At 45.1% G+C, this 72,089-nt stretch overlaps 1 protein-coding gene across 1 annotated transcript; it reads left to right on the forward strand.

Annotated features, from left to right (window-relative positions):
• The first annotated feature begins 3,751 nt into the window (after positions 1 to 3,751).
• LOC119168417 (uncharacterized protein C19orf47 homolog) lies at positions 3,752 to 56,597 on the forward strand. Its single transcript, XM_075866763.1, has 9 exons — positions 3,752 to 3,924; positions 7,325 to 7,527; positions 12,702 to 12,750; positions 14,146 to 14,259; positions 17,678 to 17,902; positions 20,201 to 20,289; positions 35,159 to 35,324; positions 37,698 to 37,886; positions 56,200 to 56,597. The coding sequence occupies exons 1-9, from the start codon at positions 3,903 to 3,905 to the stop codon at positions 56,427 to 56,429; spliced, it is 1,287 nt and encodes a 428-aa protein (XP_075722878.1). The 5' UTR covers positions 3,752 to 3,902; the 3' UTR covers positions 56,430 to 56,597.
• Positions 56,598 to 72,089: the final 15,492 nt, after the last annotated feature.

Raw genomic sequence — 72,089 nt, forward strand, 5'->3', positions numbered from 1 at the left:
CACCTTTTCTGTTCCGCTTGGTACACTCTCCACCAGCATTGCACGTAATCTCAACGTAACAGCAGCCACGTTCAACTGTCACTAGCACCGTGCTCAAAGTCACCACGGTCGTAGAATGCTGACGCAGGTGAGTTTCACGCGAAACACGGACACAGTGGCAGGACGCTGCGTCAGTCGCGTGGCGGAATGCAACCGTAGAAGGCGCACGACCGATCGTGTTGTCTGTACAGTTGCTCAATTAATGACGTGAAAGCACTCGCCGTTGTCAGTGCATGTAGCGCGCGTTCTTTCGTAGTTGCTTCGTTGTCAGCGAGCTGTTACTCTTTGTTATTACTCGGACGAAGCGATTTCGCTGAAGGTGTCCCGCTGGCTCTGAGTGATGAGCCCAGTTCCATTAGTTTCGGATCGTCACGACACACGCGCTGCGCAGCCCACGTGCTTTCCGAGCCGGAGAGGGAGTCGCGCCTTCTGCTTCGCATTCATATGTAAACAAGAGAGGAGAATTTGCCTACTCAATATGGCCGACTTCCGGCTTCATCGCGGCTTCACAACGAGTGACGTCAGGGCCTCTCCTTACCTTTTCCTTCCTCCGTGTCGGCGTCTGTAGATGGCGTAGAGCAGGTCCAGTAGGTCAGAGCTACACTGTCGTCGAAGGTCGTCGGCGACAGGAGGTGACGTAGGGCGAGCCCAGTCGACAGAGCCACGATGACGCCGAAGGTCACGAGCGCGCGGGCGCACAACCGGTCGGCACGGAATCCAGCGAGCAACATGTGCGTGCGCGTTGCGGTCTGCGCATGCGCACTACGCAGAACGTGGCGTCTTTACGTACGCAACGCCGCCACGTACGCAGCGTACGCAGTACTAAAACTCTCTATTATCTGCTCAACGTCCAGGTAGCTTCTCTATTGCCACAAAGACGGCTCGGTGGTCAGTGAAGTAACACGCTTCCGTCTCTATGGCCCCAACACGGTATTTCGAATTGTTTGTCTTTCTGTGATAGCACTACAGCGCCCACGCTGGCGCCAATATGTCTGTCAAGTTCATGACGTCACTCCTCTGGAAAGCTTTCCTGATTGTCTAGAATCAACTTGATTATCATGCTTACAGCTGTTCCAATGACACACACATGGTATACGTATTATGTGGCACATGTATATTTATTTTGCCGGGCAACTACTTCGGTATATGATGAGTTAAGCTTCTCCGCTCAATTGCACCGTTGAGCAGCATTTGCACTCTCCTTCTCCGTGGCTATACCACAGTGGCAAACGCCAGTTGGAAGCGCTATCGAGCGGCTACAGCGCAGTGTAAGATGGCGACTGCACAGGGAAGGCGCACGCGTCGGCGTCCATATGTCTATCAAGGCTATGACGCCACTCCTCTGGAAAGCGCATACCAGCAGCGGCGAGTCGCGCGCGGCCGCGGCCGTGTGCGATGGAGGTGCCGGCTCTGGTGCGTGACACCACTTATCGTCTGCGCAGCGCATCGAATTGCGCGCTCACCGGCGGCAAGCCACACGCAGTGGCGGCAGAGTATCATTGCGCATGCGCAGACCAGTGCCACGCGAAATTGGCTCAACGAGGCTAGTGTAGCTAACGCTACAAAAACGAGAAGAAATAGTTCCGCAGCGGGGCGTCGAATCAGCGACCTCGCCTCCGCAGTGCGTGACGCTTACCGCTAGGCGACAAAGTGAACCGTATCAAACTAGCTAACGGCAAGCCTTGTATATACACGGCACACCGTTTGACAGTTCTTTGAGCACCACAATTAGAGCGCATTTTCGTCATCAGTAGCGAGATAGAGCGCCGGGCTCGTGTTGGGCATGCTCTCCCGTTTCGGTTAGCGCCGCTTCCACGGATCGTGGTCCTTCCTGCGCGCGTGCTTATCAGATGCGTGATTCGCTAGAGCACAAAGGCCACTTCGCTTGTTACCGCGTCCGCGTTTACGAAAGGATTGATTGATATGTGGGGTTTAACGTCCCAAAACCACTATATGATTATGAGAGACGCCGCAGTGGAGGGCTCCGGAAATTTAGACCACCTGGGGTTCTTTAACGTGCACCCAAATCTGAGCACACGGGCCTACAACATTTCCGCCTCCGTCGGAAATGCAGCCGCCGCAGCCGGGATTCGAACCCGCGCCCTGCGGGTCAGCAGCCGAGTACCTTAGCCACTAGACCACCGCGGCGGGGCAAATCGTTTACGAAAGGAGCACGCTGCTCGCACACGAAGAAGAAAGAATTGTGACACTTCGTGCTCGTCCTGTGTATATGTGAGCGTTGATTTCGTGCGTTTTTCTGTTTTGCAGCGTACTATAAGTATCGAGTTGTGACAGGTGTTTGTCATTTCGTGCGTGCTTTCGCCTTGAGGTGATTGTGTGCTTGATGCGTGCTTTATGCCTCGCTGGATTTCTTGGTCAGCGGTGGCGGTGCGGTGGTCGCCAGCATTCTCGTAGCCGTGAAGTCGGCTTTCCCTAAAAAAAATATTAGGGGACCCTTTTTCGAACACACCTATAGTTTGAATGGCCAACGAGTGAAACATAGAAGAATTACAATTTAGAAGAACCAAGAAATCATCCACGTATCTAAATATTTTGACGACATGCGAGCCTTCTAGCTTTTCCTGCAGTTTTTTGCCCTTAAGCTTCACCTCTAGGAGTTGAACGCGATAGCGACATCCTGTTCCAAGTGCGTACTTCAAACATCTAGTGCATGAAACATTTTCGAACCAGCGTATGTGTGTGCTTCTTGTAGGGGAGTACCAGCTTTCAACCATGGCGACATTATGATAATCACATATTCTCACGCCCGCTGGCATTCGGTGATAATTGTGCCACGAACTATCACTGCAATATTTTATGTTGCATTCTGGAGCATGCATACAGCACGCGTGAAATTGCTCAGACAGCTCACACAGGGACGTTTTTTTTTATTTCCATGTGCACTCTTCACATATCCCAGTCTGCCAACATGTATATATTTTTTTATACTTTATAAGTTTTCGTCGCTGAGCATCAGTAATGAACATCATTCTTCCATAGTATTTCGTGAAACATAAACAGGTGAAACACTGTATCCAAGTCACGTCAGACGTTTGGTAGCGTCATGCACGTTGCAGAAAAACCACCCCCTCGATATCAAAACCCAAAGTGTGTTTTTAGGATAGTGCATATTTCAAGGCACAACGGTAGTTTTTAGGGAACTCATAACCTGTGTTTTTTGAAGACACAATTTCAAATTATTTAAAATTTGTGTCAGTACTCCTCTATTATTATTTGTGGGGTTTAACGTCCGAAAACCACAATATGATTGTGAGAGACGCCGTAGTGGAGGGCTCCGGAAATTTAGACCACCTGGGGTTCTTTAACATGCACCCAAATCTGAGCACACAAGCCTACAACATTTCCGGTCAGTACTCCTCTAACAACTATAATGACCACGGTAACAGCAATGTCTTAAGTATGTATATTATCGTTAATCAAACGGCAAACAGCACGTAAGAAATACAGCTAGTAAAAAAAACAAAAAACCATAACAAAAAACTTTTCTATAAATCTTAAAGTTTCATGCTATAAACAATGCGCTAGCCACTCTCTTGCATGTGGCCTCCGAGATGCTGACAGGCAAAATAAGTTCGGTCAATTTCTAGCGTCAGTCGACTTTTCGCTCACGAACATTGGTATGAGAGCCGTCACAAAAACTCAATAACTTGTGTCAACAACATCAACAAAAAAGCTGGTGTAGCAGTTTGGCGTCGTGGGCATGGTGTGGCGTTCGAAGATCGGAATTGTGCCGGTCTACTAAAAACTGATTCATTTAACCTGAAGTATTGGCGAGTGGCGCAAGGACTCTTACAAGTGGGAGCGAACCCTAGGCGCGGCCAAAGAACTAGTGAAGCGAAAGCATGTCGTCCAAAAGCGAAATGAGTACGTATGCTGCCTCGCATTTGAGCCTCGTCGAAAATAGGCTTCCGCGCTATATTTTGCCGTGGTATGCCGGTCAGCACGCACTTTGAAGGCATCCCGTTTACGATAACAATTGTTTGTTTGTTTTTCCCCTCCTCCAGATCGTTCGTGTGAAATGAGTTGCATGTTTTTTCTCAGTTGCGAACTCCGACATCGACGCGACATGACGCCGTCGAGCTTTCAGAAAATACGCACGGTTTATAATTAACAGACAGCGGTGTGAAACTTATTCATCAGCTACGATTGCAACGGAACGAGTGCGCCTGTTCCTGCGCGCTTTGCACGAAGTTAAGTAAATGGCTCCTTTTAAGCGTATGAAATCTGACGCTACACTGACTCGATAGCAGTCATCCGTACAGGGATCCTAAAGGCGCTTAGAGGTGCGATTTGTGCTTGAGCGTCAGTTAACTTGGGCCGTTTATATTTCACGGATAGCTTGCGGAGATTTACGGCGCATGACAACGGAGTAGTTGGCGTGTTGGTGCGCCTTTATCTGAACGGGACGCGCGTTTGATTTGAAATTTTTCAGTTGTTTGTCGTGGAAACCTACTGCACCAGCTTTCATTTGTGCCACTCAATGAGTGTTACGTGCGTCTTCTATCCTGTGTTTCATCCGCTTGCTGTCAGTGACACGTTGGTAAAGGCATACCTGAACTAACATTGGTGATTCACTTTCGACTTATAGCAGAAACCTGAGCACATAAAATGAACCCAACAGCTAACGCCTACTAGCCATCACAAACCTTGGCGCCGAGCAGTATAGCAAGTGTTTTATTTAATTGTTTCTGCCCTATGTATCATGGAACGAGCTCGGATGACTGCACTGGGATTTCTCAAATCTGGCAGATGCTCGCGTGTGCATCTTTGGTTCTAACGCATATCTACACAACATAACGATCGGATCCGTAAAGTCGCTCTGGATTAATTTTTTACGATAATGTCCTAGCACATTCAGCCGGCAGCACCTGCCCGTCAGATCGTTATCAGATTGATTTTTCTAGCTGCCGAGGTGGCTTAGTTGGGCGACACAGTTGGGCCTGCTGCCACTTGTGTTTCTCATATGTGATTCTCACTCAGCACTCAGTATTTTGATTTCCTGATCTGGTTCATATGTAGTGCACACATCATCTGTAGCCAGAGGAAGTCAACAAGGTCAATTCAGTGCCGTGCCCCTTGACTACCATGGTACACATCTGCACGGGAGGATGGTGTTTTCTCACAGGTTTCCCATTAATATTTGGAACACTAGACAATGACGTCGAATCCCCGCGACAGCGGCCGCCTTTCCGATGGAGCCGAAAATGCTCGAGGCCAATCTGCTTGGATTTAGGTGCATGGTAAAGAACTCCAGGTGGTTGAAATTTCCAGAACACTCCACTACCGCATCTCTCATAATCATATATATAGTAGATTTTGGTTGTTAAACCCCACATATCAATCATTAATCAATCCGCCTTTTCTTCAATCCCGTTGCGCGTGCGCCCCTCTCTAGCGCAAAAGTTACAAAATTCCTCTTGGTGTCAAAGGCCTTCGTTCTAGCAATGCCAGTTCTCCCAGTCCCTATCAAACCCTACCAAAATGCCAGAGGGCAGCACAGAAAAATGGAAAAGGCGGATTATTATGACAACAGCCGGTGCTTCCTATCTAACTGACTCACTTTTTTGAAACACAAACTGGCAAGGAAATGATCATTTCTAACAAAAGCTGTTTCAGGAAGGGATAGATGTAAATGAGACTTGGAAGAGTATTCGCACCATTTGAAAGCATTGTGGAAGGGAGATTTCTCATTGCCTCGACAAACTGGGTTAACATTTCCTGCACATAGAAGCCGGGAAACAGTTATAGAATATTGCAATTTGGTTTTAAAGGGACACTATTGGCAAACCAAGGCAACGTTTGTTTGAAGGAGTGTTCCAGAAGCCTTACAGAACCTATTTCGAGTGAAGGAAATGCTTATTTTGAAAGAAAATCGTAATTTATTTCTCCGCACTCTGTTAGCGCATTTTAAATAGCCTGCCTGAAAGGCCCTTCTGTCTTAGCAGATGCTTTGAACAAAAAGATACTGAGCAAAACTTTTGTCATCAAGATTAGATTTCGTGCTGAAATCGGTTGGCATGTTTTTCATTTCAGACAGGAACTAGCTGGAAATAATGAATTTAATGCGTTTTTCATGCACTGCTATGTCTAGTGGCCAAGAATTAAGTTATTGTAACTGGAAACTGGCGTACCAAAAGTTCCCACAGTCGCCCACGTCGCTCAACCCGCTCAGCTCCCCCTGTGGTTCCTGGAACCGCTACAAATGGCAGCAAGCGAGGCTTCTAGGGAAGGTAAAGCCCTAATTGGGGAAGCACACCTCAGCACCTTCGTGTCTGGGGAGAGTGCGATGTAACAGAAAGGGAGAGAAAGAAAACCGTACTCCGCTGAAACTCGAGAAAGAAGCAGCTTTTTACCGGCAGAGCACCATCCTCTAGCCATTAACGCCAACGTGTCATTGTGGCATTGCAGCGACCGCTTTGCGCTTAGAGGCATTACTTGAACTGATGCTTCTATGAATGCATCCGTGACGTAAAGTAGTTTCTCTGGAAGCCTTTGCTTTGAGTGAACATAAAATTTTACTTCAAAATCCTTTATTTACTTGTAAGAATACAGCATGTGAAAAAGTTTATAGGTTGAAAGTCAACTTGCTACAGCACGGTCTCGCTGAAAACGCGGATGGATTGTCGCAAGCTGCGTAGATGGCCATTTTGTCCATCATCGCATAACTTGGAACACTCTCTTACATTTCTTTGCGAGTGCGGCACGAAGGTGGTCGACCATGACATCACGATGACACAGTAACACCATTGGCTGGAGGGGGCTTCTCTTACAGCAAACACAGCAAACAGCCACTTTTTTTCTTGCCTTCTACACGAGCATAGCTGAACAGGGAAATGAACAACCTGCATTTGCCACACTGACTTTGATGTCACAGCTTACGCAGTCATGCAGCGGCTGTGTACTGGCAGTTTTCTCGAGATACAGCCGAATGCTCAAAATATGTGAAATGTACTCTGTTTTTCGGAACAGTTACATTTTTTAAGTATGATTTCAGTGTTTTCATCAGTTTTCTTTATTTCTGTACAGTATTTCTTGACGGTAGTTGTCCTAAAGATATATTCAATGCATTTGGAAGCACCATGATGCTCTGTCTGGGGTTCTGAACTCCTATGTTCACCCTGTGTTGCTTTTGTATATAGCAACTTTTGGAAAATTTATAAAATTATGTTTCTACTCTTTTGTTTGAACTATTCCACTATGCATACAGGAGCGCTCCGGAAAGATGAGCCTAAGTCTAAGCTCACGTCACGTTTATTCGCTGCAGGCACCTCCCAGTGGGTGCAGTTCTTCCGTGCCGCCGGCCTTCCGCAGGATGTGTCAGTGCAGTATGCAGTGGTGTTTGGCGACAACCGCATCCAGTGGGGCATGCTCATGGATCTCACCAAAGAGTACCTCTTTGACATGGGCATCCACACCATGGGAGATGTCATTGCCATTCTCAAGCATGCCAAGTACGTGCACAGCAAGGTAAGTGCCCATACTGGGTAAGACACTGGCACATCGCTAGGAGGATCAAGGGCTGGCAGGCAAGCGTACAAGCATAAGAAACGGAGACCCTCTTTTCTGTGGGTGTGCCACTTAAAGGGATATTGAATGAAATTTTTGCCGCCAATATTTTCAGCCAAATTGAAAGATTGGGTCCTGACATTCTTCATTCCGGGCAGAAACTACGGGAAAATAATTAATTTAATGCGCTGTTCACAAACTTCCGCGTCTGGCGGCTGCACCGTGAACTGTAGAAGCGAACGTTTGGTGACGTCTGACACACGCAAAACAGGCAAGTGAACAATGCCAGCCGCCGCCCACGTCTCCACTCGCTCAACTCCGACTTCGGTTCCCAAAACTGGTAGGACCAGCAACAGCAGCAAACAATGCTTACTCCGACTCGGACAAAGCACCAGTGCTTTTGTGGAAGGGTGTATTGACAATCCACAAAAAAAGAACGACTACCTGTTGAAAAATACGGGAAATAAGCTCCGTTTATCGAAACAGCGGCATCTTCAGAGTCAAGTTTTAAAGTTTCGTCAATTTTTTTTTCAGTTCTTGTTTAGTATTTCTTTGAAGGGACACTAAAGAGCAAAGTTATTTTTGTCGTATTAATAAGTTCCTTTTAACAATATCAAAATCCCCAAATTATAGCAGGAAGGCACTCGATGGCAAGAAAATGCACACAAAAATAAAAGCGGGAGTAGTGTCGCCATCTTGAAATTGTCACTTCAATCACCGTGACATCATAGACTTTGACAGTGTCTACGAGGGCCTGCGTAGTGTCTAAATGGTTAGAATGAAATAGTGTCCTCGGCAAGAGCTAGAGACATAACATGCAAAGTCTCAGGAAGTTCTGTTAAAATAGTACAGCCAAAATATGAAGAAAATTCACTTTGAATTCCGGGACATTATGTGCAGAGACAAGCACAAAATATAAAAATAATACTTTAGGCTTAATTTTTCTTACCCATGAATAAGCCTTTCATGGTGCAGTTTAGGTCATTAGAGTTTTCAGAGTGCAAAGAATCGATCTAAACGAATTCATTGTTTCACATTAGTTCCCCTTTAAAGCCATTATAATTACAGGTGTGCAAATATTTCAAATTTTGCAAATTTGTCTAATATGCTTTTTGATTCAATTTGCTCTGCAATTTGACGACTCGAATCTATTCGATCTTCCCAAAGACAAATACAGTTTACGTCCGATTAGCAGTGGCCCCTTCAGGTTTTCGATAGGCTTCACCTCATCACGTTCACCTTACGGCAAAGCTGTCTTTCAGGCTCCGCTAGGTCACAATTGTATTCATTAAAATAAATGCTGGTTCCAACATGGAGATGATAGGTGTGGGTAGAGGTGGAGGCTCAATTAATGTTGTTTTGGACGTGAAATTTGTGCATGAAGTCCGAAAAATGGGATGCCAAAGATTTTTTACATCCGAAATTTCAGGTGTTATAAATACAGTAGACTCCTTTTAAACGAAACCTGAAGGAACCAAGAAAATCTGTTTCATTTAAGAGGAGTTTGGCTTAGTGAGATATAAACAGGGGTACAATATTCAAGTACGAAACCAATAATATTCGAGGCAGTTGTTCCATTTAAGCAGCAGTTTCATTTAAGAGAGTTTCACTTAATGGGAGTGTACTGTATTGGCATCTACGAGGCAGATATGGAACTCTGGACTGTGGCTCTTATGGAACATTGCGCAATCAGTTTGGCTTCCGCAGAAGCTGAAAGAAAAGAAAAGGTGGAGGAAATTACATTTTTCTCTTTCACGTGTAAAGTGTTGTCGGCAACAATTTGGTTTCATTGAGGCATGTTCATAAATACTATTCAGCTTCTTCATCGACTCATTCTTGATAAGACAAATATAAAACACCACCCTGCCAGTGTTTCATCAATTTAGCTGAGAGAAACACTGTCACGTTTTTCATAAGAATATGCTTAGAAATCGTGTCCAACTTTTTTTTGTTCCTGCATTTTTCTATTTTTTTCAGGGCGGAGGAATGACCACTGCATAGCTCAGTGGAGAATGGTGGTGGCTTTCGATGCACTGTAGAAATCTACAGTGGATCCACAGCCACTATACTTTATATAAAAGGCGACAGAATCCCAATAAATAAAGGCATAAAGACGCGATCTCTCCAGTGCTATTCACCGTGTGTTTGTAGGAGTTTCCAGGGTCCTAGATTGGGAAGAGTTAAGGATAAGAGTTAATAGAGAGTATCTGAGTAACCTGCGATTCGGTGATGACATTGCCTTGATGAGTAACTCAGGGGACAAAATACAGCTCATGATCACCGATCTGGACATGGAGAACAGAAAAGTAGGTCTGAAAATTAGTATGCACAAAACTAAATTAATGTGCAACAGTCTTGGCAGAAAACAGCGCTTTGCGATAAGTGGAAGACACTGGAAGTTGTAAAGAAATATGTCCTCTTCGGACAAGTAGAAACGGCAGAGCCGAACTATAAGAGTGAAATAATTAGAAGAATCAGGATGGGATGAGGTGGATCACGTTTAAAGGAGTACTGACACAAACTTTGAAAATTTTCGGATTTCGGCTGTAAATAAAAGCACTGGTATCGAGGACCCAGGAAAGACTATTCTGGTGCCTCGAAGTTCATTGAATATATTTTTACTATGGCTTTTTCTAAATCCCTTTTCGATTTCGATTTCGAAGGAGCAGCTTCACAGCGCCCTATCAAATCAGGCTGACATATGCCTCAGTGACATGGGTACGGAGACATTCGCAGAAAATCGTGACGTACCAATGCAGCTCTATGGTCTGCTGGAACTAGACGCTCGCGTGTGGGCTCTGATGCTAGATTTGCATCACAATGTTGTGCTGAAGCAGCGTAGAGCGTGGGCACAGCTTTTGGCTCCAGATATCGCTTCTTTGGCAGCGCGATGCCGAACTTGAGAAGGTACCAATGGTTCCCGATCTGGTAGCAGTCGGGGCCGAAATCCAGCGAGCAAATCTGGCTTCGCTTGGCTGGCGTCCAGTCGCAGCTGCGATCGCGACGCACAAAATCTACCCCCCCTTGTCTCACGGCTGGGTCGTTCGGGAAACTGTGCATACTAACGTCGCCCCCGGTCTTGAAATCACAGCCTTTGATGGCACAAAGAATGGGTGGCATCGCGAAACAGGGATGCGATCAGGAAAACAATGAAATCGCACTTGCATCCTTTCGCATACAACAGAGGTGTCACAGGCCCGATCACTGTCGATGTGACCACGAAGTGTCGTAGCAAAATGGACAGCGCACAGCACAACAATGAATGACACCGGTCAGAACCGCTAGATAGGCAGTCAAGAAGGTGGGCCGGTCGCGCTTTCTTCCATTTCATTCCTGTCGTTACCCAAACACGGGTGCATTTACATGACGGCACAATTTTCTGTGCACCTGACTTGAAATGTCAAGCGCTGTGCCTGATGATGGAGCTGTCTAGTAGGAACCAGGAGATGAAAAGTTTAAAATTAAATTAAAATGTTTTATACGTGTTTCCCGGTTCGGGGGGGGGGGGGGGGACACACACACACATTAACACTACATTCCAAGGAAATGAAAAACGTCCGTTTTGCCACACCTCGAAATCTTGTCGGTACTCCTGTAACAAGCATTCTGCAATCATGGATGGTAATCTGCCACTAACCCTCAAGAGGAACGTATATAACAGCTGCATCTTGTCAGTACTTACCTACAAAGCAGAAACCTGGAGGTTTAAAAAGAGCTTTCAGCTTAAATTGAGGAGGATGCCGCGAGCGATAAAAAAGGCAATGAGAAGTGTAACCTTAAGAGACAAGAAGAGCGCAGAGTGGGTCAGAGAGCGTAGCAAGTTTAAAGGGACACTAAAGGCAACCAATTAGTCGACATTGATTGTTGAAACAGCGGTCCATAAACCTTATAATGTTACTTTGGTCCAAAGGAGGGCCTATTTTGAAATAAAAATTAGGTTTTAGTGCTCTGCATCGGGTTCGCGCACTTCAAATTACCTGCCTCAAGAAGTGGACCGACCAAACTGTCTCGCATAACTGTTGCCATGCGCAACGTTGCCCGGCTTTACTGCGCTAGTAGCAGCAGACCGAAAGCAGCGGGAGTCACAGCAGCAACAACAGACATTGATCAATTTCCTGCCATTTGCTTCTAGATTGCAGACATTTTTTGGTTCAACTGTGCCCCGCTAGATGGCACCACCTGTCCCATGTAACCACGCGAAAATTGAACATTTGAACCACTCGTGTCAATCCCCATTGCAACGTCCGGCGGTTCTTTTTTTCATGAATCAAACAAAAACGAACAAGCAGCATTTTGTTGCGACTTTTGATGCATGGAAGGTTCTTTATTTAGTGCAGCTAGATCGATCACTGGTGCTTTATTGTAGGCAGTCCGTCTGATGTTATTGGGATCATTTTAAAAATGTCTTACTGGGCGCAGGTGTTTTTGTGCATTTACCTCAATTTCTTGGTAAGTAGGGCACTATTGTTGATAATATTGTCATTTCGGATGTTGCCATGCATTGAGCTTTCACTCTGATGTAAATTGTTATTTGACTTTAGTGTCTTTTTAAGGATATCATAGTTTAAATCAGGAAGGATAAATAGACATGAGATGGGCACATGGCACATAGGCAGGATAACCGCTGTTCATTAAGGGTAACTGACTCGATTCCCAGAGCAGGCAAATGCACTTGGGGAAGACAGAAAGTTAGGGGGGGTCGATGAGGTGTAAAAAGTTCGCAGGCATAACGTGACAATGGAAAGCACAAGACCAGACTGATTAACGGATCATTGAAGAGGCCTTAGCCCTGCAGTGGGCGTAGTCATGATGATGATGATAATGTAGCTCAGTGGCAGAGCATCGGACGGGCTGGTTGACAGTTGCAGGTTAAGTCGCTGCCTGTGGAAAGTCATTTTTTCCTCCTCTTTCGTTTCTTCACATTTGCATAGCAACCACTTCTAATAACATCCCCTATACTTTCCTTCGCATCCTTATCTGTTCTCTGTGTGTAGCTTATACGTGGACATGAATATAGTGCTTTGCATGTTTAGAAATTTCTCCTACTTTTTACATTTTCATACTGCTGGTATTTTGGTGTGTTTTAACCCGTCTGTAGCCAGTTTGGTTACTCAGTCAGTAAATTTGTATTTCAGGAGGCACAAGAAAAGTTGATGCGAAGTACCCCATCAGGAGCACAAATGGGTAAGTTTTCCCTCTGCGGTCTTTCTGACGTAGAAGTCATGTTAATAGAAAAAGAAATTAAGTTAATGTTCTGCATGTGTCACATAGTATTGCAAATATATTAACATTCGTTAGATGTGGAAAAGAAGAACAAGTCTTTCAAGGTGACTTTTGGTGCTGCGCATTCTTAACCAACTTGCAAGTCTACATCAAGGTTGCCCTGCAGAAAGTTGTGGGGTGCTGTATGCTTTGTGAAGAAGATGGGGGGGTTCTGGCATAGCTCCCGAGGCCACATAATACTGCCCTGGGAGCCGTAAGTTCACCCAACCCTTGCCTTGAAATTTTGCGTGATTGAACATAACCAGCCTGCTAATTTGAGAGCGTTCTACAACTCTCCAGGTATATATGAGGTGCCCGAAAGGAAATATAAATATAGTGCTTGATTTAAACATATGTAGTTCACCGACCAATTGCACTGCATAAAATGTTAAAACAGAAATTTAGAGGAAAATGGAGGCTTGAAAAGAAAAATTCTTGAGCAAGAGGTGTCGCGACTGCCTCTATTCAAAGATTTTCGCTTGTCTCTGAAAATATACGATATACAGTAGACTCCTTTCAAGCGAAACCTGAAGGGACCAGAAAAATGTGTTTCCTTTAAGAGGAGTATTGTTTTCTGAGAGATAAACAGGGGTAAAACGCAACCAAACATATTAGTGGCAGTTTTCTATTTAAGCAGCAATTCCATTTAAGAGAGTTTCGTTTAATAGGAGTCTACTGTATAATAGTAAGCACAATGCAACCCTCCAATTAAAGTGCTGCCCAACTCAAGAAATCTTCAATTATGCCAGTTGCGAATCTGCGTTAGGAAACCCAGGCATGCCCATGGCCATTTCTGCGGGCCCTGCAGATTGTCACTGCATCTGGGAACAGTAATACAAAACACTGAAGCGCGGCAGTGGCGCTTCTTGCTGCAGTGCTGGCATTATCGGGAGCATTTGTTGGTTTTATTTTAATCAACAGATGCCGCAAGAATCAGCAGACCCCCACAATTTGGTCGAATGGCCTGTTTAGATTTTTATATGCGGGGCCTGTTGGGAGTTTTCCCACTCGTATGATCGAAGAACTCTGGCTCAACTTCGCAGCCATGTAGGGCACATTTCTAGGAGTTCTACTCTGCTCAGCATTAGCCTCTCGACAACGAAAGTATTACTATTGGGGATCCTGGCATCCACATTCACGACAGTGTAAACTTGGCTTGCTCGTGCCGTCGAACTCTGTACAGCCTCTTTAACAAGCACACGTGATGAAATGTGCTCCTCGTAAAGGAGAGAGATTAGTGTTCATCTGTAGAGCTGCTCCACGTTGAATAATGCCTCTAGATATTTATTTCGCTTTAATGCTTTCCTCTTTCAATAGCTGTCGGCATCCCACGCCGCTTTACACCTGTCAAGGCATCGCCAAGGGTCGAGCCAGTGGTTGAGGCATCCCCAGCGAGCAGGACCAACTTTCAGAGGAACTATGCTGCACCTGGTGAGCTGAAAATTGCGTTTCCTTACTATTTTATAGCAACTGGCTGTAACTACTTCCCCATATTTACAAAGCTCAGTAATGTTTCGAGGTGCATCCTGTCTATGTTCTGCATTTTCTCGTTTACAGTAAAAGGTGGGTAAATAAGGTTAGGCAGGAGTTTTAATTAAGTGAATGCGGAATTATCAATAGTATCAAGAAAACAATAAACGTCTCTAACCTCAGTAAACTTCTGTTTTATTGACGAATACAATCGAAACCATTTATAACGATCTCTTGATTATAACTACCATATTTCGGTGCTCTTACATTCTTGCTATGCTACTCATCGAAACTGCGTCCACATATAACAGACATTTTCTGAAACCTCCTGATTTTTTTTTTTTTTTTTAAGTGACTGCTTCAGACATAGTCAGGTTAAAAATGTGTCACATACGGAGCGATAAAAGTTGAAAGCAGGCCTTCGAAAGCATCTGAGAGGCATGTGCTCACGGATGCCTAGCCCCGCTTGACTTGCGGTGAAAATATACAAGATGAGTGAGCACCGCACGAGGATTCTAGATGCTGCGAGCAAGGTCGCTCACTTTTGAGACATTCTTAGGTAGCAAAATCTCGGAAGGGAAGAAAAACAATTTGGGGGGCAGCAGGTGAAGCCTTGCGGTCGGCTTTCACGCGCCAACATTTTCTGATGTCGTTCTCAGCAAGTACGACCGCCTACGATGAACCAAACAATTCCTTGGAAAGCAAGCAGTCATAAATACAAAAAGTGATAACTGCGATAACCTTTCGTCACGTAAGAGTCCGCTGTGCCCCTCAATTCGCCGACTTGACAATGGTCCGCAAAACCTCTTTTTGCTAATGGCAGGCACTTGATTGGCTGATCAAACAACTTTTGCCTGATTGCAGTTATGCCTTCAAGCATCAAAAAAGAGCAAAGGCAGTGTGGCAGCTAACCATGAACGTGCCATTAAGGGGAGAAGCAACACTTGATGGGCAACTTTTTATTTGTGTGTAGATCTCAACAAAGTTTTTATAGTTTTGTGTATTTAGATGTGCAGATTCTAAAAGTGTAATTACTTTTTTGATAGGGCACGTAGTTTCTAAGATACTCCACAATCAATGTATAACCTGGGTTCTTTCTTTGGAGCCTAATTAGCATATAAGCAGGAAGCACCAAAACAGTGGCGACAGTGTAGTAACAATGTAGGATAATTAAGGAGTGCAATATGCTCTAAATCAATTTGCTGGGCCAACTTGAACAAGAGTTAGGGACATCAATAGTCATAAAAAAAAGCCACCTTCACTTGTCACGCATGTGACCACTTAAAAAAATTTTTGATATGTATAGTACTTTCAAACTGGGCATATTGCATACTGCATGCATTTATTTTTCCGGCAAAAGAAGAATTATGCTGATAGGTCGATTAGAACAGAAGTTATTTTCCCTCTAACTAGGCAAATGTGCCAAAATTGCTGTTTTGAGAAAACGAGGAATAACATTTCAAGACACCTTTATTGAAGAAATACTTATAAAGTTCTATGAAAATGCGCATAATCTAAATGCATCCCATACTTATGCTTCTTCTTGACCTGCTTTCTCAGACTCTGGAACGCTTCTCTCTATTTATTTGTGGTTGCACTCTGACGACAGTCCTTTTCCCTAGCCCTCAGGGATGTGCTGCTGAATATAGGGATAACCAGCTGCTCTGGAATCGCAGCAGATGCATTGTTATTGCTTTGTGTTGAAACGCAGCACAGCTTCTGCAAGACCAGCTTGCACAGCAAAAAGAGAAGCGTGCTGCTCTTTTGATACCAAACTCTAAATCATGGATTGAAGGCTTTCGTGTGAATTTTGGGTCTTGCCTTGCTGGCACTTTTCCTCGCTTCCGCACCACTTGATTCATAAAAGGGCTCAATTTTTCGCGCTGTTGCCGACACAGATGAAAGACTCTCAAGCGTAGTGGTTGTCTCGCGGCACACGCGTTGCGCACTTCACTGGCTCCGATGATATTAGCATCTGTCTACCCGCACACGGCCGAAGTCGACATCACGCTCTGTCAGGTAGGCTCGTGTCTACTTGCACTTCACTATTGCCGATAGCATCAGCGCAGTCATAATCCACAGATCGTCTACTATCCACTTTTTCATTGTTAACATCTTCTTCATTGTTAACACTCCTTCATAGTTAACATCTTCAGTGCACGTGAGGCCAGCGTCCACACTGTGCACGCATAGGTGACCGTCTTCGGTCACGGCAGCGTTATCAGACAACATCTGCGCTTGCTCCCGCGACACAGTAGCAGCACAATTGGGCCTTCTGCCTCTGCCTTTCTTTCATGAACGGCCAAAATGATGCTGCGATCGGAACTTTTTCGCACCGCCGGGCATAGTGAGGGGCACAAGCATGCTAGGAATACAACACCTTTTCAAAATGGCGGTGGACACTGCCAGCGAGTTTTCCTGATCGATCGGGGAGTGCCATTTTGGTCACATGCGTCAAGCAACTGATGGAATCACGTACTGCGCATGATTTTGACTTCATCTTTTTTGTTTATGCGAGGGGCACATAGTTGTCTGCTGGAAAGTAAAAAAAAAAAAGTTAGAAATGCGACCTTTTCAACAAGACCAAAATAGCGCTGGTGGAGCCCATAGTACGCGTGCCGTTGGCGTTTGAAGTATGGCTAGTTTACAGTTCAATTTAAAGGTCTGCTTGCAGTAAGTTGCTCTCCTTATGGGTTATAACTTGAGAAATAAGTGGAATTTCAAAGCGATACTTTTCTGGTGGTGCAGAAGGGCATCGAGAATGCAAAAGCAATGAGAGAGAAAATGCGATTTTTGGGCCGATTTTCGACATTTAAGTGCCATGTTCTCCCCTTAAGCCATATGTCATATGTCAGATATGTCACAGTCATTCACACCTCTCTGCTCAGCTGCACACGCCGCATAAACTGTGTGGATCGACAGCAACAAAGGCCTGTCATGCTGCCATATTCGCGAAAAATTCACCACTGCCGCGTCGTGCAAGACCGCTTTCTTTCGTGCATGAAGCTTTGTAGAAACCTGTTTCGTGCGTGGCTGGCAACTGATTGTTCGTCAATCACGATGTAGCAGGGAAGTTATGTGCTAGCATGCGGGCTGCAGCTGAAAGTTTTTTTTTCAAAATTTCTCGCTATGCTTCAAGTTTTGTGGCATTGTGCCCATTGCGTCACGTCAAAAGGAAGTTACCGAGTTCCAGATTCAGGGTGGACGTGACCATGGTTGCCAGATGATAAAGGCTATTACATGTATTGTATCACTTCGTTTTGGTTGTTTGCGAATGCTATTGTTGCTTTGCATTTCAAACGCTCAACACTGAGAGAGCATGCGAGGGTAGCTGTCTTCACTCGGACCGATGACGTTCCGTGCCCATCACATTTTGCAGAGCCCGAGCCACGTGCCACGGTGCGACCCCTGACCAAGCGCCGTCATGGCGATGAACCCGCTACGTCGACCCCCTTGCCCCCCAAGCGGCTGAGCGTTGGCTCCTCAGCTTCTGAGCGGGTGGCACCACAGCCAGTAACCCACGATGAAGGCCCCACACTTAAGGTAGTCCTTCCCAGTGGCTCCACTGCACGCACCCGCCAGCTCTTGGCTGCCAGCCAACAAGGCAAGCATTTTTACATTGAAAGCTATTATGAGGTCACAACAGCCTTTTTTTTTTTTCGTGTTATTGTTCTGCCACCAGTGTTCATAACAGCTGTCGCTCACAGTGAAAAGAAGCAAAACCAAAATTATAACAGGATTTGGACATGGGCGCTCTGCATGGCAGTTGAGTATTCTATGATGGAGCCATACTGGGGCTTGAAACTCCTTTGCCAAAAGACCTTACCTAGGAATCATGTTGGGAAAGGAACCACATTTAAAGGGGTGCTGACACAAAATTCCGGGGTCGAGATAGCCTGCGGGGTCGATTCTCGTGTACATTTGTGTATCATCTGCAAGATATCAAGAGCAAGAAAACAATAAAACAAATTTTGAAAATTGAAATTGAATTGAAATATAGCTTGGAAAGTATTTTAAATTCATTTTGAAGTTTGCGTGAGCGGCCGACTCCAGAGCGCTATAGACACCATCGGAGGGGACCCCAACGTGACCCCTACTTCCCTCACGTCATTACGCTACGGTCAACAAAACAAGTTATGATGACGTCGTAGTCGCCATTTTTCTTTTGCCACATTAGTTCCCGCAGTCTATATCTCTTAGCGGCTGGTTGCGGGAGCGTGGCCGTGGTGTACGCTTAGAAAGTTATGTGTTCGGCGACATTCCAGTCCTGTTTCCTATTCCAAAGTAATTCTTTATGCGGACTGTGCGGAAGTGTGTCACAGTTTTGTGTGCTGACGTGGTCAAGCGCTGCACACGCTAGGTGGCGACAGTTGCACCCAGTTTTTAGAACTCTCTCAAACCGAAACTGAAACTGATTGATAATGATGGGCCTGTAATTAATTATCTGTCGCATGCTGCAGCAAATGATGGCCTTCCTCCTCACGTTGCGCACCACTCCAGTATCATCAACTTCAAAGCAGCGATCGAGCATCTACTCCTTTAACAGATTGTAATAGCCCACCCCTCATGTAAAACCCCTTCATTGGGGCCTTTGAGGTACTGTAAATAAATAAATAAATAAAATGTGTCGTGTCATGACTAATAGGCCTTCAGCAACGCATTGCTGCAGAAAAACGCGAGGCCTAAGTTTTTGTGTCAGTACCTCTTTAACAGATTTAGCTTAGCACAGTCAAAGAGTGAAGTTACACCTAAATGCCACACTAGGCCGATTTCCCAATGACTGGGTACTTACAAATGAGTACCTGGTACTTCCATACTTCACAGTATCATGATTTATGGCAGAGTGGGTATCTTACAAGCATAGGTTGGCAAAACTTGGGGGAGCTCACTCGCACTCACTCATGAATTATACTTTGTGCTCAGGGCTCACTCAAGCTCAAACTCTCCAAAATTTTCCCGAGCCTGACTCACTCAGACTCGCGTCAATTTTTTTCGACCGGGCTCAATCGATCTCAAACTCACTAAAACATTACTCGCGAGTACTCACTCAGACTCACAAATTTATCCGAGTCTGAGTAAGTCGCAGTGAGTCGACTCATGAGCCTGTTGGCCTAGAATTATCTTTTTCGACCGTAATTTCAAAGCTCTATAAGTCCAATATCTCATGTAATTGGTTCTTTTCATGGCGCTATTTGATATAGTACCTTTGAATGCGAGTTATAAGTGCTCGTAGACCAGGGCCGTGTTTCTTGTAAAAGATGACAATATAAGATGCATTCATCAAGAACTTTCTTCGAAAAGTTAGTGGTGGGGGGAGAGAGGAGGTGGAAGTCATGGCCTTCCTTTGCGTATTTTGCACCTCTGGGCAATACAAATTGAATGTTGTATGAAAGACATTGCTTTAAAATACGTATGAGTAGACGTGAGTATAAACTTGAGTCCAGGTAAGGCTGATATTAATGCTAAACATGACTAAATGTGATCATAGGTTTGCAAAAAAAATGAAAAAAGTTGGAGGTTACTCAGACTCGTTCAAGAAGTATGCCTTGCGCTTTGGACTCGCCTAAACTGAGACTCACCAACATTTTCCTGAGCTGAACTCGCTCAAGCTCACACTCATGAAAATTTTCTTCAGCTGGACTCACTCCGACTCAAACTGACCAAAATATTGCTCACCCGCACACTCTCAGACTCGTGACTCGCAGCTCGATCAGAGACCGGGTGAGTCGTCCTGTGAGGGAGTTCGCGTACCTATTCTTGCAAGTTTCAAATTTTCAAATGTACTTGTAGTGGTCATCCCTAGAGAGTTTACTACAGCCTTTAGTGACACCTCTGCATCGGGTTTCGCTGTGACTAGGCTGCGTCTTTCGGGTAGGCACCCTTTGATGCGTGCAACTTGCAGGTTTGTCGTCCGGGACGCAAGCAGCTGGCAAGCGGTCCGTATTTGACAGGCTTGGCGAAAGCACAGTCAGCAGCACAACCGACTCTAAGGTATGTTGGGTCTTGATGCCCTGCTGCTTTATTGGAGATGTTTAGTTTGTCCACGGACTTCTAGGAGCTTGCATATGACCAGACTGCTGCAGCCGTAAGCAAGCCTAAGAAGTGGCGCAGAGATCAACGAGGCAAACAGGGTTATTATGTATTGCAGTGGGAGGCGTGCGTGGGGTCTTTTTAATGGGTGTGTTGTAAGTCAACTCCGCAAGAAGACAAGCTTCACATCGATGCAGAATTGAAAATAAAGTACACTCAATCCTCATGACAACAAAGTTGCATCTTACACGAAAATGAGTTTGTCATAACCGAAGCTTTGTTATTAAGGTACATTCTTAACACTATATTGCAAGACTATTCTTCGTGACCTTCGTTATAACTGTTTTTTGTTATATCTGGGTTTGTTATATCAAAGTTTGAGTGTAATCGCATTTTTCACGTAACGGCTTGCTTTTTGTTCCTAGCTTTTCGAGTCTTTATGTTAGAAGTAAGCATTTCTGGGAACGTAACATTGTCAAAGTAACAGTAGATTACACCCAGAGCTTCTGCGATCAGACGCCTCCCATTGGTTGCCATACTTCCACATACATTCAAACCTTGTTTGTTTATTTATTTATTCAGACATGCTGCGGACCAGCATTTTGCTTCAAGCAGGAGAGGCAGAAGAAGCATCAAGTGATTTGTTACAGCAAAAAATAAAAAAGCTTGAATTCGTTGCAAAATACATGTATCTATATGCTAACAGAGGCCACATGTCTGTGAAACAGCAACAAGATTTATAACACATTGTAACACTTAACACCAAAGAGATTACCTTCAAGTGATGTAGCAAAAGTGTCAGTCAAATAAATGACCTGAGGCAGTGAATTCCAATCATTAACTGTTCTGAAAAAATAACTGTGTTTGTAAGCATTATTTCGGGCAAATATGGGTTCCAAAGATCGATCATGTTTACAGTGGGGTTTCCTAGCACTGGCTGGTTGGACACAACGAGGTACATTTAAGGCAACTTTCCCTGACATAATGTTGTATTGAGACATTAAACGAGTCATTTTTCTTCTTGTTTCTAACAAACTAATTTTGTGTAATGTCATTGACGTGCTAGGAAAGCCGAGTCTTTGATAGTTGTTGAAAATAAATCTAACTGTCCTTCGTTAGTAATTTTTAGCCAACTTTGATAATTTATTGTGAATTGCAGGCCACGCGCTGCGCTATAAAATTTGGCGGCTCGCGTGCTCTCAGTAGCCTCGACTATCGATCGCCGCAATTTTTTCTGGCCATGTTCAAAGAAAAGTGTTGCAGCGCCTGGAGAAATTTGAAGTGGGGCAGAGCGGATTTCTCCTGGATAGGTGCTTTCGTGGCTTAGCATCTCTACATGCCAGTGAAACCACCATTACCGGCAGTTACGTGCGTAATAACATACACCTATTCATTCATTGCAAATACTTTGAAAATTTTCATAATATGAATTTTCATACTCCATTGTTCTTTGGAATATTCGCACAAGCCTAGATATACCGTATATTTGCGCGTATAACCCGCCCCTGCATATCATCCGCACCTCCACTTTCAGCTCACCGAGAAAGAAAAAAAAAATCCTCGCGTATTGCCCACACATTTGATATGCAGGAAAGGCTGTACAAAAGCTACTGCTCAAGCAACATAGCACATATGTAGACAGAAAAAGCTTTATTTAACAAGCATAATACGCTGTCTGCAAGGCCAGTCACAATTCACTCACTGTCGCTGCTCTCGCTAGAGCTATCACTTGAGCCGCAGTCCTCACCATTATGCACAAGGTCATCTTTGGTTCCATCCATGTTGTTTGTGATGCAGCATTTCTTGAAACTTTCTCGCACCATCTCACCTGTAATGGCCTTCCATGCCTCGACAATCCACTTGCAGAATAGGGCAATATCAGGCCTTCGGACTCTTCCTGTCGGCGTCAAGTCGTAGCAGTCTTCGGCCATCCACTCGGTGTAACAGCGCTTGACGTGGGCTTTGAAGGGCTTGTTAAGCGACACATCTAGAGGCTGCAACATTGACGTCATTCCACCGGGTATAACAACTAAGTCAGTGCCGTTGCGTGAACGGTGGTCCTTCACTTTCTCAGTTGTGTGGCCGCGAAACGAGTCAAGAACGAGCATGGACCTCTTTGCGAGCATCGCACCGGGCTTCTTCTCCCATACCGTCTTGATCCAGTCTACGAACAAGTCACTGTTCGTCCACGCGTTCTCGTGTGCGCGCACCACCACACCGGCAGGCAAATGAACCTTTGGTAGAGTTTTCCTTTTCAAGGTGACGTACGATCGCAGTTGCGTGCCGTCGGCGAGGGCACAAAGCAAGACTGATGCGCAGTTTCGTGTTCTTGCCGGTCAGCACGCTCACCGAACTGCTGCCCGTCTTCTCAATCGTTGTGTCCAACGGCATTTCAAAATGAACAGGAGTTTCATCCGCATTGCCGATTTGCGAAAAAATGTAATTGTGCTGATTTTGCAGGCCAATTACATGTCTCCGGTGCTTGAGCAGTTTCTCCTCATAAGAAGCCGGCAAGCGTTGACATATTGTAGTCCGCCGTCTGATTGAGAGCCCTCGCCGCTTCATGAAGCGGTGCAGCCATCCGCGGCTCGCACGGAACTCGGTAGGCCTAGCTCCCTTGAAAGTCGCCGCGCTTCCACTTGTGCCAGCTCGGTCGATACGGTGTGACCCCTGCTTCTCACATCTTCGATGAACTTTACTAGCTCCGCCTCCAGCTCAGGGTAGGCACCGGTCTTGGGGCCACAAAATGACCTACGGTCGCGGTGCGCGGCTTGTAGGCTCTCTTTCTTTCTCCACAGTCGCACGCAGGACTCGTCCACATCGTGCCGTCTTCCCGCTTCGCGATTCCCGAATTCCTCGGCGACGGAGATGATCTTAAGCTTTTGCTGTGCCGTGAAGGCCTGCCTTACGCTACTCATGATGACAGAACAGATAGACTTAAGGGGAGATGCGGGTCGAAAAATCGCGTTTTTTGCGAAAATTTCCACTTTTGAGATATTGCTTCTAAAATCACTTTTGATCATTCAACTATCATTTCCCCAAAGGTCATAGCTGAATTCAAACGAGAAAGTGGTAAAAAGTCGATCTGCGCTAGTGAAGGTAGCTGCCGAAGTCGCGAATTCACGCATCCGACGGCTATTTTTGAAAATCCGCCACTCGGCAACACGATGACGTCCGCCATCGGGGTTTGTTCGGTGGTGTAGATCAAGGCTCCTTCTAGTGTACAGGCGTCCCCCTAGTTTCGTATTTTAGTGAGGAATTTCACAAAACAGTCGTTTCCAAGTCGGTTTGCAGCCAAGCTGCAGCCGCTTCGCGCATCTCTACCGGTCACATGGTACGCTACCGAGGCCGCCATTGGCTACATCTGATCGGCCTCGCTCGCTGAGCGCTTGCGACGATCGGCACTTGCCGTGCGTTTCTACGTTTTTCCGAGTTCACCATGGATAACTCGAAGAAGCGAGACTTCCGAGCACGAAAGTTTGCAAGCAAGAACAAGTACCAAGGGCGTCGACGTAAACCGAAGCGCAAAGCAGCGGTAGAAGAATGCGAGCCGCGGGCCACTAGGCCTAATCAAGGCAGCGGGGATACGGCGGCTTGCGGGACGAAATCGACGCCGCGATCAAGTTCATCAGCGCATCAGAAAAAAAGATTGAACAGTTCGAAAGCGAAAGAACGAAGAGTGTTTGTGGCTCTGTGAGCGGAGTATTTTGTGACATCGGCGCACTGACATCGATGGTAAGCCGTGCTGTTTGTCCAACATGCCACACCGCTGGACTCGTCGTTCGCGACACCGCAAGTAAACGTAAGGGCCTCTCTTCGTTCCTCGAGCTGCACTGTGATAACAGTGAGTGTCCTGAGTCAGTGGTTTCTGCCGCGCATAGTTCGCGGCGTGTTCTGCCGGAAAGACAGCCCACCGATGTTGGTGATGACTGGAGCTACCGAAGCGGCAGCTCGCGCGACAGCTTCGCTGTCAATGTGAAGGTAGTTGTGGCTGCGCGTGCAATAGGCATTGGGCATGAACAGCTGTCGCGTTTTTGCGCTATTCTTGGACTGCCAATACCTATGCATCATAAGACTTTTATTGCAATTGGCAAAAAAGTTCATGCTGCAGCTACCAAAGCTGTGCAAGAAAACCTGGCGAAAGCGCGGATGATAACTAAAGAGAAAGTGGATGGGGCTGATGTTGCTGTCATGTATGATGGCACATGGCAAAAAAGAGGGCACAAGAGCCACAATGGCATCGGCACTGCTGTGTCTGTGGACACTGGTTTGTGCCTAGATTTTGAAGTGCTATCGAATTACTGCCTTGCCTGTAGCCGGCACCAGGACTTGGGTGATGAGGAAGAAATATGGCAAGCATTCCACACACCTGTCTGCGAAAAAAATACAGAGTGCTCCTCTCATGCCATGGAGACTGAGGCAGCTTTGCGCATATGGGGCAGGACATCCTCATACACAACACCATTGCGCTTCACCAAGTTCCTCAGTGATGGGGACAGCAAAGCTTATACCGCTGTCGCTGAGGCCAAGGTATATGGTGAAGCTGTTGTGGACAAGGAGGAGTGCACAAACCATGTGGCCAAGCGTCTAGGCACTGCACTTCGGAAACTGCCAACAAGACTTCCACGAGGGGAAAAGCTGACAGATGGCACAATTCAGAAGCTGCAGAACTATTACCGTATTGCAATCACAAACAACAGAGGTGATATTCTGAAAATGCATCGTGCCATCTGGGCCTCATATTTCCATTCATCATCGAGCAACACAGCAGGCAGCCACCGATACTGTCCAGAAGGGGCGACTTCCTGGTGCAAGCATAGGCGAGCTGAAGCGCTTGGGGAGGCCCCACCCGACCACACACCAATCTTGACCAAGGCTCAAGGATTGGCTGTGCTTCCCATTTACAAGCGGCTCACAGATGAAAAGTTGCTGGTGCGTTGTATCCAAGGGAAGACCCAAAACGCTGCAGAATCTTTGAACAGCAAAATCTGGTTGTTGTGTCCGAAGACTAAGTTTGCCTCCCGGACAACAGTGGAAACTGCAGCTGCTATGGCCGTGTTGTGGTTCAATAAAGGACATTCAAGCTTTGAACACGTGCTAGAGGAGCTTGGTGTAGTCCCACCAGATCAACTGATCACCCTGGGCCAATCCCGCGACCAGAGGAGAATCGAAAGAATGTCTGCGTGTGAAACAGCCGAGGCAAGGGCCCATCGGCGGAACGTGGCAAAGAAAGCGCGCCTTGATGACTCCCTTCTCAAGCGGCGAGAAGGATCCACATATGGAGCAGGACAATTTTAGGTGCTCTAGCTGTGTCCCTTCTATGATATCACCAAGTTTTGTGCAAATCGCACTGTGTAATCATGAGTAAACATATTTACAACTTTCAAATGCATTTTTCTCGATTTCCATTTTGAGGTAATTCTCTCATCTTGTGCACAATCTTTTTTAGGCATAAAATAGTCCTATCTTGATGAAATTTTGCACAGAGCTTAATCAGCCACTCTAGAATACAAGTATCTACTTTAGGTTGCATTATACATCACAGATTTTTTGTTACACAACTTGATACACTGATAGAGAGATGTAAAATATGCATTTAGTACTTTTAATTTTTTTTTTTTAATGTAGCAAATAAATTTTCTGTTTGAGGTACTTTTCTGTATTGTACTGCTCAAGTGCAGCAGAATGAGCCATTTTGCAATTCTGTGGGAAAATTTTTAGTAAGCTTTATTATGTGCACAAAAAACACTATATTTTGATATCAAAGTTGTAGTAACTCCGGAACTACTATAGCTATCAAACAAATAATTGCAGTTATGAAATCAGCACTGCAAGCTTTACTAACACCTAAAATTTCAAGGAGCTGGGTTATGAAATAAAAAAAAACCTTTTTCGAGTAGCATCTCCCCTTAAGCTTGGTGAACGGGTCGAGATGTGGATAAGTAGCAGTATCAGCGAGGTAAAGAACGCTCACACTCGGCGATAACTTGTCGGCACTACCCCTTCTAGTACACTGTAACAGCACCCTGGAAACAACAGAACCGAAATGGATGCCTGCAACCGCATCAAAAAGTGGTGCATTAATTTACCAATAATATCTCTATAGGCACTATAATATCTCATTTGCCTTGCTGAAATAAGTACTGCTTTATTTATTATGGAACTTACTTTATTTATTACGGAACTTTTTTAGACAGCACCACTTTTTCAGCAAGCCCTCTCTAAAAGTAAACATGGCGTCCGTGACGTAGGGACATGTGGAGGGTCACTGAGCGGCCACGAACGTCCAAAAAATATACTTGTGGTGTGAGAGTGAGGTTTTACACTGAACAACCGAATTGTCTCTCCCCAAATATTTTTCTAAGCGCTTCAACAAAGCAAGCAAGCAAAACCAAAATCGGCCGCAAGCTGCCGTGCTACTTGCGGAGCAACATGAATTGGCGGAAACCGCCTCCGTAGCCTTCGCTACACTGTTAAGGGGCTTCACAGCACAACACGCATTGCTGTGAAGCAGCACTATAGGAAAAACCCCGCGTATTATTCGCACCTCCACTTTGCCACTGAAATTTTTGGGTTTTTGGTGCGGGTTATACGCACGAAAATACGGTAACGCATTGCTACAGTTTGGGGTGTCAAAAATAGAGCGGTGTGGGAAAAAAAAGCTTGCGGGCCTTACTTTTTTGCAGAGTGATTGCAGGAACACCAATATTTGCTACAATAGTGCTCTGTGCAGAGCATGGCTGCAACAGCGAAAATTTCCAGGGGAACTAGCATATGCTTTAACCGCCCGCATACATGTGTTGTATGCAGACATGCTTAGTCTGTATATGCCACTGCGCGGCCTCGCCTGAGCGAACAAAAACGTGGAGGACACCAGAGTTTCACCTTCAAGAGCAGATTGTGATAGCTTAATCTGGCAAGAGTAGAACACAACTGCTTAAACTGGCAAGAGTAGAACGTGACAGGTTAATCAGGCTATGTTCATATCACCTTCCCAATGGCCAGCTTCGCTTTGCTTCTTGGTGGACACCTAAGGTGTGCCTCAAGAAAAGCTAAAGTATATGGTGTATCTGAATAGATCAGCATTAGTGTGCTCGGGGATGTATGCATGCATTGTGGCCGAGCGGCTGATCGCATCATGCCATGGAGTGAGGGGTTGCAAGTTCAAGTACACAGTCCAACTCAAACCGGAGATTCTTTTATTATTTCATTATTTCCATCTACTTTTGCTCACAGACAACACAGGTTTTTTTCGCTCAAAACCAAAGACAACGATGCTGACAGCGAAATTCCAGCAAAACGAGTTTTTCAACGCTATCGCGCAAAAAACTTGCATGGCCGTAATCGCGCATTAAATCAAATGATAGGACATGACTGACTGACTATATGTAATGGTCCCTTTTCAGGTCGGGGGGGGGGGGGGGGGGGCAACGCAACCATCTTTACTCGAACTGTGCATGCAACTGTTATTGCAGTAACCAAATCTGTCCTTCATTTGTGGCGTAAACTCTCAGCATTGGTAATACGCTGCCTTTTCAAACCTTGTCTTGACTAGGAACACCTCATGAACACACTAACATCGAAAAAGATGTCTATAATACAGTGCCGACCACTTATATCGTAACCGCTTTTTGCGCGGCACCGGTTATAACGTTGTCCTTTTTGACCACCGATATGTCGCCCATAGAACTCAATGTACAGGCCGACCGTTTATTGCGTAGGCGCGCGAAGGAGAATACCGGTTATAGCACGGAGTTTTTAGGCGCGCGACCATAAAATCGGCAAACGGAGCAGGGTCGGCACGGTTTCCCGGCGCGCCGGAACGTTGAGAGTGTGAGCAGGAGGGCGCACGTGGAGACCGCCACGAAAAGTCAAACATAGCGGAGAAGAAAAGAGGGTACAGTAGGGAGGGAGTCGGGGAGACCTTGGAAGCAGGGAGCGTGTTTTCGTCACCGTGGCGACCGTGGCAGCGTCCAATCCGGGTGCGCAGTGTTGGGGAGAGAAGCGGTAGCATGCTTTTTTTTTTTTCGTCAACCTTCTTCTTTTGCCTCTTTGGATTTCCTGTGTGCGCTTCGCCGTGTCGTTGCCGTCTGAGAGCCCAGAGCACGTGTGTTGCGTAGCTCCTGTCGCCATGGCGTCGGCGGCGTCTTCAAGCGGTGTGAAAAAACGCCGTGCCTTATCGCTGGGGATTAAGGAATGCGTCATAAGGGACATCGAGAGTGGCCTGAAAAAGGCGTCGGTGGCGGCGAAATACGGCGTTTCCGACACGACCGTGTCGACCATCTACAAAAACAAGGACAAACTGCGGCAGCAGCTGCAGCAAGATTCGTCTTCCCTGTCACAGAAGAGAGTACGTACGTCAAAATACGAAGACGTGGACGCAGCGCTGTTCAGGCGGTTCCGCGAATTAGGGCTCAGAGCATCCCAGTAAGTGGCCCCATGCTCCAACAAAAGGCCAAGTGTCTTGGAGCTCTTTTAGGCCACAACTACTTCAATCCACTCAACGGGTGGATTCAACGTTTCAAAGATCGCCATGGCATCAGCTGCAAAGTGGTGTGCGGAGAAAGCGGCGCTGTCGACGACGAGTCTATCGAAGTCTGGCTTCGCTTGAACTTGGAGAGTATGCTGTCGACCTATACTGACAGAGACATTTATAATGCCGATGAAGCTGGTTTATTTTATAACCTTTTGCCCAACCGCACGCTTGTGCTGAAAGGCGAAGCCTGCTCCGGCCGCAAGGTCTCAAAGGAGCGCATAACTGTATTGTTTTGCGCCAATTTGGACGGGAGCGACAAGTGCCGCCTCTGTCATAGGTAAATTGGCAAGGCCACGTTGCTTTAAAAAGCGAGAGTGCCTGCCAGTGACCTACAAAGCCAATAAAAAGGCGTGGATGACGCAGGATTTGTTCACCAGCTGGCTTTGCAAGTTTGATGAGTATATGATGGCAGAGAAGCAGCAGGTCGTGCTTATCCTCGACAACTGCACGGCCCACAACGTCAAGCCGAAGTTGACTGCAGTCAACCTAAAGTTTTTGCCTGCCAACACTACAGCAAAAAGTCAACCTCTCGACCAGGGTGTCATTGCAACCGTAAAGGCGCTGTACAAAAAGCGCATTTGCGAGAGAGTTTTGCTGAGCATGTAGCAGCAGCAGCCTCTTAATGTGAACTTAAGAGGCGCAATTGACATGGTGGTCGCTTCATGGTGGCAGGTAAAGGCCGATACCATAAGCAAGTGTTTCAAGAGGGCAGGCAGGCTTCGTGCGCAATGCTGAGGCTCTGGAAGATGATGAGCAGAGCGACACGTCGCTCGCCGATGAGACCCTCAACACTGACGACGTGTGGTCTTGCCTCGTTGACAGCAACTTTGTAACCGCCACCGACACTTTCCAAGAATTTGTCGATGCCGGGGAGTCGGCACTTTCTGTCTGCGAGGAAGCGAGCACAGATGACGCGATCGTCGCAGCGGTGCGCGGTAGTGCGGAGGTTGCAACGGACGACGAGTCGGACGGCGAAGACGATGTCGACCCGATGCCAGAACCAGATTTCTCGTGCAAAGACGCATTGGAATACCTCGCTAAAGTGAAAACATATTGCTCGAAAAACAGTTTGAGCGAGAAATCGCTTCCGTGCTTAAGCTTTGTGGAGGACGAAATTGTTCGCACAGCTGTTCGCAAGTATCGCCAGATGAAAATAACGGCGTTCTTCCACTGATGCCGGACTTGAGAACTTTATTTATTTATTTATTTATTTACATTTCACCTACATCGCCGTGAGGCATTACGTAGGGGAGGTACACATAATAATTTAACTACATAGTTTTCAATCGAAACAATAGATTCGACAAATAAAATAGCACTCAAGATATTTTAAGAGAAGAAAGAAAAACATTCGAATGTTGGTGAGCGAAAACAACGTCACAGTCATGCATTTGTAAACACCCACACGCTTCGAGACAGCAAACCATTCTTAGTGGCAGTGATATTGTAGGATTTGTTACAAGGAAGAAAAAAATTTTCATTATCAGTTTTATTGACGAGATCATCCGGTAGACTGTTCCATTCCTGTATTGTTTTTACGAAAAAAGAACTGCCAAAAGAATGGGTTTTGTAGCGGTATTCTAATATTTTGCGTGAATGGTCTTGACGGTTAGAGACGTACGTTGGTGTGAACAGATAATCAAGAGGGTTAATGGCATTTCCATTATAATATATACAATGAAGAAATTTAAGCCTCAGTTTCTGCCTCCTTACCATCAGTGTCTCCCAGTTCAATGCTTGTTTCATTTCTTTGATGCTTGCAAAGGAACTATAGTTGTTGCTAACAAATCTGGCTGCTTGGTTTTGAACTTTTTCCAATGCGTCAATTAAGTATTGCTGATGTAGATCCCAGATTACGCAAGCGTAATCTAGAATAGGTCTTACATACATGAGATAAAGGGGTTGTTTCACAGTCTGTGAAGCTTGCTTAAAATTTCTGCGTATGAAGTATAGCATCCGGCCTGCCTTGGTCACAGTTATGTCAATGTGTTTATTCCACTTGAAATTGTCGGAAAAATAGATGCCCATATACTTATAATAGGATTCATTGCTAATTATTGAATTATTTATTTCGTATCTTGTGTCTAGTTTACTAATCCGATTGGTGAATGACACACAGCAACATTTACGGACGTTTAGCCTCATTTTCTATTTTTGGCACCACGTTGATATTCGGTACAGATCATGCTGCAGAATTTCAGCATCCTTGTGCAATTTAATCGCTCTAAACACTACACAATCATCTGCAAATAACTTAAGGGGGACATGGGTCTTGAAACAATTTCGCTTACTTTTTAAGCAAACTTAACGAAACTTGCCAGTCTTGTTGTTTTTTTTCTGCTGATTTGAAATATGCAATTATTTTTTCCATCAGCCAATTAGTTCTCAAGATAATTAGAGGTAATCCGCCATGTTTTTCCGTAACAATAGAAAAAAAAGTACTCATCAAAAAACTATAATCTGCATATGTCAGATACTAGAAACACTGGTGATTGCAACATAGCAAGCAGTTTTTTGATTAATTGCTTGTAAGAGATTTTACAGCTAACTGAACTTGAGCACTTGAAATAGTGCCACCAGTCACCCAGAAATAAAGCAAATTTAAAATTTGCTCGAAAGAAATTTCAAAAATCTGTTTGCTACATTTCAAACACCACCCCATTGGCTTTGTCCTAAAAAAAGAATTATAGCTCTATCTACCCGCAGTGCTGAGATATTGCTTCGGCAAGCTTGCAAGAAGTCAGAAATTCAGCTTTCGAGAAAATGAGCAAAAACACAAAACGTCAAATTTAATGAGAAACACCAGGAAATATTTACATGCTTACACTAGCAAGTGCCTAGTATCCACCAGGAACATAGTCCTTTTGACCTTTGTCAACTCTGTGGCGCTTTCCCAGGACCTGCTTCACATTTTCAGCCGACACATGCTTTCGAGCAGATGCGGTCATCCTCCGCTTTTTCTTCTCTGCCAGGCGTTTCGAGTTTTGCCGGCCAGGGGTCAGGCTGAGCTTTTTGAGGATGCCTGTTGCAGCTCTTGTATAGCCAGCATTGAACTTCATGACGGCCTCACCGACAGGAGCCTCAACAGTGAACAGTGAAGCGTGCCGCTCCTTTGGTGCAAGCGCCCAGATCATGGCGTGCAAGCTTTCATTGTTATTCTGCGTCTTGCCACGCTGGCACCGCTCCAGCAGCTTCCTATCCGATAAGCGCTCGTAGACAGGCAGCAACGCTTCACACACATGGGCGGGCAAGCTGTAGCGGTGCTTTGGCGGCGACTGTCCTTTGGCCTCGGCTGCATTTTGCTGGCACCACGAGTCAGGGCCTGTTGGACAAAGGCTGTGGTTGGGTGCATCATCACGTGAAGTGACATGTAAGTAGGTTGCCATAACAGCCCTGTGCGTTGCATCTACATCCCCCTTGTGGGACTTCAAGGCCCACCCATAATATGATGTCAACTTGTTGACCAAATCTCCAGTGAGTCTGCCCTTGACCCCAAGGCCATGCCCCTTGTGCTGGGAAAGCAGCTTTCGCAGGTTTGTCCCCATGCGCTTCTGGACGTGGTTGACGCAGTCCTCCTTCAGGATGTCCATGTAGCCGTACACCTTTTCTTCCTGCAAAGCGAGGTAGGCCCGACTGTCTCCGTCTGACAACACGATTGTGTAGCGGAGGTTGTGTTTGGAGATAGACCTTCAGAAAAGGATAAGTGCAGCCTCAACTTCCATTTCACCAGCTTTCTTGCTGGTGTTTTTTTGACATTGGTGGTTTTCCACCCACGTTTGGTACGAAGGGTCGTTCTCCTTAGGCTTCTGCTCACAGGCTGCACAGAAATTGCTCAAGACAACATAGTCCAATACAAACCCTGTAAAAAGCTCAATCACCGTTCCGACGCCGATGTGGGAAGAATGTCCGCGAGTCATCCAAGACCCATCGTAGGAAACGGCGATGTTGCCAGGTATGTTTGTACCGAGCTCGCGATAGAGCTCTCGAACGGAACTCGCGCACTCGGTCATCAACTCCTCGGAAGCAGAGGCCACTGCAGGCGTCAGTTTTTTTTTTCACATAGTTTTGCCACGTCTTCGTGTGCAGACCCCGGTGCGATATATTCATGGCAGAACAAATGTCGTTGAGCGCCGTTTGACGATTGCCGGTGCTTTGCATTGCACGCGCTGCGAGGATGTTGACGCTGAATGGGTTTATGTTTTGGTCCCCGGCCACACGCGGCGAACTCCACGCTGACGAAAGGTCACCACAGTTGACGCACGTAATCAAAAGCTTCACGGCCAGACCGTACTCCCGATCGCATTTGCTGATATTCACATCACCGCCGCAAGTTTTACACTTCACGCACCTCAACAAGTCATTCACACAGTCTAAGCTGATGACGACGAAGCTCACGTTGTCAGCCGAGTCGGCCGCGGCACCGTCACCGGCAGCAGCCAGGCGATCTTGTTTTCGCGTCGTTGCTGAAATTGACGCCAGCTCTTGTAGCTTGGCTTCGGCATTTCTCGCATTTTCGTGCAACTCTGCTGGCTGCAGGATTTTTGTATCAATGCGAACGCGGCCACTTCCACTCGCACTTTCACACGCTGGTGGAGCCATTAGGCCTACACCAGCCGGCTCGGCAGCGGCGATGCTTGGCGCTGATGACCGGCCGTCCTCGACGCTCGCTGCTGGTGCTGCCCGACGCTTCGTGGTGTTAGCGATGAGGCTTTTTTTTCTTTTCTTTCCGAATCTGTGCACTGAGTGGAACTTTCCCGCTCGAGACGCCGACGCACACCGCTCCATCGTCGATCGCAGAATTCAGGAATGGCGCCGACGGGGGCCAGCAAAGCGCGCACAACGCAGCCAGAGCAGACGCCACAAGCCGACTTCAGCCAATCATGCTCTGAGAAACGGTCACGTGCACTAAACAACCAATCGTAGCATGCGTTTTTACTCTTTTTTGATGGTTGTTTTCTCCGCAACCAATGAACGCACATAAGCCACAGTGGCGGGAATTTGAAGGGGAAAAACTGCTCTTTCAAACGATACCAAAATGGTCGCGAGTGCAGCTGTGGACATGGAGTTACGAATTTATAAAAAACTGGTTTTTGGTGTCCGGAGCTGCGCGAATTCCGCACGCGCACGGGCTAGGAATTTAATATTACAGCTAAAATATTGATCGGAGAGATATGAAAGTCAGTACACCTGTAAAAAAATACCTGTAGTTTCTGAAAATGCTGTTTACAAAAAATTGCTTTTTTGGCGATTTTTGGGCTCCAAAGACCCGTGTCCCCCCTTAATGGGAGAGGTAATACCATCGACTATGCTATTAATATAAATCAGGAAAAGCAAAGGTCCTAATACGCTCCCCTGTGGTACACCGGACGTCACGGTTACCGCAAATGATTTTGATCCGTTACGCACTACGTTCTGCTGTCTGCTGTTTCCGTGCGGTGTTGTGATTGTGTTGAATGTGTATGCGAGTGAAAAGTGTAGTAAGTTGCTTTTGAAAGGTGGGTTGCCCTTATGACATAGGCAAAGGCCGAAAAAAGCATGCTTTGGATATAGCGCGGATTTTTACTACTCTCGTGACTTACGTTATAAGCGGTCTACACTGTAGCAGTTAGACGAAGCATCACAAGATGTCGCTACCATCATTTTGCCAGTCGGTATTCTGTAAGTGCCATGCATACACTGAAATACTGGACATGCTAAAACTCAACTTGCTTGTCGATCACACACTAAAACCAACAAAGCTTGTCAATCAGCTGCAGTGGACATATATAAAGCAGTGACAAGTTAGGCTTGTTCATAATTGTTCGTTGACTCTTGTGCGATAATGCACGTATGGGGAGAAGATGAAGATCGGTGATGCACAAAAACTTTACATAAGATTGATTTTTCACTTTCTCGTGTCTGTCCGGCACCCTTTAATTTGTCACGTGCACAAGCGTGACGAATTTTTCGTAAGCAACAGAACTTTCTTTATGAGATATTCATACGAGTTTTCTCCACGGCATGGAGTTCCAAAATAAGTGGACAATTTTTCACTTTCAAGAACCTTTCTCTATGTGTTGAGCTTTCACGCAACTGTTTTTTTTTTTTTGTACACTCAGACATTATTATAACAAAGTTGCATCAGGCGTGAAAATCAGTTTGTTATATCCGAAAATTCATTATAAAGGTATATTCTTAACACTAAGTGTAGTGCAAGAATATTTTTCATGAACTCCGTTATAACCGATATTTTGTTATATCTTGAGTTTTTTCTATCAAGGCTTTAGTGTACTAAAACACGCTACCTTGCCCCAGTCGGGAAGCAGCACTGTTTTTCAGCGCCTGGGGCCAAGCACCACTGAGGAGCCCAAGAGTGATCCACCAAGGACGGTGTTGACCACCAAGCGGCAGCTGCCCGCACCCTACCAAGCCGTCTTGGCAGCTGCAGCCAAGCCGAGCCGAATCATCTCGCTCACTAGCTGTAAGTGCTATCAACCCTAACATTGGTCGAACTCTCAAGGCAGCTTTTCTGCACTGCGAAAGTTCATGCAGTCTGTCATGTGGTGGTGCCATGTGGTGCCGCAATCTGTCAGCATTGTGATTCCTAGGAGCAGTGCATGGTGGCATGTACTTCTTGAGCCTTTGAAGCCACCAGCTTAACACGGCTGCATTCCTTCGAAACATCTTTGTTGACTCTCTAATGCTCTGTAAGCTCAATCATACAGCCGGTCCTGAACATATCAAACTCATATTTGTTCTGCGCTTCACTGCTGGAAAATCACCCTTGAGTATTCTATGGAAAAGAATAGGCCACCTGTGGGCATATATATTGGAACACTCATACACCAACGCATTAAGTTTACTGAGTGCTGCGCTGTGCCGATGACCTGATATAAGGTAGATTATATCTCGGTTGCATTCCTTGAGTGAGGGTCTTCTCTTGTGTGCACCTGTGGCAAAAATGTGATCACGTTGCCTCGGTAAGTTGTGCGATGCCTGCCAGTGCACAGGGGTAGAGGTGTTGCACCATCCTGCGCCAGTGTGACCTGCCAGGGTGAAGCTGCCCATAAACACCAATTCGCGCATACAACGGCAAATTTAGCCAAAGTTTCATTATAAACTGAGCAACACGCGATGGATACACAAGGGGCGCAGCCACATTCTGTAATTTCTCTGCCGAGCAGTTCAATCACGTTGCATTTCGGTTCATGAATGATGCTTGCACATTGCGTGAACCTAAACCATGCATGATCTTGCGCCACGGGAACACAACACGCCAGTCTTGTGAAAGGGGCACTAAAGAGCAGAGTGGACTGGCAGAACATAGGAGAGGCTTTTGTCCTGCAGTGGACGTAGTCAGGCTGATGATGATGATGATGATCAAAGAGCAGAACGTTTTTTCGCATATTGGTAAAGTACAATTTCACAATCCCGAAAACAGCCCTCTTGTCAGAACAAAATGCAGGTGAAGACGCCAGTTTGGAATTCCCACACCAAACACCATGATATCATAGATTTTGTAGGCGTCCACTGGGTTCTATGTAGCCTCTAATTGATAAAAATGTAGCATACAGTCAAATCCCACTACAACAAAACTCACGAGGCACGGAAAATATTCCGTTGTAGTGAAATCGAAAAAAACATAGCTGATCTGTGCTAGCTAAACAAAGGAACGTTTCTTTTTAAAATTAAAGAAGTATTCACTGCTTCCTATTCTTTCCCAGCAGCGTCAAGACGCGATTCACAGTAATGCATAATGAGGTCATGGTGAAAACGGCTGAAATAACGCCTACAACCGCATTTGTAAACGTACCAAACAGTTGCATTAACACGTTAACACTAGCAGCTGTCCGCCGTCAAAGTGTATCCGACAATGCTGACATGGAGGCATGGTATCGTGGGGCGGTGGCTTTTCCCTTATTCTATGCCATTCTTATCATTCAAATCTCGCGGCTGGCGGATTTGGTTGATAGTGCGGACGAGCGGCCGCTCTGATTAGGTACCACACTGGCCAAGCGCGAATAAAATGATAAGCATTGGAATCGGAAAAGGCATCGATCCGCGGTTGCACCCAGCAGCTGCGTGAAGGAAATTATGAACTGAGGGACTGAGCTTCTGCTTCGGATTGTCTGCGGCTCGAAAACAAGCCAGGGGCAAAAGCAGGGCCATCCTTCATGAGCAGGGCAGTCTCATTGTCATCGCTATCGAGCAATGACAGCGCTTATGCTTGCTGAACAGTGGCGGTTTTTGGTGGTGGCAACGCGTGTTTTAGAATTCGTCGACGTATTTCAAGGTTCTCAAAATGCATCAATGTGTTAAAGATAGGGCTTCCTGTATGGGAATAAATATCTAAGCCTGGAATTGCATCAAGAAACTTCGTTGAGGCGAGACGGCAGAAGAAAAAGTGTTCGTTGTGGCGACAATATTTATGCATTCACTCCTATGGACTGCTGACGAGGAAGCGTGAATTTTCCGTTGTAGCAGAAATTTCGTTGAAGCGGCGTTCGTTGTAGTGGGGCTCGACTCTATTATAATCTCTTGCATCTTAGCATATTATCAGCTGTTGCATATAATTCAAAAATAAGTTCGTTATGTTTAAAAATGTGTTATAAAAATATATGATCACTAACGCTATATTTATTGTAGGACTATTGTTTATTTACTTTGTTATAGGCAATATTTTGTTATACTGCATGGGTTTGTTATATCAAGGTCTGAGTGCACTGTAATGTGCGTCTCAAAATTCTAGGTGCTCGAATATCCACACCGGCTCATAGATTACGCATTGTTGTGCCTTCTTCTCGTTGAAATCTTCAGCTGATGTGGTTCTTTTCCTGTGCATATGACATTGCAGCCGCCAAAACAGCCAAGCCAGTGATGCGAAGGCAGGTCCTGCCTCCGACAGCATCGTCTCGTGCATCTCTTGGAATCGGCGATTCCAGTGATGGTGGTGGAGGAGGAACGGTCATGTTGCGACGGTCGATCACTGAGGCCACCTCTGGAAGGCTAGGAGGCTCGCAGGGGCGCTTTAGCACTTTTGCAGGTGAGAGCTTAAGAGCTATTCGTTAATCTCTTGTTCAACTTGTTAGATCCACTGCCGCTCGTCGGCAAACGAACTGCCGTCTACACCTGAAACGACACTAACATAATATTTGTTGCCGAGATTTTTACCAATTGTAACGATGGGGTGCCGACATTCATAGACACTGTCGCGGGGTTCGCGCTACGAGGTGCGATCGCGAAGAGACTGACACGTGCACGCTGCTTGACGCATGCACTGCCAAGGATTGCTTGGAACAGTGGCTAGCAGTTTCGCACGTCGTCACTCGAAAATGCGATGCCAAACGCAGTGCGCACAGATTTTGGTTATCGTAGCTACACATTTCACACATCGTCACCGAATGCCACCGCCAAGTGCATTATGCGCCTGCTGCACTGTCCACGCAGCCGCGCACTCCACCGTCATATGGAGCGCTGTCAATAAGCTTTTGTGATGCAATTTAGACGTGCTTAGAGCCGTGCTTGGTATCGTCACGGGCGTCTATGAATGCTCTGAGGCAATAAAAGCCTTGTAGATTCCGCGACGGGCCATATGATGTTGCGTTTCACGGCTAGAGCGGCAAGCGAGCGTGTATGAAGCAGGGACACGAATGTTTATATGCTTGTCTGGCGTCATTAATTAAACTGTTATAAAATTCCTGTGCCAACAGTCTTCTGCCCATAACTTTGTTATTTGGAAAGAAAACATAGGCCGTCATGGTGTGAGCCGTTTTTTTGATGCAATAAACCTCTCTCTATATAAAAAATGTTCAGTGGTTATTTGTAATCAAGTACTTAATTACGTTAATGACAGCTTGAGCACAAGAAATCTGTGTGATCATTTTTGTATGTGGTCTTATTGAAATAGTATCTTTTCTGTTATGCTTATAACACCACTCCTTCATACGAAGAAGAACTTTTGAAATTAATACTTGGTATTTGTAAATGAAGAAAAAGAAGTTAAAAAAGGCAACAAAGGCTTGCTGGTCAGAGACCACATGCCTGAGAAGTCAAAGGTCAAATATCACAAGCCAAACCTGAAATCACAATTTTTAGGGGTTTTAGAGACGTAAAGAGAAGTTCAAACTTTAAACGCAGTTTTCTCAATACTGTTTTTTTGGCATTTTGCTCATCCCATCCACGAGGTTAAATGAAGAAATAATTTGTCTTTTATCAATTAAGTACAGTAGACTCTCAATATTTCAAACTCTGGTAATTCATACTTACGGCTTATTGAAACAAAATTCAATTTTTAGGATGGCTCTCTATTCTTTCAATGTATTTAAGGGGAGATGCGAGTCGAAAAATTTCTCGTATTTCTGATTTTTATTGCATTGTAATCTTCAAACCTTCTTCTTTCATCTGTGAAAATTTAAAACCTAAATTCGAACCGCAAAATGCAAAAAAATGTGCATGAAGGCATCGCAGTGGCTCAAAATTTCGTGAATTTGCGCCGATATTCGCCATCTTTGACTGCGCGCTGCTCCCTGTCGCAGTGCCGCCCGCCATCGCGATCGGTTGGGAAAGTTGCGTCCGGCCTTCTTCTTACTGCTCCGACGACCGCTAGTTTCGTACGTGGGCAAAAAAAAAATAAAAAACGAGGCCTTTTTATCACGTGGTTTGAGCGGTTTGAAACGCGCGGCACCCTAAGCCGCATCGCCATTGGCTACCGAGTCATTGTCAGCTGTGTTGGTGGCGGCCATCGGCATTTGGTCCGTCTGCTTTTCTGTGCATCTACGCATGTTTCTGCGATGACAAGCCCGACAAAGTGCAACGTGAGACCGCAGAAGTTTGGAACGAAGCACAAGTTCAAGGGAAGGCGGCGTAAAGCGCCCCGAACGACGGCGACGAACGAGAACGCGCCTACGTGTGCTAGGCCTGACGGCGGCATCAACGAGTGCGCGAGCGACAGCGGCTGCGATGAAGGGATTGACGCTGCGCTTTCTTTCGTCAGTGCTTCGGAAAAGAAGCTCGGCTTCTTCGAAAAAGACGAAAGACAGCTCGATGAGGTTTGTGCAACGACAGTTTTGTGCGACACCCTCTTGCTGACGGCACTTGCGGCAGGTGCGGCATGCCCTGCTTGCGGTATTCAAAAACTTGCCATTCGGGAGCCGGCAGAAAAGCGCAAAGGACTTTCGTCGCTCCTCGAACTTCATTGCGAAAACAGCGAATGCTCAGCGACTGTTCTTTCGTGCTCCTATACGTCACTGCGTGTTACGGCGGATGGCAGCAGCCGAGTGAGCCAACGGTACGACAGTGGGAGCTCCCGAGATAGTTTCGCTGTAAATGTGAAGGCGGTGGTGGCTGCACGCCCTGTCGGCATTGGGCATGAGCAATTGTCGAGATTTTGCTCCATTATTGGACTCCCAAAGCCAATGCACCACCGAGGATTTTTTTCGATAGCAAAGAAGGTGCACACCGCTGCCCTGGCAGCTGTGAATGAAAACTTGCACCGATCCAGAGAGTTGACGAAAGAAGTAGCAGGCGAAACTGATGTGGCTGTTATGTTCGACGGCACTTGGCAGAAGAGGGGCCACAAAAGCCACAACGGGATTGGCGCAGTTATCTCCTTAGATACTGGCCTCTGCTTAGACTTCGAGATCATATCAAATTACTGCCTGACATGCAGTAGGCACAAGGATATGGGCCCAGACGAGGAAGTGTGGCAGGCATTCCATGGCCCAGTCTGTGAAAAAAATGCAGACTGTTCCTCCCATGCCATGGAAACGGAGGCTGCAATGCGCATTTGGCAGAGAACATTGACTTATGACACCCCACTGCATTTCATGACATTCTTGAGTGACGGTGACAGCAAAGCATATAGTGCAGTTGCAGAGTCAAAAGTCTATGGTGCTGTCAATATAGAAAAAGAAGACTGCACTAATCATGTGGCCAAGAGACTTGGCACCGTGCTACGGAAGCTGCATGTGCCATTACCACGAGGGCAGAAAATGAAAGAGCCAGCCATTCAGAAGCTCCAAACACACTATCAGATTGCCATAACAAGCAACAGGGGGAGTGTACGGGATATGTACACGGCAGTATGGGCTTCGTATTTCCACTCATGCTCTACTGACAATGCTGGCAGCCACAAGTTTTGCCCTGCAGGAACAGAGTCGTGGTGCAAACATCAACGCGCTGAAGCACTTGGTGAACCTGCACCACGCCACACACCTCTCCTGACAAAAGCACAGGGATTGGCTGTTTTGCCCATTTATAAGCGGCTAACGGATGAGAAGCTCCTTGCTCGATGCATCAAAGGGGAAACCCAGAACGCATCGGAATCCCTGAACAGCAAAATTTGGCTACTTTGCCCCAAGACTAAGTTTGTCTCCTGAACGGTTGTCGAGACTGCCGCAGCTATGGCAATCCTGTGGTTCAACAAGGGTCATGCTACTTTCGAGCACATCCTGGAAGAGCTCAACATACTGCCATCTAGAGATCTAGTTACTTTCAGTGATTCCCGCCATGCGAGGCGCATCAAGAGAATGTCCGAGCGTCTGACAGCAGAAGCAAGGGCCCACCGTCGTCGTGGAGTGAAAAGGGCATGGCTAGAAGAGAGTGCTCGCAAGGACCGTGAAGTCACAACCTATGCTGCAGGACAGTTCTAGTAACTTGCAGTGCTTTTCAAAGTTCTGTTGAACATTATGGCCAAAGATTATGCATTTCTAACAACTCTGTGAAAAAAAAAAGGTTTCAAACTTTCAAATGCGTTTTTCTTCTTTTGCAGTTTTGTGTGATCTGTGCTTCTTATACACGCTAGTTTGTATACTTAGAATTGTCATACCTCTATGAAATTTTGCACATAGTATGATGAAGGCCCATAGAGTGCAAGTATCAATTCAGATTGTCAGTGCTGCTTGATTATGTTTTTCAAAAATTACATAACATTGAAAGCCCTTGGCAACTAGAGCCATAGTAAATTTTTCTATTTTATTATTGTATTTCACCTTTTTACACACAAAATTTATATAGTTTTTTGCACTCTACAGTTCCAAAGGATCATAGTCAGCTATATCTGCATGCTTTATCTCAAATTTTTATAGGTCAGAATTGTTGCATAACAATGGCCATAATTTTGCAGTATCTGACCTGCAGAAAGGAAACCAAGCAATCTACATGAAAATAAATGACATATTTGAAAAGAAGAGAAAAAACTTTATTAGCATGCCAATTTGTGTTAAATTCAGACTCTTATTAAAGAAAATCATTTTTCGAGTAGCATCTCCCCTTAAAAGCCTCTAATACACACTCCATCATTCGGTTAATTCATACTTCTTGCAGCTCCCTACCAGAAAATATGTACTGCTTTCCCACTACTATTTAAAAATTTGCGTGCTTATATAATCCTAACAGTACCTCAGGCCTTCAAGAAAAAAAGCTTTGCTAGTGAACGAATGTTTGAAACAAAGCACACACATGGTAAACAGTGATACTTCTCAACTGGTATAGGGAGCTTTGTGCTAAAGGCACATACCAATAGCAATGAAGCAGTTGACAATTCACAGTTTCTTTAAGAGGTGTGATAAGCAGTAAATGGCCAATAAACTTATGGACCTTGCACCTATGCTTTCTGTTCATTGCGTGCAGTTATGATTTAAGAATGCTTGAAAAAATTTTAAATGTGGTAAAATCGATGCCTAATCATAATGTGTGGTGCATTTTACCCAGGGTCATCTAGTATGTGGTAACTTCTCATAATTCAAACTTCCTGATAATTCAAACAAAATTCAGAGGTCCCTTCGAGTTTGAATTACCGAGAGTCAACTGTATTTGTGGTATCGCCTCAAAATTTTTATTCCCGCAGGGGCGCCTGCGCAAGTAGGCGTTTGGTGTGTAGCGACACCACGGACCCGAGCTAACGGGGGAGTTTCTACTCCCTCCCACGCCTAGCCGTGCGTGGCTTTGCCGTGTCCGGGGAAAAGGGGATCCTGGGGGTTGAGCCGATGCTGGGTGATTGGACTTTTAAGGCCCCCCGGCAGAGGCAACACACCCCTTTGGCCCCGGCTTCACGTAGACGGCACCCCTGGGCTGACCCACCCAGGGGAAATCGGCAGTCGCCTTTTCCTATCTCTCTCTCCCTACATCTTCGTCTTTATCTCTCACTTTTTATCTGTCCTGTCTTCTCCTCTCTTCTGTTTACTTCCAAACTTCCTGGCGGCTAGGGTTAACCCTGTGCAAATAGCCTACCTTGGTCTAGGCGCATTGGGTTATAGTAGCGTTGTACGGCTGGCGTCTGCAGGTTTTAGCACCCGCAAACTTGTAGCGTCCCCTCGTTGGGCTCCGTGGTGGGTGGCCGCCAACGCTTCTGAAGAAAATTAAACTGGCATGCATAGAGCATTTCCATTATTAAGTGATCGTACCGCCTTAAAGCGCGTACGCACCGAAGACTTAGGATTTTTCAACCGATCAACTGAAAACTTCCCCCATTTTCATGTTATACATAGTGAGATAAGCAGCAAGCAAGCCAGAACTGTATCCCCCTTTGTAGTAGCCAGATGTCTCACAGAAACTCTAGGAGCCGGGTACAAAGTTACCAAAATGGCCAGCGGAGACCTCCTCCTTGAAGTTCGAGAAAAAGAACAGTTTGAAAAGCTACAGAAACTTTCAACTTTTGGTGACACTCCCATCACTGTAACGCCACACAGATCCATGAACACAACCCGTGGAGTAGTATCTGATGCTGATTTGCTCGGCTTGACTGAAGAGGAACTTCTGGAGGCGTGGAAGAGTCAGAATGTGACCAATGTACAAAGGATCACCATTAGAAGAGACAACAAGGTAACACCAACAAAACACCTAATACTCACGTTCGCTTCCAGTAATCTGCCAGAAAGTATTCAAACAGGGTACACTAAGACGTCGATCAGACCATACATACCTAACCCACGTCGTTGTTTTAAATGCCAGAAGTATGGCCACGGCTCACAAAGCTGTCATGGTCACCAAACCTGTGCACAATGTGGAGTGTCAGGCCACAATTCTGGCAATTGCGAAGAACCATCACACTGTGTGAACTGTGGTGGAAATCATGCAGCATACTCACGGTCTTGCTCATTTTGGAAAAAAGAAAAGGAAATCATCACATTGAAAATTAAAGAAAATATCACATTCAAGGAAGCAAGACGAAGAGTGTCGCCATTTTATGGCGCTACATATGCTGATGCGGCGCGCCAGGGGGCAACGCCGCACCAGCCCTCGTCACTCCTTCGGCCAGCGCAGAGCGAGCCGACGGCTGTGGCACCTGCCCCCAAGGCGGCAGTAGTTCAGTCTACTCCGCCTCCTAGCGAATTCAGGCCGGAGACTCCAGGGTCCTCTGGTCTCAAGGCCTCCCCTCACCAGGCGAGGCCTAAAATCCGAACCACCAGCTCGCACGTGCGGGCATCCAGTGCCTCCGAGGAGGCAATGGATACGTCGGCACCCTTGGTGCCGAAAGAGCGGCGTGGCTCCTTGGAGCGCGCCAAGAAAACAAAAAGGCAAATAACAGGGCCTGGTAACGGCCCTGTTAGTGAACTCAAACTCCCCGTCTAAACAGCCACTCGCTTTTCGTACACACAGCATTATTTTACATTCACAATGAACACACAAATTATACAATGGAACGTCAGGGGCCTTCTCAGAAACCTTGACGACATCCAAGAACTCTTACACGAACACTCACCAAAAGTGCTGTGTGTACAAGAAACACACCTTAATTCAAAACACACAAAGTTTCTTCGTAAATACGCTATTTTTCGAAAGGACCGTGATGATGCCATGACATCATCCGGAGGTGTTGCCATCATAGTGAATCAAGGAATTGCATGCACACACTTACAACTCCAAACATCCCTTGAGGCAGTGGCTCTTCGAGCGGTTCTTTTTGATAAACTGATCACAATCTGCACTATTTACATTCCTCCTAGCTATCAGCTGCAAAAACGTGATCTACACTCTTTAATTGATGAACTTCCGGAACCTTATGTTCTCCTTGGAGACTTTAATGCGCATAGCAGGCTATGGGGTGACTCTCGGTATGACGCGCGAGGTCGACTGATCGAACAGTTCCTTCTCTCGTCGAGCGCGTGTCTCCTAAATCGAAAAGAACCAACCTATTATAATCTCGCCAATAACTCCTACTCCTCCATAGACCTAAGCATAGTATCTCCATCTCTTGTGCCTCTACTCCAGTGGAAAGTCGTCAGTAATCTGTACGGAAGTGACCACTTCCCCGTAGTTTTGAGCTCAAATACAGTAACTGAATGTCCACCACTTGTTCCCAAGTGGCTCATAAACAGAGCCGACTGGGAACGGTTTCATACCATCGCTCGTATAGATTGGAGTGACGTATGTACTTTAAGCATTGATGTTGCTGTCGACTACTTCACAGCTTTTTTGATTGATGCTGCAACAAAATGCATCCCACAAACAAATGGACACCCTGGAAAACGGCGTGTGCCATGGTGGAACTCTGAATGCCGAAACGCGCGCAAACAGCAAAACAGAGCTTGGAGGCTGCTTCGGAACTCACCGACAGCCGAAAATCTTGACACCTTCAAGAAAATAAAGTCTCAAGGCAGGAGAACGCGTCGGCAGGCCAGAAGAGAAAGCTGGCAGAAGTTTTTGTCAGGGATCAATTCATACACACGGGAGGCTAAAGTCTGGAACATGGTCGGTAGGATAGCAGGAAAACAAGTACACACACTTCCACTCGTGGACACTCGGGGTGATACCTTGGAAGATCAGGCAAACTTCCTCGGTGCACACTTCGAACAGGTGTCCAGCTCATCCCACTATACTGACACTTTCCAAAAATACAGAACAAGAATAGAAAAGCAGAAACTTGAACACAAATGCACTAGATCCGAAGCATATAACCAAGCTTTCAGTCTAGCTGAGCTGCAAATGTCTCTAAACTCCTGCAGTACTTCTGCCCCAGGTTCTGACCGCGTGGTGTATGAAATGTTAAAAAACCTACCAACCGAAACACGAAAAACCTTACTTTGTTTGTACAATGCTATCTGGTTTTCTGGCGCTATCCCTACCTCCTGGAAAGAGGCTATTATTATTCCCATTTTGAAAGAGGGCAAAGACCCTTGTTTACCCTCGAGTTATGGGCTTATAGCACTTACAAGCTGCTTGTGCAAAGTCTTCGAAAAAATGATAAACTGCCGACTTGTGCATTTCCTTGAAACAAATAATTTGCTCGACCCATTTCAGTGCGGGTTTCGAGAAGGTAGATCCACCACAGACCACCTTGTTCGTATCGAGGCACAGATCAGAGACGCCTTCGTCCATAAACAATATTTTCTCTCTGTGTTCCTCGATATCGAAAAGGCTTATGATACAACATGGCGTTTCGGAATTCTAAGAGACCTTTCCCACCTTGGCGTGCGTGGAAGAATGTTTCACATAATCAAAAGTTACCTGTCAAACCGGACATTCCGTGTCCGAGTGGGCACGGTTCTTTCCCAAACATTTGTTCAGGAAACAGGCGTGCCACAAGGTGGTGTACTTAGCTGCACACTTTTTCTCATAAAAATGAATTCCTTGCACTTGACCATCCCTCGCAATATGTTTTATTGCACATATGTCGATGACGTCCAGCTTGGCTTTAGGTCTTGCAATCTGGCATTGTGTGAGCGGCAGGTTCAGTTAGGTTTAAACAAGCTCTCTAAATGGGCAGAGGAAAACGGATTCCGACTGAACCCACAAAAAAGCACGTGTGTTTTGTTCTCTCGAAAGAGAGGCATGCACTCGGAACCTGACATTCGACTGAACGGGCAGCGTCTGTCCGTCAAAGCCGAGCATAAATTCTTAGGCCTAATCTTGGACAACAAGTTGTCCTTCGTGCCGTACATCAAGTATCTAAAAACAAAATGTTTAAAAGCCATGAGTGTTTTAAAAGTGTTGTCACGTACTACTTGGGGTAGTGATAGGCAATGCCTCATGAACCTCTATAGAAGCCTCATTCGCACCCGCTTAGATTATGGGGCCGTTGTCTATCAGTCTGCTACTCAAAGTGCCTTGAAGATGCTGGACCCCGTGCACCATTTGGGCATCCGCCTTTCTACGGGTGCTTTTCGCACCAGCCCCGTAGAAAGCCTTTACGTTGAGTCAAATGAGTGGTCGCTTCATCTGCAAAGAACCTACATGTCCTTTGTTTACTTCCTTAAGGTGAAAGCAGACAAGGAGCACCCCTCATACTCTACAATTAATGATTTGTCGAGCTCAACTCTGTTTCAAAACAGGCCTTCGATGAGGCAGCCCTTCTCAGTTCGCCTGAAGTGTCTAGCTCAAGAAACTGCAGTATCACTTGAACACAGCTTAATGGCTCCTGTAGCATACCCGCCACCGTGGCAGTGGCAGACTATAGACTGCGATGTGTCTTTCCTAGAAGTTACAAAACATGCGCCTATTGCCCATATCCGAACATACTTTTTGGAACTTCAACACAAATACACACATCCTGAGTTCTTCACAGATGCCTCCAAGACTAACTCCTCTGTGTCCTACGCTGCTGTCGGCCCATCCTTTTCGGATGCTGGCCCTCTTCATCCACGCACAAGTATCTTCACAGCGGAAGCTTACGCGATACTTGTGGCAGCTAAACACATAAAACAATTACAAATACAAAAAGCAGTAATTTATACAGACTCCCTCAGTGTAGTAACGGCTCTGCACACTCTTAAAAAACACAAAAACCCAGTCCTTGTCTCACTTTACTCCATTTTATGCACACTCTACGCACTCAAACAACATGTTGTAGTGTGCTGGGTGCCAGAACACCGTGAGATTCAAGGCAACGTGAGGGCGGATCAGCTCGCTGCATCCGTTCATGAGAGCACCGCCATTACATCCATATCAATCCCGGCCCTTGATCTTAAGCTGTCTCTCAAACGAAACCTCCGGGACTACTGGCAGAGCAAGTGGGATACACACACACAAAACAAACTACACGTTATTAAGCCTTACCTTGGTCATTGGCTGCCTGTATCGAAATCGCAACATACAGAGGTAATACTAACGAGACTCAGGATAGGACACACATACACGACACACACATATCTTTTGTCTGGTGGCGATCCACCATTGTGTGACAGATGTGGTGAACCATTAACCGTCCTTCACATGTTAATCCAGTGTAAACACTTAGAAACTATAAGAAAACAACATTTTACATTACCCTACCGACAACATATACCTTTACACCCTGCAATGTTCGTTGGTAGGGAACCGCTTTTTAGTCATAAATCATTGTTAGCGTTTTTAAAAGAAATTAATAATTTTCATGTCATACACCCGGGCATTCCGTAGCACGACCTCTCTAGAGAGGTTTTTGCTGCAGCGGTTACACAAGAAAGCACTTGCCTCACGGCCCTTGGACGCAAGGGTATGAACGAGTGAGGCACTTGTGCTAATGCCATTCATATCCACCATCGTTTTTTACAATCACCAACTCTTCTCATCTATCCTCACCACACACACCTTTCACGGCATGGTCATGACTTTATTACTTGTATGTTTTTACCCGCCTTACCGCGAGGAATTTTATGGCCTTTATACAGCCGCTTATCACAATCATTGTCCATTTTCTTAGTAACAGGAACTGGCGCTCTTTGGCCGTGAAATGGCCCTTGCGCCACAAAACTTCAAAAATCATCATCATCATCATCAAAATGTTTATGGGAGCTCTATGAGGTCATTCTTAGTGTCTGTGTCACTTTTCATCAATATCCAACCTGAAACAAGAAAGTTCGTTGAAAAAAGCCTGTTGAAAGCTTCGACAGGCTTTTTCTCACAAGTGTGTTTTGGACATTGTGTATTGCTCGTAAAAAGTGTAACACGAGAATGGCTAGACTGATTTTTATGTATTTTTTTTCCTGAATCCCAAAACATTTCTTCAGGGTCTGACAGTCTTTAAATTCTCGTTTATGGTCCAGTTTTTTTCTTAGATGACTTGTACATGACACTGTTTCTGACAATGTGTGTGCAGCCATGATGATCTCTATAGAAAAGAAGGGATAAAAAAAATTGGCCCCGTATCTGCATGTTACACTGCAAATGTCGCCGAAAGATTATAGTCTTGCATCTGGAGAAAGTGAACAAAATGTTTATTTGATGTTCAGTGCAAGTAAATCAGTATATGGTATTCTGGAGGCGCTGCATTAGAGTGCCTCGAGCATGCAGGAGAGGCGAACGAGTGCATCAAGTCACATCACCCGTGAGACATGAGCACTATCTGGCAGTTATCTTGGAAAACAAAGTGCGCGACGGGTAGGTGCCACCACCATGTCATCTTAGCAAAGTGTTCGAAACACTTGCCTTTTCGTGCAAGCATTGCATGGTCAGCGCAGCAAGATAAACGCTACGGTCCTTCGAATTACTTATGTATGCCTTTTCTAGTAAAACACGCACATCTAGAATATTCACGTGTTGTTACGATGCCTCAGATATGTGCAATTATTGCTTTTAATTGACAATCGCACAAGTATGAACGTTGAATCTTGAGCAATATTGGTGGGCGCTGCGGATGGGGTTGGCCGTTTGGGGTATCGTTTGGCGCCGTTTAGGGTATCGTTAAGAGTGGACAAACAGAAAAACGCACAGACAGACAAACCAAAATTTTTGCGTCAAAGGTTCCCAAGTACGACTATCGTCTTGATAAATTCTGAGATTGTCATACCCAATAGTTCTCTTTTAAGTGAAGATCAACACCATTTGCAGCTTCCTGGTATGTTTTGTTACAGCGCTAGGCTATCCATGATCAGACCATATAAGTCGAACCATGTAGCATGATGTAACTTGAGAAGTTCTGAAGGTGTCATGATGAAACTGCATAATTCCCTATTCAAGACACTCATAAATATGCATGCCAAATTCGACTGCTCTAGGTGAACAAATAAAACAGTTTTTTTTTCAATGCCACCTCCTTTCTCCCTTAATGTGTTTCTCACAAACTACCCCACACCCACCACTATATGACTGACTGAAAAAGAAAAATTGCATCCTTGAGGCAGTTTTACGAACCAAGAACCAGGCACAACCTTGAAAACTGAAAGATTGTGATCGTTACCAACCTTGGAAACACTACAGAACTAGCCACAGGAAGCCAAACTTGACCAAGAGGATGGAAAATCAGACATGGCGGCTTTCAAAATCTAGTGCTAGAACTCAAAATGAGCGATTTATTGTAGAAAACTGGAACATATATCGAATTCTTTTAAAAAGAACACAATGAAAAGTCGACGCTCGTCCTATATACTGGTGATCAGCAGAAAAAAAGGGGAAGTCTTGCAACAATGGGCAGCTGAAGTCAAAAGCCTCTAGTGAGCATTAGCAGTGGCGCCATCGGGCAAGGCAAGCAAAGCGTACAGTGTACAGTTAAACCTGCTCATAACGAACTCCCATATAACGAATTCCTCGATATAACTAAGTTTTTCTGTTCCCCGTCGTTTAACCATAGAAGCACATGTATTTGCGACCTCTATGTAACAAAGTAACAGCAGGAGACAACCTTCATATAACGAATTTTCTCCACGGACAATCTAGGAATTTCGCTCTGCATTTTGGTATTTTGGTACGAGCATGCATCTTCTGCGGCTGTCCCGACCCCGCCGAAGCGCGAAGCGGTGGCGTCGTGCACAACACCAAGCGTGAAATAAAGCGCTCGTTATTGCGTGCTGGCGAGCGAGAGGCAGGCAGGCGAGCCTGCACCTCACGAGCCAGCGTTGCCGCTGGCGCATGCACGGGTGTCGTCCACCCCCGTCCTCTCCTAACCAAAATAAATAAAGGTAAGCTACTTTTGCGCGTTGGCAGTGTCACGCGTTTACAATAGTTAGCGTCACGTATGTGCGGCTGTGTGGCGTATGGGAAGCACTTTACTGAACAGTATTCTTCGGTATCCGTGTCGATGTCCATGTCGTTCGCTTTTCGTTTTCGACGTCGTGCCCTGCGTGCATAGTTTCATTGCGTGCGAATTGTGTGGCCGCCAAGGGCGTTCAGCTTTGCTTTTTTTTTTATTGCGATAGCAATTATATGGACAATCTCAGCTGCTTTTTTGCCATCATTCACCATATATGTATACGTATGTATAAATATGGAAATTAAAGAAAAAACGCCACCTGAGCTCGGTGCCCAGTTAGTCACAATGTGCTAACGCGCGCTTATCTTCTATGCATGCTTTGCCTTGTGAATGAAGGGGGGAGGGGCAGATGCTTATGTGTGCACTTATCCTTCGGTGGGGAGAATCGCGCGCCTTCGACTTTGACTGGAACTATTGTGTTCAGTTGCCAGGCGCACAAAATTACTTCGCTCGCTGGACAGGCGACATTTGTGAAAAAGTGTGCTTTTCAAACACAGTGAAGTAACAACTAGGGCACTTGTTAGTTCACACTCGTATCTGTACCTGTGATTGCGTTTTGTGCTTTGTTTTCTTGTTTAAACAGCGCGTTAAGTGTCGAGCGGTAATGTTGTTAGTTCGCTCTCGTCCTGTGTCATTTGTGCGTGAGCAGTGTGTTGCACGTTTCCATCTGCTTGCCGTTCTCAGCCTTACATTCCAAGTTGTTGCTATCGCATTTATTGCTCCGCCCTTGCGGCGAAACTGTGAAATTTTTTAATTTCGGACAACCGTGTCATCACCAATGAGAAGATGTCAGATTAGGCGCTGACGGAAACTCTCCGAGACCACGGTGAAGATAGATCGTTGGAGGTCGACTCGTCATGCACTTCCATCTTGCGCCGCGCCGCGAGTTTGCGCAGGGTTGTAGCTTTCGCAATTAGCCCGATAGTACTGGCAACATGATAGGGCGTTGAATGCAATGTCATCAACCCGATAGCAAAAAATTGTAATGTTATAAGAAGTAAGGATGGCAGCCAACTTTTTTGGATCTGATATCGCGGAACTCCTACAAACGCTGGTGTGAGCAAATACGGCTGCTCCAAGAAGAAGTGCTTTTTTCATACAGTCCCTTCGTGTTGAAACTGCACTGATACTCGTCGAGATAGCAAGCACGCCAGCAATCACGACCGCCCTTAAAATCCAAGTTCATTATTGCTACTCGAGCGACCCCCCCCCCCCCCCCCTTCCTTGCGTTGTTTCATGCTCATTCAAGACAGGTGGTTTACTTTCTGTTTGAGAATTTGAGGGCAGTTCTAACACGCGGGTGATGTAATCTTATGCACTTTCCAGGCGATAGAGATGGGCCAACCCATTTCATCTCTGCCTCAGCAGCGCTTGCCTGCTTTTACCTACTTGTGAAAGTTGCGATGCGCCGGGGCATGTTATCAATTTGGACTTGTTACGGAACATGGCGACGACGACAAAAACGCACCAAGAGTGTTCGTATATTTGTTATCGCTATAATAAGATAGTTTTTTTACTGTAAAATGAGTGTTTTGGGGTAGCTCTGCCTTCAGTCTCCTTTTTGTTTAATTTGGGCATATATTTTACTCATTTTCGTAACGAACCTGCATATAACGAAATCTTCTATACAATGAATTTTCCCGGCAATTCATCAATTTCGTTATATTGAGGTTTAACTGTAATAGCAATGCAGGTTTGCTTTGGTTATCTTTGTCAGTCTGATGTTTTCTTTGTTCTATTTCCTGCAGAATTGAGATATAATCGACGGCAGTTTACGATAGGCTTTAAGGAAAAAGTAATCGAGTATGCCGAAGCACACAGCAACAACCTGACAGCACAACAGGCATTTGGTTCATCGGAAAAAAGCATCTGATACTGGAGGAGCAAAAGCAGTGCATCACATCCTGCAACAAAAAAAAAAAAAACTTCATTTTGTGGACAGACTGCAGTGCGTCCCGAACTGGAAGCGCTATTCGCTGAATTCGTCGGGGAGGTGTGCTCAAGGTCGCTACGCGTGACAGGGGAGTCGATCCACGTGAAAGCTGTCAAGATAGCACGTGACTCTGGGCTCATGAGGGTGCGATTCAAGGGCTCCCCCTCGTGGGTGCACTGATTTATGAAGCGAAAGGGCTTTGGGCTGAGGCAGCATACTTCTGTGTGCCAAAACTGCCCTAATATTTCGATAACAAGCTGTTCGATTATTAGCACCTTGTCATCGGGCTTCGTTGACAGCATTTCTATATGATGGGACACATTGGCAACACTGACAAAACTCCAATCTGGTTCGATATGTCTGCTAACTTGACCGTGACAAGTGAAACTCTTGAGAACTGGCAACAAGCATTCGCGAATTAGAGCGATGCTCGCGTGCACAGCAGATAGAAAGAAGCTGCCCCCTTATGTCATTCTCAGGAGGGGCCTACCGAAAGAAGACTTTTCCTGGGATGTTATGATGAGAGCAAACGAAAAAGGGTTCATGCATGAGTCCATTTAGAGTGGATCCGGCTCGGGTGGAATCGGCAACCCGGTGTGTGTTTTCATCGACCGAGCACGTTGGTGCTCGACTCATTTCGAAGCCACCTCACAGCCGATGTAAAGGGAGCTCTGTTCGATGGCAAGATGGACTTTGTCGTGATCCCTGGGAGAGTAACATAAATCCTCCGGCCACTAGATGTAGTGCTCAATAAACCCTTCAAAGATCGCGTGCCCGAGCTCTTTATTGAGTTGACGCTTGGCCACAATCACAAGACCATTGCTGGCTGCCTACAACGTCCACCACTCGTGGCAGTTTCTGGCTGCGTGTTGTCGGCTTTTAAATATCTCCCGGAAGAGATGGTGCTCAAGTCTGTCTGCAAATGCTGCATCAGCAACGCATTGCATGGAACAGAGCACAATGCACTCTGGCACGTAACTAGTGAAAAACAGCCGTCGTCGGACTCAAGTTTGGACGAGTCTGTGTGGCAGCACTCTCTGGCTTTTTGGCGCTTTGCTGGTGTCGAAATAAAAAGAAACGTCTTCACAGTGCAGCTGGTTGTGTCGCGTATTTATCAAAATAAGGGTGCATCACGATACTTAGCGATATAGGCTTCAGAATCAACAAGCAGGCTGCGGTCGAGAATTTGGCAGAGCTGTCATGTATTTCTCAACGAGTTATATGCGAGGATGTGAAAAGCCATGGTGGCCTGCTGAAATTTCTGATTTCAGAAAATTGAAGGCGTCAGTGCGCCAAGCCCGGCATAGGTACGCTGCATACGTAGACGAACAAAAGAAACAAGCACTGTCACAGCAGGCAGCTTCGAAAACAAAAGAGCTCAATAAGATGCACGGAAGGAAGTCAATGCTTCAAAAAAGCTATGAACTGCCTGCTGAAATCTGCGGACCATTTTTCGGAAAGAGCTGAAGCGAAAAACGACTTTACCTACTTGGTCAAGGCAAACGGCTTTCATCAAACTACTAAAGAAAAGGAGCTTGAGATAGCTTCTGTAGAAAAAGAAATCCACACGAAAACTGCACTGTTTCCCTAAATCCTGTAAGCAAATAAATGTTTGCTAACACTCCTCGAATTTCGCAATGTCTCATCCTTGAAATCTTTGAAAACTTGAATTTTCAGTCAAATACGAACCCTGGTACTGGAAGAATAAATACATGCATCTCAGGCTATTTATAATGTAACCATCTACACCGGAGGACCGGTTATAGGGCAGTTTTTTCTGACTCCCTTTAACCCTCCCCTAGAGCTTCATGTGTACACCTACCATTTATTGTACAGTTCCCCAAGATGAAAGACCAGTTGTAATGTGACTGCCGGGAAATTCTCAGAGAAGTGAGAAGCGAGGGGGCGAGCGCGCTTTTCTGTGGAGGTAGGCCGACTAAAATATGAGAGGACCCTGATTTGGGGGGGGGGGGGGGGTGGATTGGAAAAAAGGAGTGTAGCAAGTGCGTGGTGTCAAGAGGGGTAAAGGAATCTGCTTCAATGCTCCGACAACTTGTCATGCATGTTGCCGCCATTTGTCTCTTTGGTTTGCTGTTGGAAAAATAGTTGCGTCAACGTTGAGCACAGTCTACCTGTAACGATATCCATGTACCAACAAAAGCCCATTGTTGTAACCGATAATTGTTCTAAGCGGTCCGAGAAAAGAAAGACAAAAGAGAGGTCAAAACAATTTATTTGCATGTATGTAAGGTATTGCTACTCGGTAGTACTTGTTTTCTGAGGGTTTGATGGGGCATGAAGCTCGTAGCAGCACATGTCGTCAGTGCGAAGAGCCATTTTCGGTTCCATAGCCAGATTGAATTTCTATATCCAATATCATGGCTCTGAAGCATCATAACTAGTAGTTTATTTTACCATAGAGAGAATAAAAAAGTAGATGGTGCCATCATTAATCGTTACATGCAATATATATTGCATAAGCAGTATGGTTTGGACTCGACTGTATCACTTGTGTCAGCTCAATTCCCCGGCAAGTGATGATGCTCTGAAACACTATCAAGCCTTCGCGTTTGCTGCCAACACTCAGACTTACAAACTCAGAAGACTTTTTCAGGATAGTTTGCGCATTGTTTTGTGGACTGTGAACCGAAAGCTTGTTTCAACTGTGCTGCCCCTAGTTTAGCTCATGAGTGCAATCTCTTCTACACCCAAGCTTCCTGTTGTCTTAAGCAAGCTTCTCAAAACGGCATGCGAAGTTGCAATCTTGTACACTAGGCCTAACGAGCGCTAGCTGCCTTTCAAGTAATAGACGTTGACTACCAAAGTTATTGTTTAATGCCGGGTCAATGAAACATTTTGCAGCTGTTGCATTTTGAAGGGATGACTTATGCGTTCAACATAAGCGAGGGCATTTGCACAGAACAGAAGTGGTGGTTCATGGTCAACACCGCTGTTTACTTCATGCACACGTGCAGAAAACTGAAGCACGTGAAAATTTTCACTCTCCATTTGACATGTAGAATTTGTGCAATGTGGTGTTGCAGCGGAGGAGGCTGCATGAGCATTGAGGTTCAAAATATTTGAGACTCTCTATGAGGACGCATTAAAAAAGTTTTTTCCCATGTTCATTAAGTCAGAACTGCAGGTCCGTGGATGTTAACCATTCAACATTTTCAAATTTAGGTGGATGCAAAATACATGCCATTGATCATGTTTCGCACACATGCTTTCAAAGATGTTGTTTCGATTGTAGTGCGGGTATTTGTGACTCCAGCAGTCAACATTATAAGTGGTCTATGTTGTATTTAAAATTGACTCTCAATGATACCTAAGCCCGGTAAGTTTTACCAAGACCGATCAAGGCGTGAGTGTATTGTCGAAACTTATTGTGGATATTTTTGGCCCTCTGAATGGTCCTGTGTGCATGTTCTTTCTGTTGCTGTCGGCATCATGAAACAGTTATCATTCCTAGCAGCTTCTTGGCTGTCACTGTCACTACGTCAAGCCTGAACAAATCGCCCATTTTTCCTTCCCATGCAGCTGCCGCTTCACAAAAAGCAGTCCCCGCACGTGACCGGCTGGGGCCCAAGTTCGCAGCGACCGCTAGTGTCATTCGGACGACAGTGCGCACAGCTGCATCCACTGCACGGAAGAGCAGCACTGTGGTGCCAACATCGAAGCGCGTTACTTTGGTCGCCCCCCGCGTGGGTTTCAGCGGTAGTACAGCCGCTCCACAGAGTGTCTTTGCTCGTCTTGGAGCAAATCGTTAGCAGTGTGGTGTCTTAGTAATGTCATTGCATTTCATCATCAACACTACTTCATTTTGTTCCCTCTCAATCACTTTCTCACTCGTTAGGCAGTTTTCTCTATACCCTGGAGAATTTCTGACCAATTTTGCATCAGTGTGTTGGATAAATGGAATAAATTAGTTTATTGAACGGAAGTCATGCGGGGGGGAAAGGGAAATGTCACATTTTTGCTTTGCATTGGATAAGCACTGGAGGGATTTGAGCATGTTTATACATGTGTTGAAAGGCATTGCAGTGCAGCAACAATGAAAGAGCCGAGATACGCTGGGAACGTCATTGCTCCTTTTTAATATTGAAGCGCTATGTCACCTTTGGAATGAACTGGAGGTTCTAGTTCATAATGTTATGCAAAAAATGCTTTTTTTTATTTTGCCTGTCAACATAGATTGTTATTTACTTGGGAAACCAATATAATTGGGCTGGTTTGTATTAGTGAATACACTCAAACCTCATTATAGCAAACTTGCATCTTACATGAAAATAAGTTTGTTATATCTGAAAACTCGTTATAAAGGTTTATTCATAACACTAAATCTATTGTGAGATTGTTTTCAATTACTTCGTTATAACCAATATTTCGTTATATCTGTATTCGTTATATCGAGGCTCTTCAAGTTGATGTGTGTACTGTACGGAATGGAAGTGGGAGTATTTATTTCTAGACCAGCTCAGTCAACTTTTCTTTTTGTGTGATGTGTTCAGCTTCTCCGGGGTGGCCCGTCAAACATTTACTAGGAAACCATTCAGAAGGTGTCTGACAGAAGAGATGTCAGTGCCAATGGGGACAGGTAAGAAAATGCTTCGTTCAAAGTAACATGTATATCATGTTTCTTCTTGGTCATAGGATATGTTGTGAACACCATGTAAAAGCTGCAGCGTATTACTACTCCCCATTATACTTTTTCTGTATGGCCAAAAGACCAGCTGCTAAGTTAGCCTTTTCAAGTTTTGTTTGTGCATCTTTGCCAGGCCATCACTACGAGATTTCAGTAGCTCCCACCTGAAGAACCTGACTTTTCTGATAGTCTGTGCCTAAAGGTTGGGAAGGAAAAAAAGCTGTGTTTTACAATGCACTGAAAGCTACCTTCGTGAACACTTGTGTGGTTGGCCTGTGGGAATGGTATTTTATTCGCTTTTTCAGCACTAGGTTTTGATGTCTCAAAGCCTGTCTTCACATCTTTAGCTGTGCCCTATTAATCTGGTGTAACATGGTTGGTATTTCTGTAAATGTAAACTCTTCAGTATGGCGTTATCATGGTTCTAAAGCGTTTGATGGTGTTAAAAAGTAGGCGAAATGTAAAAGGGAGGGCTGCTATGGACATTGGCAGCTGGTCACAGGAACACCATGTGCTGAACACCTTGTGCTGAATGGATTTGTTAAGTTCTGCGAAGGGGTAGGTAACCCATGTATAAATCCACTTCCTGCCACCAAAATTCCAATGCTTGCATGATTGGTCAGCAAAAGCACTGTGTTCCCACTGCAGGTAGTAAATCACATTGTTCTACCAGGCAGGTCTGTCTAAAGTGTGAGTATCGTAAAGCAGTACTGTTTTGCCTCTGCCAGCTCTATTGGCCCTTTGCTTCTGTTATAAGCCAAAGTTTATGGCTTACTTTACATCAGTTCGTTTTGTTGCCCCTATTTTGTTGCCCATATTTAGTTGTTATAGCTCACCAGATTGACCAGGACTGCTACAGTGGCTACAGTCTGCTTGCAGTGACCTGGTCTGTTTCAACCATCACTTTATAAATGTGGCGCATGTGAACGAAAATTCGGAGGGTTGTGGGTTGAATGACGTCTCTCCGTATGTTTAGAGTCACGAGGGGAGGGAAAAGTAGAAGCAGTGGTGGTTGTCACTATTGCAATGCCACTTTTTCTTTCATGTGTTTTCATCACATCATAGGCGAGATCACTCGAATTTCTGTTGAAGCATTTTGCGTACGCACTGCCATGATCCTACTCGTTTTTCAAACTAAAGCCATGCACGAATCGCAGACGTACCTCGTCAAGTTCACATCCTTGTGTTCACATGCGATTTCTCAACTTTCGTGCGATGTCTTTGCAGAAACTACAGAAAACTTGGGATTTACAATAGTGCATGCAAAAATGGTTTGACACGTGTCTGCTGTTTCGTTACACTAAAGATGTTGTCAACAACATAGACAATGTTAATTCTATGCGTGTTATTCGTTCATTCATCAGCAGCAATGTCTCATGCTATCCTGCAGCATGGATTCATAATATTTGTAAGAGCATCATTTTTCATTCGAACGATGTCGGATTAGGTTTTGTTAACGAAACACTTCCATAGGTTGCTATTATTACACAATTGACTATGTAGTTATTGTATTTTTTGTTTAGTTTTTCATTTTTCCTCATCTACTAGCATCCATCTATGTAATTGGATCCGACTTGCATGTAAGCGTGCACGAACTGTGCAACCACGTGCACGAACTGTGCACGTGGTTGCGTATAACTATGAGCCACTTGTCGCTTCGATGATATTTATTCAAATAGCATCAGGGCAGATGAGTGATGGTGAGGAAGTTGCAAGGCTTTGTTGCCAAAGCAGTATTGTCAGTCAGCTGTCCTTGGCTAAATGTTTGTGCCGAGGAGGATGGGTTCATTGTACTCGAGTTCCTCAGCCATCTCCTACATTAATTTCTTCATTGTGTTTGCCTGTTATACTTGACACTACCTTTACGCACACTGCTCCAGGGCAATTTTCTTGAGCCCTCGTGTTGGCTTATTGTTTTACACGTCTTTGTTTGACTGCTTCGTATGCTCCTGCTTACATTCACATGTGCTGACATATGCTTCTGCATAGACAAGCGTGCACCATTATTCTCTGATTATTTGCTTGACAGCATCCTTGGTATTTTAAACGACTGATAAAACACTTCGCACTATGCCAAAATTGCTGTCGCTAAAATATGCATCGCCAAGGCACCATAAGTACCAGGAAAATGACATTTAAGAAATTATTGCCTGAAAACACTTCCCCAGCACAAGCACATGTTCCGATAAGCTTTAAGGCTACGAAAAAAAAAAAACATAACTGCAAACTAACCCTGCATGATTCAGCACTATCCACTTATCAAATATTGTGTGTTGATAACCATGAGAGACTGCTAACTTTGGCTCATATCCTGAGTGTCAGTCTGTGTATTTAGCTCGGTGCTTGCACTCATCTGGTACGTGTTCACATAGTCTTTTTCTTGCTGGCTGCGACTGTGTTACTGTGTATGCACGCATTGCTATGCACGAACGCACCATAACACAGCAGCATGCTGTTCATGAGAAAGTTCTTCGTTGTGGCAATAACCTTAACATAGCGCTGCAAGTGGCATTGATCTGGAAAACATGCTTGGCTTTGGCTCTAATTATTCGCGTCGTTGGGGAAGAAAAAAATCAATAGCAAGGCCACACAAGTGCTTTCAAACAGGGGCAAGTTAAATTTCAATGCTGCGACGTGTGCTCAGGGCACTAAATAAAATTTTGCCCACCATTTCTCAAGCTGACAAGCTGAAACAGGTCAATTGACCCATTCACTTATTTGGTTCTTATGGTGCATATTTTATATCATGTTAATTTTTACTGGTACAGTTACTGGTTCTGTTTACACTTCTTTTTTTGTTTTTGTTATTCAGCTACAAACGTTTGGTGCTTTGGAAGAGGCCATGAAGTTTTATTTAAACATCAATTCAAAAAGCGTTGCTAGAGCCATTCATATATCAGCTCAGTGATACTCGGTGTCATGACTGGAAGCCCTTCTCTGAGTCTTCCATTTGTCACGAAAGTGCCATTATTGTCACACGTGCTTGTGTCAGAGACCGCATCCACGCTCAAGGACAATGCCATGCATGTCATTTGAACTGTGTGTATTGTGTCACGGTAGCTAGGCTGGAGCAAATTTTTAGCCGAAAGCGTATGCTTTGCCACAAAGTCCAAAGTTCCTGTTAAGGAGGTGTCATGGTCGCTGTAAACATTCATGAAATACCGTGACGTGCCTACTTTCTTGGAAAAGAGCTCGCAAGAAACAGTTCAACTATTGAAAGCAGGCAACACTTTCTTGATTATCGAGTTCCATGCCAAACTGCTTCTGCACGAAACGGTGTGACATTCATCGTCCTAGCCTCGCGATGGCATTTTCCCTTTGTTGGCATGCGGTTGTATTCTGTTTGCGGCTGGAAGTGGAATGAAATATGACTTTGATTTTCATTGTTCGTTTGCCGTTTGTGGTAATCATTTTCGGCATGCTTTCTCATGCTCTCATGTTTATCATGCATTAGCTAGGCCATATAGTAGAGTAATTGCCCGAACTTAAGGTGTTATCAAGAGCAAGCCAGATGCCGCAAAATGCAGAGGTGTCGCACATTCCATCGACGTAATCCTTGTGCATAAAGAAATGCTCAATGCAGAAGTACATAGAAGTGCAGTAGAATGTACTTGAACAAAACTTGAAGAGGCTGAGGAAATACTTTTACATACTGCATGACAAGTGTCTTGTTTATTGTGAAAATAGTGCTGCGGCAGTCAAATCCAGAAACTTACAAAATGAGAGGCAACTGTTTTGTTTAAACAGCATTTCTGCTTAAATGATTTTCATTTACTGAAATTTTGCTCTAATCTGAAAGGGGGGGTAGGCAATGAGGAGGAAAACAAAATTAGGCATGCTGGGCTTAAGAATGGAGGCATTTCATTTAGAAAGTGCAAACACCTAAAACAATAGTTAAGTTAGGTTAGTTAGTGCAGGAAGATGAGTGGTTCAGTTTCATGGAAAAATGAAAATGACAGAAAACTGCATAGTTCTGACTTTTAAATTCTGTAGTACCAGTGCTTATGTTCATGAAAACAGCACAAGCCTGCTTAATGAGAAGAGAAACACTTGCAGCATGCAAGGCATTTGGAGCAGGCAACTAAGCTTTCTCGATTAACTGAAGTAAGAGTCAGTATTCTTTATAAACACTTTTGAGAGATTTGACATGATACAACACAGTGCTTTCTGGCGTGTACAACCAACAGTATTCCTGGTGCTGTACCAGATCTGTCAACTGTTGATGCATTTGGTGTCGAGTCAAGCGAAATTTTGTTTAAAGGGCCACTCACCAGGTTCGACAATTTTGACCTGACAAGCACAATGCGTAGACGAGGCTTTCATGCTCACGTCTGCCAAACTTTGCAACGCTACGCGCCGCGGGAATGGGTCAAATTTCAAGATGAAAACTGCTCCACCTCTCTGCCGGCACACGCGTAGAGAATGAGGGCATGACATAGGCGTAGGAATGGCCCTATGTACACGGAAATTCAGTGACGTTGGTCCTCTACGTAGACGAGTCTGCTCTGACGTCGTCAACAGTATACCACATGACATGGCAAAAATTATTTAACACAACATGGGTAGTTTATGTGTTTGTTGATTTAAGAGATTAATAAAACTTGAAATAAATAATGAGACACAATAAAAAATTGTGCGCCTTTTTCTTTTTTTTCTCGTGAAATGCTACGAGATGGGAAGCTAATGTGCCAGCGTTTCGCATGCGTTCGTGTACCCGCGGTCAGCGCATTGAGCAGACGACCGCCATGGAACGCTCCTACGTGTTCGTGCACTCATTGTGCTCATCTACTCTACCGCGTATAAGCCAGCGTTTTCAAACCATCCTGCAGAAACATGCAGAAGACCACAAAATAACCCTGGTCAACAAAAGCAACGCTGCTCGCGTGCTTGGGTGTTGGACTTGTTTGGGCACGTCATGGGCACGTCATGCGCACGTCACCTCATGGTCTGGTGCTGCAGAGGGTGGGGAAGAGATTTAGCATGCGAAGGCTACGCGGACGAGTGGCAAAGGTTTCGAGCTCGCCTCCTCCCAGCCTCGTTTTCTGCCGCTTCAAAAAACCTGTTTTTTCCGCTCGTAATGAACCGATTCGAAAAATTTTTGTGGCAAAACGTTTCTCATCGGACACCCAACAACTTCCACTGTCTAACTAAAATTCGGTATGGGGCCTAGTGAGTGGCCCTTCAAGTGAGAGTGCATATACCTTCAAACTTCGCCGAAATGAATGCACATCTGACACAGAAATAGCTTCGTTATAGCTTAAATTTCATTATAAACATATATTCATAACACTATCTTTGACAAGGCTATTCTTCATTTATTCCATTGTAGCCGACGGTGTGCTATATCAGTGTTTGTTAAATCCAGGTCTGAGCTTATCTGCTAGTGATTGTTGAAGAATACCAGTCCAGATTAGTATACGTTATATCTATCAATTATTACATGCAGCCCGCATTGCCTTGCTTGTGTAGCTACCAGTGATTTTTTTCTTTTACCTGGTGTAAATGCTGTAAGAATTTTTTGTAATGTCCTTTCCATGTTTCTTTCCTTGATTTTATCCAGTATGCCTATGATGACCTCTTAGTCATGCTTTTTTTTTCATGCAGATTAAGCAAGTTTGTTTGCTATAATGTGCACACGTCTGTTTCAAGGCGTATAGCAGAATTTTCAAAGTGTCAACGAAAAGATGTCTACTTTCTTTTTCTACACTGTCATTCTTTACTAAAGGGAACACGTGATAGTGTAGCCTACGCTCTGCGGGGGCTGCCTATAGCACCATCTACCGACAACTAAGCCAAGCACGCCAGCCTTTGGGGTCATCTATTTGCAAACAAAATACTGAGTCAGGGCCGTTGGACAAGTGCTGCTAGATAACGCTCCTGCTCCTGTCTGATAACGGATGATGCCGCCAAAAAGTGGGCATTTTTATAAAGAGACGACAGTGTACTGTAGCAGTACAATTAGTGGTTTTAGTGCTCTATATTGGCAAGGCACAGGGAGCAACTTACCCGAGAAATTATCGAAGCAGAAAGAATACATGTGCTAGGAAATAAATGCGTAAGCACTTCATCGGTTGCTTTATCCCAGGCTGAACGCGATTACCTGGCTGGGCTTTGAGGCATTAGAGGACCTGTCACACGTGCTGTTACTGGTGTGTAGATTGGGCTTGTTTTTTACATTTATGCTCTGTAATCTTCCTTTTTAGACGTATAAATTCTTGCCACTCTGCGAAATAAAGTTAGTTGGAAGTCAGCGCTCTTTCTGTCTACCCTGTCCTTTTTTCCTTTATTCGCGCGCTGAAACACCTTGCAAATATGAGTAGTGGTTTTAGATGTGGCACACTTGAACATAGTGTGGCTACCCTGACTGGCTTACAATGTACACTGACTCTTTGTTCATTCATAAATTGCATAATTCACTACACACTTCATATTGAGAGTGGCCTTTCTATGTCTGCGTTGTGTGTGTATTTATAAGTCAAGGTGGACTGAGAAACTGTCATTAAAGTTATATGCTTTCGTTCACTGCATCTTGTTTGTCATATGCAACTATGAATCCATTTTCTCGCACAGTGACAGCATGCAAAAGGGCTCGCATGGACAAAGGCACGGTGTAGTTTGGTGCAGTTTGCTTATTATACAAAAAAAATTGTGACAGCCCAAGGACATTTCATGCCTACTTCTACTCAATTACTTAAAGCCGGGCATATTGAATAGTTTGGTAGCTGCACAATTGTCCCGCAAATTCCAAATTTCTAAATTTTTGTTTGCTGTGTTAGAACAAAAGATGTGAATATTTAAAATGAATTTAGCAGATTTCTTACAGGGTTTTGCAGCAGCTTCCCTTTGTCGAATGCTAATTATATGGCAATATCGCGGGAGAGCAGGTCACCAACTAGACCGTCTCTCTAGCAGGACCCCCTTTCCGCGAGGTCCTGCCAGAGATGTTACTTCGTTAGGCTAATTTGTGTTTTGACATAGAAACCACCGTCAGTTGTGCAATGAGACAGGACACGCAAAAAGGAACAGAGTCTGTTTGTTCTTTCTTGTTTGTTCCGTCTAGTTGCTCAACTCGCGATAGTTTCTATGCCTAAATAAGTCTCGACTTTGGCGTCCGTCCCGGTCATAGCATTAAAGGCACACTAAAGTCAAATAACAATTTACGTTGGAGTGAAATGAAAATTCAATGTATGAGAACATCTAAAGCATATTATCAAGAGTAGTGCCATACTTTCCGAGAAATTAGGGTGAATGCACAAGAATACATTCTCACACAAGGACATTCTCAAAATGGTCGCGATGACCTCAGACGAACCTCCTACAATCACTAGTAATGGATCTAGCTGCATTAAATAAAAAACCTTCTGTGCATCAAGAGATGCAATAAAATTCTGCTTGTTCGTTTCTGCTTGATGCATGGAAAACAGAACCGGTGGACGTTACTATGACGAATGGCGTGAATTGTACAAAAATTCAATTTTCCCGTGGTTAAACTGGAGAGGTCCTGTCATCTAGCGGGGTCCATTTGAACCAAACATGTCTGTGATCTCGGAGCCAATGGCAAGATATTGTTCAATAGTCGCTGTTGCTGCTCTGTCTCCTGCTACTTTTGTTCTGCTGCTATTAGTGTCGGTGGCCTGCAATCAAGCTGGGCTACGTTGTGTATGACAACAGTGAAGTGAGTTTTCAATTGAGGCGGGTAATTTGTACTGTGCTAACGTAATTCGGACCACTAAAACGTGATTTTATTTCAAGATAAGTGCTTTCTTGGCACCCACGTAGCACTACTTGGTTTATGGACCACTATTTCAGCAATCCACATCGACTTAATGTTTGCTTTTAGTGCCCCTTTAACGCAAACACGGTCGCTATTGGTGGTTTGGTAAACAGAGCAGCGGGATCTTTATGAACTGGGTGCCCGTGCTTCGCACATCCTCACGTCTCAGCGTGGTGGAGTTTGATTTAGCGCAGTATTGAAAACTACACCAACAGCCGCACAAAACGACATTTTCTTATTTTCGAACCGCAGACTTTTTGTCAGGATCATCGGGGGCTTAGCGAGTGGTGGGAAGTGTTCAAATACGCCCCCCGCCCCCTCCGAACTGTTTTATTTTTGCACGCGTGTGTATAAACGCACACACAACTAACAAAGACAAACACGGTACTTGCAGCAAGTTTCTTGCCTCTTATTGGCATCGCAGCGAGCTTCGTCTTCCTTTCTTATAGTCCCGCTCCTTGCATACATCACCCGCACAGAATCGTGGCCAAGTCTTGACGTGTGGTGGGGACCAGTGGTGCGTGATCAATATCGCAGAAACTCGTCCTCCCTGCCTTCCCTGCGTTTCGTTTGAATGGGTCCACGAACTTTGTGAATCGCGACGCCACTAACGCTGACATCAGTACTCGCTACGATAGTCACATTGGTCTTGGGCAACGGCAAGACGAAAGTGTAAAACTCGACCATTCGCCTGGCGAGGAAATGCGCTTTGGTACAGGCGAACAAGATGCCTGTTGTAACTTAGTATTATGCTGTTTCGCAGGACGACCGGTATTCTTGTCACGTGTCAATTTTTCTATACAATGAAACCCCGTTATGTGTGATCATCAACACAGTCGGTTTATTCGACATTCGTTCCAACTGCGGAGATAGAAAATCGCACCATGGCGCGCAAACACGGATACAAGTAATAAGTGTTAGCACGCCTTGTTTTTTTTTTTTTTGAGTGAATACTTATTACCCACCAGCTCAGCTCTTTCTGTTATTCTAGAATAAAAAAATAATCAAAACCAGTGCGACTCCCAGCGAAAGTGTTCGAACTGGACAGCAGTGATTGGCTTGTGTTCTCTTGCGTGTACGTATGTTGTATTTATCTGTTCTATCCTTTTTGTTTGTTTTCTTGTGTTTGGCTGCTCTTTTCCGTTCATTTCGTGGGATTGTGTGATATGCTCCATCATTTTCTGTTTTCATGTGATTGATTTGTTTAGCGATTATCTATTCCTTTTTTTCTGTTCAGTAGTATCTCTTTCACTGTTTTTCCATGGCTTGCTGTCCTGACAGTGACGTATCGGGTTTCTTTCAACCGCCATTGAACTTAAAATCAAACTGGTGCATTTGAAGGATGCGGGCACACAGCTGTGATTACGCTCACTGTTGAAAGCGCAGTTATCAGTTATTGACCTTGCTAAAGTAATTGTGAACGCTATTCGGCATACTCGCTCACACGCACACAACCGCTGTCGCTCTTTTGAATGATTGCGGGTGTGCCCAGCTGTAATCTTACCGTTTTGGCCAATATGAGCTGTACTAACTAGGCCGACGGCAAGCTATAGAACAATATGTATTAGTCGACTGTTAAAAAAATCGTCACCTTTTTAAAGACGATAGTCTTTCTTGGGTACCTTCGACGCAAAAATTTTGGTCTGTTCGACCGTCTGTCTGTCTGTCCACCCTTAACGGCACTCTTAAAGGGACCGGAGTGACCAAACGACACTCCAAACGGCTGAAGCCATCCGCAGTGCCCACCAATATTGCTCAAGATTCAGTGCTCATACTCGTGCGATTGTCAATTAAAAAGCAATTATTGCGCATATCCGAGGCACCATAACAACACGTCAATATTACCTATGTGTATTTTTTACTAGAAAAAGCATACATAAGTAATTATAAGGATCGTAGCCTTTATAACGCTGCGCTGACCATGCAATGCTTGTAAGAAAATGAAAGTTTCCTACGCTTTGCTAAGACGACACGGTGGTGGCACCTACCCGTTGCCTTGCGTTCTACACCTGATCACCTGAGACGGGCGCGCACGCTGCTCGCGTCGTTTTCGAGGATAATTGCCAGATAGCGCTCATATCTCACGTGTGACGTATCTTGATGCGCTCGTTCGCCTCCGCTGCACGCTCGAGGCACTCTAAGGCAGCGCTTCCATAATACCATTCATGGATTTCCTTGCGCAGAACATCAATAAACGTGTTTTTTTTTCACTCTCTCCAGACGCAAGACTATCGCCTTTCGACGACATTTCTAGTGTAACACGAAGATACAGGGCCAATTTTGTAAGTGTATAATTTCGTACTCGGCATTTTTTTTTCTTTTTTTGTGAAACTTCAGTAGACATTTTATGCTACATGGAATCTGTATTAAAACACATTGTCGTCCGCAATTCCTCCCTGCATGCACGGATTTGGACTATGAACTGGTGATGACAGCGCGACTCGCAAGCCATATTTACATGACAAGAGATATAACATTTATCACGCCGTTTCCTTAACGTCCATTAGAGGATAGTTAAAACGTGAGAACAGAACGACAACAAAGAGACAAGAATGACTGTTCTCGCGCTATAACTATCGTTATGTAATACCAACTAGCCCAAACTGCCACACGTCCATTAGAGATCTCTTTAAGCCTTGTTCTTTTCTTGCTGGCAACAATAAGAGAAAAAAAAATAAGTTTACACTTACCATCAATAGCTTAATCAAGCGACGACAGAGAAGGCCAAGTGGTCACCGAGTTTATACGGTCGTCTCCGTCGCGCCAAACCAGATGTCCGTTCACGCGGAGGACATCTTGCCAGCGTATATATAAAAACAACGATATACTGTAATTCCGTTCGTTGAACATCGCAAATGTAGTTCATAGCCACTCCAAGGTTGCGTGCGACTCGACGGAAGGCGACGAAAGGGCCCAGTATCTGAAACATCCGGGTGGCAGCTTTACAAGACTTCTCCTTTCCAAGTTCGCTCATCTCGAAAACAAGGCTACTCTGCCTGTTCGATCGTCGTGAACGTCGTTCACCCAGTGCTACAGGACTGTGACGTTGGCATACCGTTTCGAGAGGGGTAAGTTACGATCGTGTTATTATTTAGTCACATAAATGCCTAATCGTTTCAATCACTATTAGCATATTCCTTATAGTTAGGACGATCTTCCTGCAGGTATTTCCGGTCCCTTGTTCACACGCACGCTTGTGGACACGAACGCGACACGAACTAGTTACGGCTAATTAAACACTTTGCTGTGTTTTTGGGTTGGTCGGAGCACGCCTAGTGTCGGAATTATTTCGCTTCACACCCTTGTTTTGAGACTCGAACTCCCAGTTGCAGACGCATAGTTATTAGCACGAAATCTGTCGAGTTATATTTGCGGGAACTGTGCCACTTAGCAATTTTTTTTTTCGCGTTGCGTTTCTCTTTGACGTATATATCATTGTATACACATGTGCATCCTTGCGTATACGTCACAAAGCAATGCATGTGACGTTCCCCATGACGTATACTGTCCGGACATCAATTTTGATGAGTCATCACTATTCGTCGTCGTAGCGCTTGCCCGTGGTGCTCAGTAAGGTGGTGTCGTTTCTCGTAGACTGCGTTCGCTCAGTGTGCTGGGGACAACGGGTGTACAGTCTAAAGTGCTTGCGACCAAAGGTTTGCAAAAGAGGAAAGAGAACTTACGTGATGTGCAGCGATCACGTGGTGTATTCGTGTCTTCCAGTGAAGCACTTTAGAGAGGAGGAGAAAACGGCTTTAAAGATGGCGTAGAAGGGGATAAAGAAATAAAATAGAACGAAAACTAGAAGTATGCTGCCGGTCATCACCAACAATAGCTGTTACTCTATATTAAGATCACAATAACAGTAAAAAACAGAACTATAGACATACGAGTACAATCGTATCGTATGTTTTGTATATGCCATTGATTTGCGGGATGATTCATTTAGTGACACGAGCCGAAAGCTTAGGCACTCATCCTTCCTTTTCGCATGCTATCTTGCTTGAAGCTGCCAAAAGGAAGGCAAGCTAATAAAGTGTTGTCAGTTTTTTACCAGCTTGCGTGAGAGGAGTCGTCATAATTTGGTGCAAAAAGGACAAAACTTTGATCGTACGGTGCGAACAATTTTATTTAAAGATCCGGAGAAGTGTCACCAGTGTTGCCATCTCAGCGGATATTCCGCTAGATGGGGCGGAATTTCGATAACTTTAGCGGCGAAAGTTTGTGTTTAGCGCATGGCTGATTGCAATAAATTTTATCGGATAGCGTCTATTAGCGAGTTTTGGCGTTTGCTAGGTAAAATTTAGTTCATTTTAGTACAAGAAATTCGCAGCCAATGGTGGCGCTTATGTCTTGTCAGAAAAGTTTCGGATTTCAGCGCTGAACGCATGAGCAGGTGACCCGAAACCATGCCGAAAGCTGAGAAAGAGCGCTACCTTCAGAAGTTCCGAAAAGAATGGCTTAAGGACCCGGACTTGTGCACATGGCTCACTTATTTGCATGAGGAAACCGTACGGAGCCAAGTATGCCCAACGTAAGTACTGCGATTGTGCACTTGCTTCTAAGTATACAGTGATCTGAAGGCGCACAAAACTAGCAAAAAGCACCAGAGCGCCATGGCAGTACTTTGTCTTACACAGACGAAAATCTGCTTCAAAAAGAAAACTGACGACAACTCTGCTCGCGCAGCAGAAGGCAGGGCAGCATTGTTCATCGTCCAACGTTGCAGCATTGTCTCTGCCGATCACTTGACCGAATTAGCCAGGAAATCATTCTCTGACAGCGCCGCCTTCAAAGATTATCACATAAAAAGGACAAAGCGTCCAGCAATCATCAAGAATGTTTTGTACCCACACTTTAAAGAGGACATACAAAGACTGTATTTACTGGAACCAAATTGGTTCCAGTAAATACAGTATCATTGTCGACGAGTCCACAGACATAGCCGTCACAAAGTATTTGGCTGTGTTCATCATCAACCACAGCGCTCAAAGATCAGACATCGTGACAACATTCCTCTCTTCTTGCGTGCTAAATACCTGCAATGCAGATGGAATTGTGAAAACTATAATATTCACATTAAGAGGACACGACCAAAATCTGGACAACATAGTAGGTATTGGGACTGACAATGCAAGGAGGGTGAACCACGGAGTTTACAAGCAGCTCAAGGCTGATGTGACACATCTCATCCTGATTCGATGCGTCTGCCACTCGCTGCAGCTGGCGACTTCAGCCGCTGTGGCAGAAGCGCTACCAAGAAGCCTCGATTACCTTGTTGTTGATACGTACAATTGGTTCGCCAGGTCCTTTTCTCGGCAGCCTGCATACTAGGAACTTTTCGGTATTCTGAACGATGGAGAAGAGCCCCTGAAAATTGTTTAAGCTTGTTCCGCGAGATGGTTGTCTATTGCCTGAGGAGTTGAACGTGTTCTTCACCAGTGAACCGAGCTGAATGCTCACTTTCAAGTCGCAAGACTGGCAGAAAAGTGTTACAGCACAGAAGTTTTGTACTACATGTATTGTGACGAGATCAACAAAGCTTATTTGTTCTTTCTGAGACCAGTGCTAACAGAGGTTCAAAGAGTTAATAAGTATTTCAGATCAAACAAAGCTTTTGGACGATCTTGTACATCTACTGTCATCACTCATAAAAAAAGTGATGATTCCAACTGCGTCAGTGAACGTATACACGACGAAAGTGGAGGACTATTTGGATCACAAGCCGTACTTGGGCAACTCAATCGAGAAGTCCGTCGACAACATGAAGAAAACTGGCTTAGCGGATGATGGAGAGGTGAACCTAAGGAAACGACGCACCAAGTTTATTCTTGTACTCATCGAACAAATACTTCAAAGGCTGCCTTATAACATTAAAATCCTCAGGAAAGCGTCTCAACTAGCAGTCGAAAAGGTGTTCTACGTGCTAAAGCCCTCGCTGGTGCCACTGTTGAAAGAAATGGGTATTCCGAGTACTAAAATTGATGCCGTAGAAAGCCAATGGAGAAGCATCACGATTGTATCGTGGAAAGACACGTCAACGACGCAGAAGTTCTGGTGTGAAGTGTACAATTATCGAGACTCTTATGGTGAAAACCCGTTCGGGGAACTAGCAGATTTTGGCATCTCCATGCTACCATACTCGAATGCTGAAGTTGAGCGATAGTTCAGTCAGATAAAATTGTTGAAATCAAAACTCCGAAACAAGCTCTCCCCAACACAGTTAACGCCATCATGGTCATCAGAGGTGGGCTGAAAAGAAACAAAAAGGGGGGCTTCGACTACGAGATGCCACTGCCAGAGAAAACAATCCGCCTCATCAGAACTCGGCATGTGTACCAAGTGGGTCCGAGTAAGCTGTCATCTTCAACAGGTTCTCCACACCAGCAACAGGGTCTGTTAGGCCAAGTGGGATACTCTAGCCCAGATTGTGATGATGACGATATATTTATACTTTGAGACTTTTACGATTTTGTGTCTGCGCTGAGAGACTAAGTGCCACAGACAGAGTGAGTTCTCAGTGAAGAAATGTGAAAATTCAGTGATATTGTGTATTCCTACAAGTGTGTTAGTAAATAACGTTCGTTTTCAGCATTTCTGTGTCTATTTTGTATTTATGCTTCTTTTAGGGTCCTACAAAATGCTCGTTAGGCTTTAGCGGATAACTTGGTGGTTTTGGAAAAAAAGTTTGTCGGATTCTAGTGGATTTCATCACCCATTTTGGTGGAATTCTTGCCAAATGAGATGGCAACACTGAGTGTCACCCCTTAGGGCAACACGGTGGGCCACTCCCACGTGGGGAAAGTTAGACCAAACTGAACCGCCGCATCACACGCTCCCTGGTTAGCCCAGTCGATGCTGATATTCCGAGTTCTTGCAAAGGCTGAGCTCCATTTCTGCTCTGTGAGGTCCTTATCCGCACGTAACGAGGGGCACCGCCAAAACAGGGGCTCTAAATCACACGTTCCCCTGCAGCGAGGGCACTGCAAGCTGATTGGATTGGATCGGATA

Source organism: Rhipicephalus microplus, chromosome 6, assembly GCF_043290135.1.
Source record: "Rhipicephalus microplus isolate Deutch F79 chromosome 6, USDA_Rmic, whole genome shotgun sequence".
In the NCBI taxonomy this organism is placed as follows: Eukaryota; Metazoa; Arthropoda; class Arachnida; order Ixodida; family Ixodidae; genus Rhipicephalus; species Rhipicephalus microplus.

Excerpts from the sequence above, each read along its gene's own strand:
- LOC119168417 (XM_075866763.1), top strand. The coding sequence starts at position 3,903 with ATGTCGTCCAAAAGCGAAATGA. Across the intron at positions 20,290-35,158 it reads GCAGCACAACCGACTCTAAG|TCGGGAAGCAGCACTGTTTT; the intron begins GTATGTTGGGTC and ends ACCTTGCCCCAG. Across the intron at positions 35,325-37,697 it reads AATCATCTCGCTCACTAGCT|CCGCCAAAACAGCCAAGCCA; the intron begins GTAAGTGCTATC and ends ATGACATTGCAG.